This window comes from Eptatretus burgeri, chromosome 2, assembly GCF_056783735.1.
Source record: "Eptatretus burgeri isolate ZD-2024b chromosome 2, Ebu_testis_v1, whole genome shotgun sequence".
Lineage (NCBI taxonomy): Eukaryota > Metazoa > Chordata > Myxini > Myxiniformes > Myxinidae > Eptatretus > Eptatretus burgeri.
This window is the reverse complement of record NC_140962.1, coordinates 82,435,886-82,507,974: the sequence shown is the minus strand read 5'-3', so window position 1 is coordinate 82,507,974 and position 72,089 is coordinate 82,435,886. Positions and strand designations below refer to the sequence as shown.

The 72,089-nt window shown below is 45.1% G+C and overlaps 1 protein-coding gene and 2 pseudogenes across 1 annotated transcript; all 3 read left to right on the top strand.

The window, feature by feature from the left end:
• Window positions 1-12,029, top strand: part of LOC147032436 (uncharacterized) — a 13,960-nt pseudogene extending 1,931 nt beyond the window's left edge.
• A 7,244-nt stretch (window positions 12,030-19,273) lies between these two features.
• Window positions 19,274-64,949, top strand: LOC147032434 (uncharacterized). Its single transcript, XM_085870059.1, has 10 exons — window positions 19,274-19,590; window positions 19,754-19,860; window positions 32,724-32,830; window positions 44,876-44,971; window positions 60,768-60,878; window positions 60,973-61,028; window positions 61,623-61,835; window positions 63,573-63,703; window positions 63,811-64,210; window positions 64,495-64,949. Exons 1-10 carry the CDS (start codon window positions 19,447-19,449, stop codon window positions 64,585-64,587), a joined length of 1,458 nt encoding a protein of 485 aa, XP_085726185.1. The 5' UTR covers window positions 19,274-19,446; the 3' UTR covers window positions 64,588-64,949.
• On the top strand, window positions 53,441-55,824 carry LOC147032435 (uncharacterized; annotated as a pseudogene).
• Window positions 64,950-72,089: the final 7,140 nt, after the last annotated feature.

Genomic DNA, 72,089 nt, shown 5'->3' with positions numbered 1-72,089 from the left:
GTGTTTTGCTTTTACATTTGCTTTTTGTGTATTATTGTGTGTTTCTTCTTCTTTTACATTTGCTTTTGGTGTAATTGTATATGTGTGCTTTCCGTTTGCCGCGGAATTAATGTGCTTTATGTTGAACTGTTTTCCCATTTCGCTTCGTCTTTTCCTTTATTGAATCTCCATCTTACTTCACGTAAAGGGTTGGTCGTGGGCTAAAACGCCCGATAATTAATCGAACCGTCCAGGTTGACGATAACACCGCTTGGTTATCCCGATAGTACGGAACGGGTCGCTTAAAGTGGCCCGTGTCCGAAGTCGACCTGCGGCGAGGTGCGATCGCCCGGTCTACCCTCCGTGTGGGTACTTAGGTAGGTCGAATTTGGCGAGCAACCCTATCCCACGCGGGGGGCTGATTGGCACGATCGTGGTGAGGCCGAAAGGCCCACCCGTGACTAGTTCCCGGCGTTAGTCCGAGAGGGTCACGACGGGATTGTCCGTCCGGTGGGCGACGTGCCGCGATTCGAGTTACGTGGCCGCTCGCACGCCGGCGGGCGCGAATCCGCAACAATATATATATATATATATATATATATATATATATATATATATATATATATATATATATATATATATATATATATATATATATATATATATATATATATATATATATATATATACACCAATTCAAAAATCATAACTAGGATTGGTTTCCTTAGATGGTACCGACAAGTGGAATTTCTGGCCTGGGCCCATGGACTACATGAATCGTGACCCCTTACCGAAATGAAGGTGGATACTTTGAGCCTGCCCTGGGAGGACTCCATTCTACATTCTGAAACCCGCATATACAGATACCAATCAACAACACACGCACACACACACACACACACACACACACACACACACACACACACACACACACACACACACACACACACACACACACACACACACACACACACACACACACATACACACACACACACACACTTGGCCGATATTGGCAGTTTGTTAGGAATCGGAAGGTTGGAGTCCATGTGATTACCGACTCCAGTACGGACTGTATACAACGCAGAAACCTTGAGTAGCTTTCACCGAAAAACAACAAGCACGAATCTTGTTTAAAAACAAGAACGAATCTGGGTTTGGCGAATGCCAGGAGAACGGTACCTGCCTGAATGTATAATGACAACTGTAAAGTTTGGTGGAGGAGGAATAATGGTCTGAGGCTGTTTATTCATGGTTCGGACTAGTTCCCTTGGTTCCAGTGAAGGGAAATCTTAATGCTACAGCATACAATGACATTCTAGATGATTCTGTACTTCCAACTTTGTGGCAACAATTTGGGGGAAGGCCCTTTGCTGTTTCAGCATGACAATGCCCCCGTGCACAAAGCGAGGTCCATCCAGAAATGGTTTGTTGAGATCGGTGTTGAAGAACTTGACTGGCCTGCACAGAGCCCTGACTTCAACAACATCAAACACCTTTGGGATGAATTGGAACGCCGACTGCGAGCCAGACCTAATCGCCCAACATCAGTGCCTGACCTCACTAATGTTCTTGTGGCTGAATGGAAGCAAATCCCCGCAGCAATGTTCCAACATCGAGTGGAAAGCCCTCCCAGAAGAGTGGAGGCTGTTATAGCAGCAAAGGTTCCGGTTTTTGAACTTCCGGTTCCGGTTTTGAGCGGCAAGAGGTCTCCTTCGGGGCTCCCTGCTGACATTCTCAAAGTTAAGTTCCGGTTGTTATTTGTCCCGTTTTAACTGTTTAATTTTCTCACCTACATGTTAATGTGTGTTCCTAGTTCGGTTTTGTTTCAAAAATCGTGCTATTTTGTGAGTATTTATGTCGACGTTCTTACTTGGTGTTTGAGGCCTAGTCCTAGGTTTGAGGCCTACCGGTTCCACTCGGTGTTCGATCGTTTTTTTTTTTGTTTGTTTTTTCTCCCCATTACCTTCAATTTCTATCCTCCCCATTACCTTCAATTTTCATCCTCCCCACTTTCCAAACATCCCCCATTCTCCCAACTAATCTCTTTCTTATCTCAAAAAAAAAAAAAAAAAAAAAAAATATATATATATATACCCAACAACAACAACAACAACACGCTCACCTTCTCCCGATTCTGCTACTTCTTCTTCCTCTTAACTTCCTCCTCGTCTTCCTCGATTTCTTTTTTTTTTACACTTCCATGACCTAATCTGTTGAACTCTCATACATTAATATTAACAACAAAAACGATCTTATAATGCTTCATCTTCCTCTCTCACACATGTGGTACTCTTTACTGTTTCACAATGCACTTCTCTTCTGCTATTTTAACAGACTGCTCTCATTTCGACCTCTCCTTCATTCCTTGCCTAAAAAATCCAACTATTACAGCGCTTCTTCTCTCCATAATCTGAATTCGCCTTCATTGCATCCATCAAGAATTGTGTTAAATCGCATCTCTGACCTAAAACTTTTAAAAACCACAGTTTGCCATGGATGCTCGCTTTCCATCAACCATTCTTTTTTCCAACTTCAGTGCCAACTCACCCCCCTCACCCCTCACTCTCACTCTCAAAGCAACCATCCCACTCTTCTCCCTCCAAGCCTCCCTCTTACCTCTTTCAAAAATTCCCCCCTCACCTTTCTCCCACCTTTCATCCCCCTCACTCTTCCTTCTCTAAGTTGCCCCCCACTCTCATCCACCAACCTGCCTCCCTCCACTGCCCTCTCACCTCCATCTCTTCACTCCACCTCCTCAAATCCTCAACTGCCATCTTCCTTGTCTCTTGTCCCCCTCTCTCTCCCAGCACCACAGAGCCTTTTCTCCTCCTCATTCGGCCCCTCCCTCGCTATTCTGCAATACCCCACACTCCTTCAGCAACCCTCCTTACCTCCCCCCTCGTCCCTCATCCTACCCTCCCCGCCCCCTCCACCTCCTGCACCCAAAGCCTCCTCCCCTACCTCTTCATTAAAAGTGTGGACCTCAAATATCCGGGGCCTTCGCTCAAACCTTTCAGATCTTTCCATGCAGGTTGCCACTGACAAACCAGACATTATCTGCCTAACAGAAACTTTCCTCTCCCAAGGCGTGTCTGACTCCCAAGTATCACTCCCTGGTTACTCCCTCTTACGGTATGACAGACCTGAGCCTCGTCCTGGTGGAGGTGTTGCTCTCTTCATCAAAGACTCTATTCCTCACTCTCCCTGCACTGCTCTCTCTCCCCCACACCCCCAGGAATACCTCTGGCTTCGGCTTCCCCTCCACTCCCACCTCATGTTTATATGTGTACTGTACCGTCCACCGAACAGTGATGACTCCATCTACACCTCACTCTCCGAAAACATGGACCATCTTCTATCTTCTCATCCAAACTCTCTCTTCCTCTTATGTGGCGACTTCAATTGTCATCACGCCAGTTGGCCTAGGTGTGGGTACCTCTCTCACCTGCCATGGGACATCAGCAAAAGCTTTCTGTGACTCATTGGGACTGACTCAATCGGTCAACTTCCCGACCCGGATCTCAACCAATGGTACTCCATCTCTTCTGGATCTGATTTTGACAAATTTCCCTGACAATATCTGCTGCTCTTCCTTCGCTCCAATTGGTTTTTCTGACCACGTCCTTGTTAAAGTGGACATCTCTCTGGCTGTCATCAGAGAACCACCTCACCGCCGTCGAGTCTGGCATTTCACTCAAGCCGACTGGCAGGGTCTCCGAGCAGCCATCAAACTTACAGACTGGTCTCCTATCACTACTTTCTCAAACATCAACTCATCCTGGGAATTCTTTCAAAGAAACTTGCTCTCCCTCATGCACAGATTTATCCCCTCTCGTGTTCAGTTGTCTTACCCTTCCTCCCGCCCTTGGTTTACTGAAGCTTGTGGTGAGGCAGTTGTCCCTGAAACAACTTGCCTTTGCCTCATGGAAAGCAAACCCAACTGAGAGCAATCTCAGTTCTTTCCACAAAGCTCGGAACAAGTGTGTATCTACCCTCAGGAGAGCCAGAAAACAACATCTTTCTCATCTCAAGTCTCAACTCTCAAACCTCTCTCACTCCTCAAAATCCTGGTGCCGTTTAATCAAATATGTTTCTGATGTATGTTCCCCTCCCATCCCCTCCCTTACCTCAAATGGCCGCACTGCTGATTCCACACGTGATAAAGCTGAATGTCTAAACTCGGTGTTTGCAGCTAAATCTTGTGTCCTAAACCCATCACTATCTCTACCCACTTTACCCAGTCGCACCCAACTGTCCCTGGACTCTGTATCCTTTTCTCTGACAAGGTGGAGAGCTTGCTTTCAAACCTCGAGTCAGATTCTGCAACCGGTCCAACGGCATCAGCCCACGTGTCCTCAAAGCCAGCTCTTCTGCTCTTGCTCACCCTCTCTCTGTTCTATTCACCCTCTCATTTTCCCAAGGTCATCTGCCATCTGCTTGGAAATCTGCTAACATCACTGCCCTGCATAAAAAAGGTGCAAAAACAGATCCCTGTAACTACAGACCAATCAGCCTTCTCCCAATCATCAGCAAGGTTATGGAATCCATCATTGCTTCAGACATGAAATCCTTCCTCTTCTCCAATGGCTTGATTTCCAATCATCAATTTGGTTTCAGACCAGGTCACTCTACCCTGGATATGCTGCTACTGCTCTCCCATCAATGGATGGAGGTCCTCAATGCCAGACAGGAAATCCGAGCCGTATCCCTGGACATATCACGTGCTTTTGACACAGTCTGGCACCCTGCCCTACTCACCAAACTCTCTTCCCATGGTATTCAAGGCCATCTCCACTCATGGCTCGCAGACTTCCTCTCCTGTCGCAGTCAACGTGTGGCCCTAAATGGAGCTCTTTCATCCTGTCTTCCTGTGCAGGCTGGAGTTCCACAAGGTAGCGTTCTGGGCCCTGTTCTTTTTCTGGTTTCATCAATGATCTCTCGGACTCTCTGGAAAATCCTCTATTTCTCTTTGCCGACGACTCCACCCTCTGCCGTACCATCTGTCATCCCTCAGACCGGCAAGCAGCAGCTCTTACCGCTCACTGCAGATCTGGATAAAATCACAAACTGGTCCAACACGTGGAACATGTCTTTCCAATCCACACAAATCTCACACTCTCACTATGTCTCTTGAAAGGACCGTTTACAAAACCCCCATCCACTTTCTCAACAATCCTCTGGAAGAAGTCTTTTCTTTCAAGCTTCTGGGTCTCACTATCTGCCATGACCTTTCCTGGGAAAGTCACATTTCCAACCTTGCCTCAAAAGCCAGTCGCCGACTGAGGAATCCTCCGTCGTGCAAAGTCCTTCCTCGGCCCTCTTGAGCTCCTGACTACTTACAAAGCTTTTGTCCGTAGCCTGATGGAGTACTGCTCTCCCCTCTGGGCTGGTGCTCCTGCCTCCCACCTTTCTCGACTTCACGCTGTCGAAACCAGGGCTTTTAAGATCATTGGCATCTCCCGCAATGAAGCTGAGTCTTTGGGCCTCTCACTCAATCACCGCAGGTTGGTCGGTGGTCTTTCTGTCTTCTACCGACTCCTCTCCAGCCTTGCCCCCCTGCTCTCTCTGCGATTTGTCCCAACCACATTTCCACAGGGCGCTCAAGGTCCGCCAACAACCCCCTTCTGGTAAAACTACCAAAATCACGAATCACTGCTCATCTTCACTCTTTCATTCCTCTTTTTCCCGCCTTTGGAATAAACTTCCTCACTCTATTCTTTCCCATTCTTCCCTCCAGGCTTTCAAAACAGCTGTTCACCACCACCTCTTATCTTCCCCCATCCAAATCCTCGATCTTTTCTACCCCGATAATCCACCCAAGCCCACTTCCTTCAATTCTCCTGCTTTCCTTCCTGAAGGTCCCTGTAAGGTCCATCTTCTCCTCGCCATGTTCCCCGGCCCATCCCCATCCCTCTCCCTTCCACAGTTCACCTGTGTCTGTTCCCCAATGTTTTGTCCCTTCCACTCCCACCCCTCTTGTCTCATGCCTCCTTGCTGTGAGTTGTGTGTTAGCTCTCATACGAGCCTCGACCAAGGTATACAAAAAAAAAAAAAAAAAAAAAAAAAAAAAAAAAGTTGGGACCAACTCCATTTTAATGCCCATGATTTTGGAATGAGATGTTTGACAAGTAGGTGTCCACATACTTTTGGCCATGACGTGTATATTCCAAGTGTTTGACCATCTTGTGATTTTTTTTATTATCAAGGTATCAAGAGAGGGAAGAGTCTGCAGCCTGTCTATCTGAAGGATGAGGGCAGAGGGTGGGAGTCATCAGCAAATAGATTGTATCAAAAGCAGGAGATATATCCAGAGATACGGCACTGATCTTATGTCTGACATTGAGAGCCTCCATCCATTGTTGGGTGATTAAAAGCAACATGTCCAAGTTGGAGTGACTTGGTCTGAAACCAAACTGATCTCATGTCTGACATTGAAGGCCTCCATCCTTTGTTAGGTGAGAAGAAGCAGCATTTCCAAGTTAGAGTGACCTGATCTGAAACCAAATATGTCCAAGTTGGACTGACATGGTCTGAAACCAAACATGTCCAAGGTGGACTGACCTTTTCTGAAACCAAACTGATTTCATGTCTGACATTGAGAGCCTACATCCATTGTTGGGTGAGTCGAAGCAGCATGTCAAATTTGGAGTGACCTGGTCTGAAACCAAATTGGTGATCTGAGATGAGGTTTCTGGAGAAAATTAAGGTTTTTATATCAACCATGATGATGGATTCCACAACCTTGCTGAATGATTAGAAGTAAGCATATTGGTCTGAAGTTAAGGGATCAGTTTCTCCCTCTTTTTACCTCCACCACCAAAGGTGGAAGGAGGTTATGTTGTCACCCCTGTCTTTGTTTGTCTGTTTGTGCTGTCTGTCTGTCTGTTTCTTTTTGTTTGTGTGTAGGATAACTCAAAAAGTTATGGACGGATTCAGATGAAATTTTGTGGAGAGGTTGGGTGTGTGGAAAGGATGAACTGATTAGATTTTGGTGAAGATCCGGATCTGAATGCGGTTACAAGAATTTCTAAAGTGATTCTTCACCATTGGGAGCTCGGGCCAAAAACTATATATAGCACGATATCTCCAAAAGTTGTGGACGGATTCGGACGAAACGTGGACTTCGTGGACAGGTTGGGTGTTTGACAAGAACAAGATGATTAGATTTTGGTGAAGATCCGAATCCAGATCCGGATACGAGAATTATTTATTTTTTAAAGTGATTCATCACCATTGAGAGATGGGACCAAAAACGATATAAAGCACGATATTTCAAAAATGTATTGGGTCCGATATGTTCTACTCGATCAGGCATGGCGTGGCGGAGGTGTGCGCTCTACCGAGTGCCCTTCTCGTTATGTAATGTCATGATGTTGGGGGATTTCCAAGGAGATGGAAGATGACTGAGCGCAAATGACAGGGTGAAAAGGGCAGAGAGAGGAAATGCAAGAACTGCAGATCAGGTTTTCAGAACATGTGAGCTGATGTTGTTCAGTGAGCAATTGGGTACCACAGCGAAGGATGGGTACTGAGTTTGAGGGGTTGGGGACACAATATTTTGAAGGAAACACACAATTGAGGCATTTAGCCGACTCACGAGCGGAGTCAGCTGTGGTGCTCTTTGAAGAGAGGGAAGGGATGGAAGGGGAGCATCCTCCAGAGGCAGATGTAATGAGGCACCACCAGGTTTTAGAGGATGGAGACAAATTTGAAGGTTCATTCTTGAGGTTGGACAGATGTTGTTTTCGAGTTCTCCTGAGAGTGAACACACACTTGATGCAGACTTTTTGGAATGCACTGAGATTGCCTTCGGTCAGATTTGCCTTCCAGGAAGAGAAAGCAAGTTGTTTCAGAGCAACTGCCTCACTGCATGATTCAGTATACCATGGGCAGGAAGAGGGAAAGGATAACTGAAGATGAGATGGGATGAATATGTACATGAGAGAGCAGGTTTCTGTGGAAGAATTCCCAGGCTGAGTTAACATCAGGAGCAGTAGATATAGGAGAGCATTTGCACTCGCTGCCAACCTGCTTGAGTGAAATGCCAGACTCGTAAAGTTGGGATCGAGCTAATCAGGACGCAACAGGACAAAAGGAACAGCAGAGAGAGGGGGGAAACACCAACAGAAAAACAGAAAGGAACAGCAGAGAGAGGGGGGAAACACCAACAGCAAAACAGAAAGGAACAGCAGAGAAAGAGGGAAACACCAACAGCAGAGCATAAAACAATAACGAATTAATTTGAAATATTGCTTGGGAAAAAAACAGCAGCATTTTGACAAGTGACACCACATTCAAATCTGGTTCGGAAAACTCAGCAAGTTAAAGGTCAAGGTAAAATGGCAGTCTGAAAGTAAAAATGTGCTCAAATGAATATTTTGTTTGTATGTGATTAAATAAGCATTGTCAGTGGTTCAATGTGCATTTGCGTATTTCAAGACGTTGAATAAAAAAAAATTTGAACCAGAATTTACATCAGTTTTCTTTTAAATTAAAATATTCTAGCAGAGTACCTGCCCTCTGGGCGATCTTGTTCCAAACATGCAACACGTTCTTCTGACGCATACCCTTATTTGGGTGGTGTATAGGCAACTGACAGCTCTGTATATGCAAAAAAACACCCCAAACCCATGAAGTTATGTGCATGAAGTAAAACATACCTTCAGCATATAATTCAAAACCCCTCACTGTACTGGAAAACTTAGGGACAGGAATACTGTGCTGTAAATAGTGGAGACTTGTAATACCCTCCCCCACCTGGAGGCGGTGCTACATGACACATTTACATCGAGAATTTGCGTCCGTCCCCTCTCCCTCCCAAGACCACCGGCAAAGATTAAAAATACCCCGATACACGAATTGGGGTCATGCTGATCATATGTAACAAGTCTGGATGTAATCAGCCCACAACTGTAGAAGGAGTAGTGTGACAAACAAATAAACAAACACACAAGTACTGATCTGTGAATTATAGTGAGGATAAGTGAAAAAAGGGGGAAGTGATTGTGAATTTAACGAACCCATCTTTATTTAATTTTAACATTGTTCTTAACAAACGGGGACAGGAACAACGCAGGCATGATAGGCTGAATGGCCTTCTCATGCACCAAAGTTCCCTGTGTAACGTTGTTAAGAACAGGAAGAAATGGGGAGGGGAGGACAGATAGTTGGGGGTAAGGGTGTGTTGTGGAATTTATTTCTTAACGTTTTATTCGTTCTTACTTTTAGTTAACCGTTTAACCGACTCGATGTAAATCCTGTTACTCAAATGAAAGACACCGATTAATTCACTTACCACAACGTGAAAGTACATCACATCAGAGAGTTTTATTATACTTGGTACTTGGTTAGTACCAAGGAGCACAAGCCACTGAGATGGTGAGACATCTTCAATGATTTGCACTAAAACAAGATTACATTTCCTGGTATTTATAATACTTTCATGGGAGAGTGGAGGGGGCTGATAAACCTTAAACAAAGAACTCCAACTGCAATACGTGTCTTCCAGGTGAAAAGCAAATGATGTAATAATAACAAAGTTGGTGTTATCAGAATGGTCACTTTGTTCCATAGCAAGACATTCCTTTTATCAACATTAAGGGCAAAAGATTGTTGGCTAAAGGGAAGCATCACTGACATCCAATTTGACTTACAGCATTAAATTACATTTATAAAACATCAGCAACAATTACAATTTAGAGTACATTAATATAATTATTTTCTTCCACAATTGCATGCAGTTGGAAGAGGGAGATTGAGATGTTGGGCGGGGGGCGTTGAGGACTTAGAGTGTGGAAGGGGGGTTGAGTACTGGGGTGTGGGGGGAGTTGAGGACTTGAAGAAAAGGGGAAAGGATGACAGAGTTGGGTTGGGGGAGCGGAAGCAGAGAGGGGACAGAGTTGGGATCAAGGGATTTGCAGCTTTTGAGGAGAGGGGAGGGGGTGGGGGGCTGAGGCCTTTGCGTTGGGAGGGGGCCTGAGGATTTGACGAAAGGGGGAGGGGAGCACAGAGTTTGGATGTGGTGGTAGGAGGGCGCACAGAGAAGACAGAGTTGGGAGGGGGTTGAGGACTTGGGATTGCGTGTGTGTGTGTGTGTGTGTGTGTGTGTGTGTGTGTGTGTGTGTGTGTGTGTGTGTGTGTGTGTGTGTGTGTGTGTGTGTGTGTGTGTGTGTGTGTGTGTGTGTGTGTGTGTGTAAGGGGGTGGGGGAGGTGGAGATTGGTAGCCTGAAGTCACATTTTACATTATGCAGAATTCTCATGAGTCCCAGATAGTCCCGTTGGGTCTTTTGGGTCTTCTCAGTATTTTGAGTTCTCCAGGTATTTTGGGTTCTCGAGGCATTTTGGGTCCTTGTGGTCTTTTGTGTCCTCGGGTCATTTGGATCCCCTGGGTCTTTTGGGTTGTGGGAGAAAACAATTATATTAATGTACTCTCAATTATAATTGTTGCTGGTGTTTTATAAATGCAATTTTTTATGCTTTAATGTCAGTTATGTTTCCTTTATCCAAGAGTCTTTTGATCTAAATGTTGATAAAAGGAATGTCTTGCTATGGAACAAAGTGACCTGGTTGATAACAGCAACTTTTGCCGTAATGATGTGGTTCGCTTTTCATCTCGAAGACACGTATTGCATTTTGGAGTTCTTTGGCTAAGGCTTGTCAGCCCCCTCCACTCTCCCATGAAAGCATATAAATACCAGGAAATGTAATCTTGTTTTAGTGCAAATCATTGAAGATGTTTTACCATCTCGCTGGCTTGTACTCCTTGGTACCAAGTTATAATAAAATTATCTGATGTAATGTACTTTCACGTTGTGGACAGTAAATTAATTGTGGCTTTCATTTGAGTAACAGGATTTACATCAAGTCGGTTAAAACGGTTAACTAAAAGTAAGAATAATAAAACAGAAATAAATAAATTCCACAACAAGTGGGGACTCGTCCGGGATGTACTAAATCCCTGGAGGCAGTCCATGGTCTGGAGGGACGGCAATCGCTTGAGCATGGTAAGTGGAGAGCGTTCGCCCTTTCCCTGACGGCAGGGCTGTTCTTAGCGGGTAACGTACATCGAACAAAGGAAAGTACATGTCAGAGAATTTTATTGATAGGCCTGAGGGGATCATTTGAGAGGGTCCGCCGCAGTTCGAGTCCGCTTCAGCCTGGGGCTGAACAGAGATCAGGGTTCTCTTGACGGGAAGCTGGAGTCTTCGTCGTACCTTGAGTGAGTTCGTTACTCGGCTCGTGGTGCTGTACTGGGTACAGTAGAGGCATTGGGGAAAAGCTAATCCCCTCTGGCCAAAGGGAGGGAGGTTGGAATACCACCTCCGTGAGGGGTTCGAGACCCAGCTCGCTGTGTGAGTGTGTGAGTGTGGAAATGCTGTTAAACAGTAATGAGATAGGCCACGCAGAGGGACATGCGCGAGATATATGTTTGACAAATATGCATACTGCGTAGAGGACACCCTGGGCACCGATGTCATCGGCCAGAGTAGGCCATGGGTCCAAGCGACCGAGTTAGTGTAATGGGCACGGGTACCCATGGGAAAGGGATTCGGAGTGCCAACATGCCACGTGGGCATCGACAGGGAAAATGCCAGGAAGGGCATTCCCCACGTTCATAGGGAGCTGGTAGGCTCGGAGACAGCCTCAGGGCCTGGGGTGCCATGGTTAGAGTTCGGCAGAGGGGAAGTTCCTGCCAGTTGAGCCACGCTGCCCAGCCACGAAATTGTGCGAGAGCACGGGAGAAAATTTGGGGGCCAGGCCCAAATTGGTGACGAACACCAACACAGGCGACGGGAATCATGGTTGCTAGGACACAAGTTGAGTGTTCCAACCTGGAACTCTTGTATGTTTGTCTTCATATCGGAGTTGTATGCACACTGATTTGCATTGATCTGAATGTGTTGCTGAGTGAGTGGAGAAATGGAACTTGTGCGAGTCCAATAGATTTCACTGCAATAAAACGTGCTCTATTGTGTATTTTTGGCTGTGAAGCTTGTGGGAATGCATGTGTAACGGAAAATGGAGATAGAGATTGGTCGTCACCCTGATTGTGAAGACTTTGGTTGAGGTGAGGTGCACACACCGATTCCAGAGGAAACGAGGCGACCGATTCTGCACGTGTTGTTGATTCATTGTGCGGGGAAGATGTTGTTGAGAGTGTTTTGGGACCGAATCGAGAGTATGTGTGTGTGAATTCAATCGGTGAAAAATCTGAATTGGAATCGACTGTGAGCTCGATAAGGAATTAAAGATTACTGGACGATGTGATACATGAATGTGTTGTTAGAAATAATATTGCAACAAATAAAACGTGAAGAGAAATGGACATTCATAAAATAAAATAATTAAAACCACCTCAGCAAGACAGTCTGGGGACAGTTCCACGTCATAAAGGCCTACGGGTCCAGCCTGACCCCCTTGTCTATGAGGGTGGTCTTTTCTTGGTTTATTTGTGTGAATGTTGTGGCGCCGTGTCCCGCAAGTAGAACTGTGTAAGTGCTTGTGAATAATAATAATAATAATAATAATAATAATAGACGCTTGTAGTGCTTTACCTTGCTCGTGTGTTGTCCCTTCCCGCCAATTTCATTGCATTACTGTGTAAATAATAAATGTGCGTATTTAAATGTTAACCCGTTCGTTGTGTCCTCTTTCCCCATTGAACTGCTATCTGGCCTTCGGAATAATAGCGGGCTTTTTAATAGCCGATAAAAGAATTGGGTTCAACGAGGCCTGGCGATAATACACCGCTCAGTTATCCCAGAACGGAACGAACCGCTTAAGCGGTTCGTGTCCAAGCAGGCCTTCGTTCGTTGAGGTACGGTCTCTCGGTAGTCTGCCCGCGCGAATACTTCGGTATATCGATAATTCGGCGATTGACCCTGTCGCGCGCGGGTAGAGTGTTGACTAGGCCGTGGTGTGCGCTTGGAGCACACCCTTGACTGGTTTTTGGCGTTGTTCCAGAAAGTCGCGACTGAATTGTCCGTCCGGTGGGTGAGACGGCCGCCATTGGCTAAAGCGGCTGTTCGCACGCTGGGCGGGTGGTAGATTTGTAACACTGGTGTCAGGACTGGGATACAGATTAATTCCCCTCCAAACCAAATTAACGGGAATCGGATCAGGGGTGTGCGAAGCGATCCTCCGTTCCCCCAAATACGAGCTTCAAATTATTTCCGATAAGCAAGATGGCGGTTCAAGGCGAATAGGGGAAGGAGGGTTTAGAAATGTTAGAATCCACGGCCCAGGATGAAATTCCCGAGCAGGACGTTCCCAATATGCAGGTTGAATTTCCCCCACAACCGAACCCAGAGCTCAAAATGGGCGTGACGGCCGCGGTTTTCAACACCCCCCCTCCCCCTCCTTCATCAAAGTCCTTCCCCGCTCCCCAGCGAGGCCATGACCGACCGAGGCGATCCAGCTTCGTCGGGGTCGGCCGAGATCGGCAAAGTGGGGGAAGTGTTTGCACGGATGCCGCAAGCAATGAACGAAATGAATGCGAATATGACAAATGAAATGAAAAACAACAGGGACGAGATAAAGAAAGAAATGAAAGAAATGAGGGGTGAAATGCAGCGTGTGGGGCGATGCCTGCGGGCATAATGGACAGCGCCACGTGCTGGAGCGAACGAGCTGAGGGGGAGTGTGGACTGTGTCGGCCCTGTGGTGGAGGACAAATTAATACGGGAGACATGTTGGATGAGACTCGTAACGGCAGAGAGAGTGATGGTGACCCAGAGGGAAAAATTAAATGGGGTGACTGAGACGTGTACAATACACGTAGAGACGAGGGAGACAATGAACGAGATGACAGAAATAACAGACTCGGGAGATAGAAAAAGTAGAGGAGAGACTACACGATGAAGACGGGGTGAAAGACGAGCACACACACATGGAGGTAGTGGAGGACGATGAGGGGGAACTCGGGGAATGTGTCGTGACTCGGTGCAAGCAGCCGGATAGCCTCCTTCAGGAATGAGGGGAGGGAATATTCCTCCTTGAAGCTGGTCACGACCATGTGGGTCCGGTCGAGCCGAGCGAGGTAGAGGAGGCGAGTGCTGTTGACGGGTGCACGTGGAGCTTGGGGGGTATGGAGGCCCCGGGTCCCCTTGTGGTGGAGCGATTCCCCAGCATGATTGTCCCAGTATGTGTGTTCACGAGTGTGGTGAAATGTGTGCTGAAACGCGCGCATAGCGTGGGTGAAAGGCGTTGTGCAAGGAAAAGGGCGAGCATGAGTGAAAAGGTGTGTGTAAAGGAAACACCGAGTGTGGAAGGAACACCGTGTGAGAGGGAAACAGCGTGTGTGGTTTCGAAATGTGTGAGTGAAACGGCGTGAGTAAGTGAACGGCCGTGTGTGAGAGAGACCGTGTGTGAGAGGTCGCTGTATGTGAGGGAGATGGCGGTTGGCATGCGGGAACATGCAACCGCATGTCCCGGTGTGAATGTCATGGTGAGGTGTGTGGGCGTCGTGGCACGGGGAAGTTTGTGCGCGAGAGTGTGACAAAGACGGTGCCTGATGGTGGTCCAAGGCCGAGTAGGGGCCGTAGCTGTTTTGGGAACCGTGCCGGGTTTGCACGGCAGCGCGTGCGGGGTCCGTGCTGTGCTACGCACGAGGCCGCCACGTGCGCCGCTTCGCGAGTGAAGCCCGGTCCGGAAACGCACGCGGTGGATTAGCCGATCCCGCGGACGGACAGAAGGTAGGCTGGACATGGATTTGGACCGGATGGGTTCTCCACGCGAGCGTGTTTGTGAAGCTCCGACGAGTAGAGCACATGTGTTCGCATGGGGAACCCCTCGAAACGCGAGGCTTGTTTTTTGATGCGCAGGGTGACGTCATGGCTGCATGGTCGGAATCCGGCAGGAGGGGAAATCCCTGCCGGATGGTACCGTCCGAGAGGGGATGAGGTGCGCAGAACGCGAACAGTTGCCATGACGTCACGGGGAAAAAGCGCAGGTTGCGAGTTGCCGCGCTGGTGTGCGCATTAAAAAAAAAAGAAAAAAAAGCAAGCCTCGCTTCGGGTGAACAGGATTCCTGGGCAGGGGTGGAATATCCCTTGCCCGGGCACAGGATACAACTAGTTAGGGGCAAGAGTTACCTGAGTTAGACCGGCTTCATGGGGCAGGGACAAGTCCTCATGGAGACCGTGGAATGGATTAGTTAGAGGGATTTTAGGTCAGATTTAGGGTGGGGGAATTATTTTGAGGACACGGACAGACTGTGAATGGGTAGAGGGGACGTTGCTTAGGTACGTAGCTTAAAAGGATGTGCTATATTTTAAGGCATGACGAGGGAGCACGAGGTGGTTAGGGGATGTAGTCAGAGGAATGGCAGTGATCAGCGAGAGATGAGTTGAAGAGTGGAAAAATGTACTTGGTGAGTGAGTGAGGGCCAGTGAGCCTGTGTGTATGGAGCGAATGTGGAATGCATGGTGCGATGAGTGATTGGGGGGAGGAGTGATTCCCACCCAAGGGACCCCGGGGTCAGTGTAAAGTGAGTTAGGGGGTTAGTCAAATTGACAAAATGTGCTACGCACGAGGCCGCCACGTGCGCGGCTTTGCGAGTGAAGCCCGGTCCGGAAACGCACACGGTGGATTAGCCGATTAGGTCGTTTTGCTGTAGGTGGGAACGTAGGCTCGAAACCCATTTGGAGGGGTGCAGGAGCCCTGTTGACGAGCTGGGAGCGTGGCTGTGAACAGTGAGTATCGCTTCGTGGGTATCCCAGGCACCGAGCTAGTCGGCCGCGGTAGGCCGAGGGTCCATGGGGGGCCGGGATAGTGTAGTGGGCACGGGTGGGCCTGCATGATGCGGGGCCCGGGGCGCCATTGGCCGCATGGGCAGTGCATTGGGCACGGGCACCCAGGAAAGGGTCCCAGGGCGCCAGCCTGCCACGTGAGCATTTCAGGGGAGTCGCCAGGGAGGGCACTCCCCAGTGTTTAGGGAGCTGGTAGGCTCGGAGGCAGTTGCAGGGCCCGGGGGTGCCATAGCTGGAGAATCGGCAGAGGGTAGTTCCTGCCAAGGCAGCCACGCGTCCCAGCCACAAAACTGGGCTTACGAGCCCAGTTCTATCTTTCTTTTCTGGGGTTTTTGCATGGAAGTCTGTGGTGCCTTATCTACCAAGTAAAACTGATTAAGTGCATGTACATAATAAATAGATATCGGCTGTAAGGTTTTACTCGTGTCTTGTCCCCTATCCACATTCATTGCATTGCTTACATGTGCAAATAAATGTTCCCCATTTTTGAATGTCACCTGCTCGTTGCGTCCCTTCCTCCATTGACTGCCATAATTGTGTTCAGAATAATTAGCTGGCTGATCATAAGCCAATAAAACGTACATCTGGTCCGACGGGGCTTGGCGATATAAAACCGCTCGGCAATCGCAAACGGAACGAACTGCTTAAAGCGGCTCGTTTTCGTGCAGGCTCCGTTGAGGTATAAATCCCCGGCATTTCTGTCTGCACGAATAATTAGGTACATCGACAATTCGGCGATCGACCCTGTAGCGCGTGGACAGAAGAGTTGGCTGGTTTATGGTGTGGTTAACAACACCCGTAGCTGGGTTTCGGCGTTGATCCGAAACCTGCAACTAGATTGCTCGTTCGGTGGGCACGCGCGGCTGCAATTGAGCTAAAGGCGGTCGCCCGCACGCCGGGCGGGCGAAAATTCACAACAATATGTAGACAGATAGCTATAGTATACCTGCCATCACTGGTCTGTTCTGTGGTTAGCACGTGATAGTACTGGACCAATCATGTTCTGTGATGTACCTCCAGCTGCATGGCTAATACTCGGCGGCCTCGGTTTCACTTTTTAACCACACAAATTTTTGCTCATTCGCTTGTGATTGTGAGCTAAAAAGTATAGCGACCCAGAGTCATGAATACCAAGTACAATATAGTGGTTTCGTGGACTGTTGACGCTTCATCTCGGAGGAGATTAACACTTAGCTCCATTATTGTATAGATATGTAAATTTTATCAAAAGCCTGAGTGAGGGTCGGGAAGTCCTGATGTACAATTCAGGGTCGCAACAAAAAAGGTTGGGAACCACTGCTCTGAATCATCTAGCCTGGGTTCGAATCCCGACCCAGCTATAAACTCTCATCACAGTGTTTCACAGGTGTAGTGATTCATCGATGGATGTGCCGTCCATCGGATGGACGTTAAATTGGATGTCCCATCTGCTGGCATTAGTTGGTTGATGTAAAAGACTCCATGGTGTCCTTTGCGAAGAGTAGGCGAGCTATCGCCGGCACCCTGAACAAATTCGATATTCCTACCCTACCCTGAGTCCTGATCTCAATCGAACGTCAGACCAGGTGTATTCAATTACCGAGTATACTGTTGTGCACCAGGGGTCGGTGGCGATAAACGACCACGAGGTAGAGCAGTGGAGTCTTCTCCCACCGAACACCCGGAATTTAGGTCGTGACTCTCGGATAAGTCCGAGGGTTCACAGGTCCCTTAGCGGACCGTGGTCGCCAATATTTTGACGGCGTGGGGTAGGGTTAATTGCCTAATTTCAACATACCTAAATACCCACGTCGTCCAACTACCGGGGAAAACCACACCCTCGACGGACCTCGGGCAGAACGAACCGTTTACCGAGCCCGATCCGGGCGTAAACCGAGCGGGGATTACCAAGATCCGTCGGTCCAAGTGGCAACTTACCGGCCTGAACGGCCTTACTATTTCTCAATACGCACCTTGCTAGGCCAATGAAGGAAAACACGAACAACGAACTGGAACATTTAACAGGAGTTTATTTATAACAATAATCGGGGAGGGGAAGCACACAAAGAGCAGAGTTATCATGAATAAAAGAAATGTAAACCATGTACAATGGACAACACTGAGCAATTTCTACTTATACAGACTTGTGCCACACACATACACCCAAATAAATGGTGGCCGCGGTCTGTATTTGCACCTGCCCGCCCCGTGCGGTCTGCTCGAGCTTGTCCGGTGACGGTACTCGAACCCACTGCCAACAACGCCGCACCAAGCTCTGGGGACCAAGAACGGCGCCACGGACGCCAGTCAGCACGGGCACAGACCAGATGAGAACGCCAGCAGCTTCCTATCTCTGCTTCGGCGAGGCGAACCTTTCTTGCTTTTCACGAGGCGAACTTTTCTTGCCTTTTACGAGGCGAGCCTTTCTTGCTTTTTTCTTCACGGCTTGCTACTTTGTCTTATCCTCCCCTCCCCCGTGAGTCGAGGGTTCCGCTCTGAGGGACTCGCCTCTGGATTGGACGAGGGGTTGTCGGGCGACTCGGGGGCAGCCCTTCATTGGTCGGGCCGAACACTCCCTCTGGCTGGGCGGGGCCGCCCCTGAGGTGCTCAGCCCCCCTGATTGGCTGGGGGTTCGCGTGCGATGCTCGCCCTTCGCTCATTGGCTGGAGGAAACTCTCCATGCCCCTTCTTGGGGGCGGAGCCTCGATCCGAAGCGACAGAGGCTCCGCCCATGCCCTCAGCCAAAAACATGTGGGCAAGGCGACGGGGTCGAGTGCGGGTCGGCGTCGATGTTGTTGTTGTTGTTGTCGATGTAATAAAAACCTAACTAAAAATAACTCGAAGCGCACACACGAAATTCCCATTAGACATATGGGATGGATTCTAACTATTAACACATACTTATCAAAAATAACTGAACTACGGGGACTCTGGCTGTCTGTGTGCAAAAGGCCTCCAGATTCGTAACATGTAGAGCGATCGTGGTGGCTTAAGCACTCCATTGGAAACCGTTGATAAGGAACGGCTCGCTTGGCAAGCGCTAGCTATCTGCTTGGTAACTGAACACAGCCCGAGCCAGCCGGTTGGTGAAAGACTTGGGCCAAGCTTCCCTCAGCCAACCCCCCAAGAACGTGGGGACAATTGTTACCTTTAAAGATTATTGTTGTCGGTGTTGCTCCTAGATCTTGTAGATCTGGCATTACCGGAACTCGATGTCATTTCCCTTATGGGATTATTTAATTATTAAAGCCGTTTCTTTGATCCTGTGTGCTGTCTGATCATTACAATTACATTAATATATCCGACTGACTCGTTTGTACAATGCAGTACTGTATTGTGGATTTAATTTCATACAATATTTAAATCATATTTGAATGCAGCACAAAAACGTAGAGATAAAAAAAATGAATCTCAATCATCATGCCCTCTTTCTAATATGTCAACGTTTAAATTTTTGTCTTTTAGCTTTTGTTTTCGCCTTAAAAAAAATCAAGCGATGTATAGCCTTCGATCACTGGTTACTAGGTTTAGTTTACTTCCGGTCTTTTCATATAGTTGTTTTTATCTCGAGGTTTTTTTTTTTGTGAAAATAAATACGTTTGACAGCACTGTCGTAAAATATTTATTGTAACATCGAGAAACATTTCTCGTAACACAAAGGACGCGTCGGTTGTTGATTGGACGGTGCTGGTGTTTGTCGGTTGTCGCTTTGTTGTTGCCAATGTGTCCGTGAATTATGAGGCGTCCTGATCGCGAAGGCCGATTGACGGCCGTGGATAGTGGGAGAGGGAAAGGAAAAGGAAAGGAGAATGAAAAGGAGAAGGGGAAAGAGAAGGAGAGAGGGAAAGAAGTGCGGGTAAGGCGGGAGCCGTTGAGTAAGGTGAGTCCGGAGACGAACGAGCGTCTTGGACGAATCTGTCCACTTGGAGTCGTACACCTTGACTTGTCCGTTCACCTTTCGCCTCGTCTTTTCACCCAAATAAAAAAACATTCGTGCTGGATTGCTCTCTGCTCTTTTAATGGGTTTTGTGTGCGTTTATCAGGTGGTTCTACGTCGCCTGCCGCCGTGTCTGACGGTGGAATCCTTACTCGAGCAGCTACAGCCTCTGCCGGAACACGATTACTTTTATTTCTGTCCCGCAGACGAAAGGTACACCCTCTCAAATATCTGATAAGTTTCGTGTATACTGTACATTGAAAACCAGGCCTATGTTCACTTATCAAGCAGCGAGGCCGGCGCTTGTCGAGCCATCCGTTCCTTAGCAACGGGTTTGAATGGGGTACTCGCTTGTGCTTAAGCCGCTTGGCGAGTGCTTAAGCCGCTTGGCGAGCGCTTTGTAAGAAACTTGGTAACTGAACACACGTGGAAACTTGCTTCAGTGTTGGTAGTCGTGCCATGTCGTCACTTCGTTGACGGATTTGATCAGAAAAGACAGCATATTGTCCTTCATAAGCCTACTGTATCACATGTCTATCTGAGAGTGTCGAAGAGGATGTGAAATGAAGTAAAAAGACATGGCAAATGATCTTTTTACAACACATAATTGTGTGTGTGTGTGTGTACATACATGCATACTGATTCGATCATGGGGTCAAGAGGTCAAAGGTCAGAGGTCCCATCAGGTAAAAATTCTGTGACCGCATTAACTTGTGAACCAGTGATGAGATTTTGACCAAACTTGGTAGAAGCAGGGCCACCGAGAGCCAGAATCGAATGGCCCCTCCCTTGGGTAATACGAAGTGGAGGGCCCCCTTCATCTGGGCCCCCTTAAATATATATATATATATATATTTTTTTTCAAACAACCTCCACGGACGTTTCTGTATTTTCGTTGTCAAAAAAAACTTTTGCCATGTTTAAAGGAAATTGAGGTATTATTCACTTAATCTTACATGCAGATTCATTGAACACACTTTTTCCGAATGGGGTGTGGCAACACTCCTGTGTTCATTTTTGGCATTGTATCATTACTGTGATGTAAATTGTTACCACAGTTGTTTATTTTCCAAGGGAGAGTGTCACTGCCCATGCCAGGGAATCACCCTGAGGGAGATACAAAATAAAGCTGCCCTTGGTGTTTTATCATCACAAACAATCATTATATAAAACATCTCCCCCCCCCTCTCCTTTCAGCACCCATGGGGAGAAGTATATATTATTATGCAAAAGTGAACTGACGACTCCACCCTCTGCCATACCATCTCTCATCCCTCTGATTGATAAGCAGCAGCCTCTTCACTCTCTGCACACCTGGATAAAATCATAAGCTGGTCAAACACTTGGAACATGTCTTTCAATCCTGATAAATCCCACACAATCACTATGTCTCTCCAAAAGGACCATCTTGAACCCCCCCACCCCCCCAACCCCCATCTACTTTCTCCACAATCTCCTTGAAGAAGTCTTGTCATTCAAGTTTTTGGGTATTATTATCTGCCACGATCTTTCCTGCGAAAGCCACATTTCAAAGTTGGCCTCCAAAGCCAGTCACTGACTGGGCATCCTACAGCTTGCAAAGTTCTTTCTTGGCACATCTGAGCTTCCAACCACTTACAAAGCTTTCATCCGCAGCTTGATGGAGTACTGCTCCCCCCTCTGAGGTGGTGCTCTTGCCTCACACCGAGCTCGGCTTCACGCTCTGAAAACCAAGGCTTTTTGGATCACTGGTATCTCCCGTGATGAAGCTGAGTCAATGGGTCTCTCTCTCTCTGTCTCTCTGTCTCTCTGTCTCTCTGTCTCTCTGTGTCTCTGTGTCTCTGTGTCTCTGTGTCTCTGTCTCTCTGTCTCTCTGTCTCTCTGTCTCTCTGTCTCTCTGTGTCTCTGTGTCTCTGTGTCTCTGTGTCTCTGTCTCTCTCTCTCTCTCCCCCCCCCCAGACCCAGACAAGTTTGTGATATTTCTGTCTTCTGCCATCTCCTCTTCAGCCTTGCCCCCCCTCCTTTGTCTTTGCTCTGTCCCCCCCCCCCTATATTTCCGCAGGGAGTTCAAGGTCCACCAAAACCCCTTTCTCGTGAAACTGCCAAAATCAAGAATCACTTGCTCACCTTCACTCTTTCATTCCTTTTTCCCCACCTCTGGAACAAACTCCCACACTCTCTTCAATCCCATTTCTCCCTCCAGGTCTTCAAAACAGCTGTTCACCACCATCTCATATCTTCTCCCATCTAAAAACCATGATATTTTCTACCTCCGTTAATCCATCCCAAACCCACCTCCTTCAAATTCCCTGTTTTCCTTCCTGAAAGTCCCTGTAGTACCATCTTGTGTACCCCACCCCATCCCTCTCCCCTCCACAGATCTTCTTTTATCTTTGTTCCCCACTGCTTTGTGCTTCCCTCTCCCACCCCTTTTGTCTCCTGCTCCACTTGTTCTTTGTTATGTGTGTTAGCTCTTATATGAGCCTCGACATTGTATACAGAAAAAAAGAAGATTTCTGCATCAAAAGGTCAAAAGTCATGTCAGCTTTAAAATGTGATAGAGAACAGCTGAAGGGATTTAAATCAAATTTGGTACAAGTATTATAATAATGTAATAATGCAGACGGAGGAATATTGGTTGACGTCTCGACGTTGAAAAGTGCCGTTCTATTTCAACATAATTTTCAACATTTTTATGAAAGAGTGGCGATGTCAAAGTGGTTAACCATAATTGTGGTGTTCCTGAATGAAAATCGGACTCGAGGATAGGAATACGAGAAATAACCTTGATTGAGAGCTGTTGGGTTCTTACCATTCACTTTTAGTGCATTCCAGCATCAGCCGTGGATACAACACAAATACACACGCACACACGGATGCTTCAACTTTTACCAATACATGCAAAAATCTAATATTCCTCTTGTGGGCCCGGAACCAAACAAACGTTATATATTTATAATGGTCCCCACAACCCGTACAGCCCCAATCACCCTTTCCCTCCCAACATGATTGATCGTAAATACCATTTTAAACTTACTCTGCACTGAATGCACAAGCCTGAAGCACTGAATGCACAATATGTAATTCCCATCAGTGTTCAAAAAAGGAACTTGATCCGTATGCACAGTAAATTCACTGGCAGCGATCCTTCGGGGTTGTGTAACACACGTCGGCAAACTGATAATGTCTGTAAGATGAGCAGGTGCCCATTCGGCAAGCTGAGAAAGTTCTCCAAAACTTTTGTTACTAGTACGTGGCCGTACGTGCGTTGCCGTACATGCGTGGCCGTACGTGGAAAAAAAACCCCAAAAACAAACAAAAAAAACTTTCAAACTGCATGTCAGAAACAACCACACAGGCCGTTCCTTCGTTCTCGTAAACGACGACTGGATTGGGGCATTGTGTTTATCTATAAATGCGCATAAGAAATCGAGAAATTATTAGAATACAGTAAGTCATCACTATCCGGAAGTGGTGCGTGCCTGTACGGAATGTTCACGTGCATTCCACAAATTATCGCTTGCATTGAAGTAACAACTGCTGTGATATACACACAGAGTTAATTAAAATCCAAATTAAAATCAAGCTTACCTCCCTCAACAACCACACAGGACGTTCCTTCACTCTCACATGCCCGTACGTGTGTGGCTGTACGAAAAAAAAATCTTTCAACAACTTAAAAGTAAATGACGACTGGATTGGGGCATTGTGTTTATTTAGAAATGCGCATAAGAAATCGAGAAATTATTAGAATACAGTAAGTCATCATTATCCGGAAGTCCGTACGTTGTAACCTGTAAAGGGGAATGCGGCTGAGAATCTCTTCCCCATCGGCCACACCTACGCAGCAACGTGTCTTGTCATTGTTTTTTTTTTTTTTTTTTTTTTTGTATACCTTGGTCGAGGCTCGTATGAGAGCTAACACACAACTCACAGCAAGGAGGCATGAGACAAGAGGGGCGGGAGTGGAAGGGACAAAACATTGGGGAACAGACACAGGTGAACTGTGGAAGGGAGAGGGATGGGGATGGGACGGGGAACATGGCGAGGGGAAGATGGACATTAAAGGGACTTTCAGGAAGGAAAGCAGGAGAATTGAAGGAAGTGGGCTTGGGTGGATTATCGGGGGTAGAAAAGATCGAGGATTTGGATGGGGGAAGATAAGAGGTGGTGGTGAACAGCTGTTTTGAAAGCCTGGAGGGAAGAATGGGAAAGAATAGAGTGAGGAAGTTTATTCCAAAGGCGGGAAAAAGAGGAATGAAAGAGTGAAGATGAGCAGTGATTCGTGATTTTGGTAGTTTTACCAGAAGGGGGTTGTTGGCGGACCTTGAGCGCCCTGTGGAAATGTGGTTGGGACAAATCACAGAGAGAGCAGGGGGCAAGGCTGGAGAGGAGTCGGTAGGGAAGACAGAAAGACCACCGACCAACCTGCGGTGATTGAGTGAGAGGCCCAAAGACTCAGCTTCATTGCGGGAGATGCCAATGATCTTAAAAGCCCTGGTTTCGACAGCGTGAAGTCGAGAAAGGTGGGAGGCAGGAGCACCAGCCCAGAGGGGAGAGCAGTACTCCATCAGGCTACGGACAAAAGCTTTGTAAGTGGTCAGGAGCTCAAGAGGGCCGAGGAAGGACTTTGCACGACGGAGGATTCCCAGTCGGCGACTGGCTTTTGAGGCAAGGTTGGAAATGTGACTTTCCCAGGAAAGGTCATGGCAGATAGTGAGACCCAGAAGCTTGAAAGAAAAGACTTCTTCCAGAGGATTGTTGAGAAAGTGGATGGGGGGGTCCTTTCGAAGAGACATAGTGAGAGTGTGAGATTTGTCTGGATTGAAAGACATGTTCCACGTGTTGGACCAGTTTGTGATTTTATCCAGATCTGCAGTGAGCGAAGAAGCTGCTGCTTGCCGGTCTGAGGGATGACAGATGGTACGGCAGAGGGTGGAGTCATCGGCAAAGAGAAATAGAGGATTTTCCAGAGAGTCCGAGAGATCATTGATGAAAACCAGAAAAAGAACAGGGCCCAGAACGCTACCTTGAGGAACTCCAGCCTGCACAGGAAGAGGGGATGAAAGAACTCCATTTAGGGCCACACGTTGACTGCGACAGGAGAGGAAGTCTGCGAGCCATGAGTGGAGATGGCCTTGAATACCATGGGAAGAGAGTTTGGTGAGTAGGGCAGGGTGCCAGACTGTGTCAAAAGCACGTGATATGTCCAGGGATACGGCTCGGATTTCCTGTCTGGCATTGAGGACCTCCATCCATTGATGGGAGAGCAGTAGCAGCATATCTAGGGTAGAGTGACCTGGTCTGAAACCAAATTGATGATTGGAAATCAAGCCATTGGAGAAGAGGAAGGATTTCATGTCTGAAGCGATGATGGATTCCATAACCTTGCTGATGATTGGGAGAAGGCTGATTGGTCTATAGTTACAGGGATCTGTTTTTGCACCTTTTTTATGCAGGGCAGTGATGTTAGCAGATTTCCAAGCAGATGGCAGATGACCTTGGGAAAATGAGAGGGTGAATAGAACAGAGAGAGGGTGAGCAAGAGCAGAAGAGCAGGCTTTGAGGACACGTGGGCTGATGCCGTCTGGACCGGTTGCAGAATCTGACTCGAGGTTTGAAAGCAAGCTCTCCACCTTGTCAGGAGAAAAGGATACAGAGTCAGGGGACAGTTGGGTGCGACTGGGTAAAGTGGGTAGAGATAGTGATGGGTTTGGGACACAAGATTTAGCTGCAAACACCGAGTTTAGACATTCAGCTTTATCACGTGTGGAATCAGCAGTGCGGCCATTTGAGGTAAGGGAGGGGATGGAGGGGGAACATACACCAGAAACAGATTTGATTAAACGCCACCAGGATTTTGAGGAGGGAGAGAGGTTTGAGAGTTCAGACTTGAGATGAGAAAGATGTTGTTTTCTGGCTCTCCTGAGGGTAGCTACACACTTGTTCCGAGCTTTGTGGAAAGAACTGAGATTGCCCTCAGTTGGGTTTGCTTTCCATGAGGCAAAGGCAAGTTGTTTCAGGACAACTGCCTCGCCACAAGCTTCAGTAAACCAACGGCGGGAGGAAGGGTAAGACAACTGAACACGAGAGGGGATAAATCTGTGCATGAGGGAGAGCAAGTTTCTTTGAAAGAATTCCCAGGATGAGTTGATGTTTGAGAAAGTAGTGATAGGAGACCAGTCTGTAAGTTTGATGGCTGCTCGGAGACCCTGCCAGTCGGCTTGAGTGAAATGCCAGACTCGACGGCGGTGAGGTGGTTCTCTGATAACAGCCAGAGAGATGTCCACTTTAACAAGGACGTGGTCAGAAGAACCAATTGGAGCGAAGGAAGAGCAGCAGATATTGTCAGGGAAATTTGTCAAAATCAGATCCAGAAGAGATGGAGTACCATTGGTTGAGATCCGGGTCGGGAAGTTGACCGATTGAGTCAGTCCCAATGAGTCACAGAAAGCTTTTGCTGATGTCCCATGGCAGGTGAGAGAGGTACCCACACCTAGCCAACTGGCGTGATGACAATTGAAGTCACCACATAAGAGGAAGAGAGAGTTTGGATGAGAAGATAGAAGATGGTCCATGTTTTCGGAGAGTGAGGTGTAGATGGAGTCATCACTGTTCGGTGGACGGTACAGTACACATATAAACATGAGGTGGGAGTGGAGGGGAAGCCGAAGCCAGAGGTATTCCTGGGGGTGTGGGGAGTGAGAGCAGTGCATGGAGAGTGAGGAATAGAGTCTTTGATGAAGAGAGCAACACCTCCACCAGGACGAGGCTCAGGTCTGTCATACCGTAAGAGGGAGTAACCAGGAGAGATACTTGGGAGTCAGACACGTCTTGGGAGAGGAAAGTTTCTGTTAGGCAGATAATGTCTGGTTTGTCAGTGGCAACCTGCATGGAAAGATCTGAAAGGTTTGAGCGAAGGCCCCGGATATTTGAGGTCCACACTTTTAATGAAGAGGTAGGGGAGGAGGCTTTGGGTGCAGGAGGTGGAGGGGCGGGGAGGATAGGACGAGGGACGAGGGGGGAGGTAAGGAGGGTTGCTGAAGGAGTGTGGGGTATTGCAGAATAGCGAGGGGAGGGGGCCGAATGAGGAGGAGAAAAGGCTCTGTGGTGCTGGGAGAAGAGGGGGGACAAGAGACAAGGAAGATGGCAGTTGAGTATTTGAGGAGGTGGAGTGAAGAGATGGAGGTGAGAGGGGCAGTGGAGGGAGGCAGGTTGGTGGATGAGAGGGGGCAACTTAGAGAAGGAAGAGTGAGGGGGATGAAAGGTGGGAGAAAGGTGAGGGGGGAATTTTGAAAGAGGTGAGAGGGAGGCTTGGCGGGAGAAGAGTGGGATGGTTGCTTTGAGAGTGAGAGTGAGGGGTGAGGGGGGTGAGTTGGCACTGAAGTTGGAAAAAAAGAATGGTTGATGGAAAGCGAGCATCCATGGCAAACTGTGGTTTTTAAAAGTTTTAGGTCAGAGATGCGATTTAACACAATTCTTGATGGATGCAATGAAGGCGAATTCAGAGCATGGAGAGAAGAAGCGCTGTAATAGTTGGATTTTTTAGGCAAGGAATGAAGGAGAGGTCGAAATGAAAGCAGTCTGTTGAAATAGCAGAAGAGTAGTGCATTGTGAAACAGTAAAGAGTACCACATGTGTGAGAGAGGAAGATGAAGCATCATAAGATCGTTTTTGTTGTTAATATTAATGTATGAGAGTTCAACAGATTAGGTCATGGAAATGTAAAAAAAAAAAAGAAATCGAGGAAGACGAGGAGGAAGTTAAGAGGAAGAAGAAGTAGCAGAATCGGGAGAAGGTGAGCGTGTTGTTGTTGTTGTTGTTGGGTATATTTTTTTTTTTATTTTTTTTTTTTGAGATAAGAAAGAGATTAGTTGGGAGAATGGGGATGTTTGGAAAGTGGGGAGGATGAAAATTGAAGGTAATGGGGAGGATAGAAATTGAAGGTAATGGGGAGAAAAAACAAACAAACAAAAAAAAAAACGATCGAACACCAAGTGGAACCGGTAGGCCTCAAGCCTAGGACTAGGCCTCAAACACCAGGTAAGAACGTCGACATAAATACTCACAAAATAGCACGATTTTTGAAACAAAACCGAACTAGGAACACACATTAACATGTAGGTGAGAAAATTAAACAGTTAAAACGGGACAAATAACAACCGGAACTTAACTTTGAGAATGTCAGCAGGGAGCCCCGAAGGAGACCTCTTGCCGCTCAAAACCGGAACCGGAAGTGAAATGGTAAATAAATGGCCATAACTTGGGAAGCGCATGTCCGATTAATATCAAACCTTGAAATGGCACATACTCAGGTCCCCAGCAATATACCTGGCAAGTTTCAATTAGATCGGACCAGTGGTTGTCGAGAAACAGCAGACACAGACAGACAGACAGACAGACAGACAGACAGACAGACACACACACACCTGGAATTATAGATAGATGCAGAGGTATAGCCTTTTCTGTCAGGAACTTTTCCTAGTAATCTCAGCTTTTTTCAGAATCTGGGTGAGCCATTCCAAGTAACAATCCTTATCCCTGATACGTAACATATTGTTGCGGCCACAGGAACCAATACACCAGCTTGTCACTCAGGGGTATTAATCCCCGGTTGTCCTCGGAAGAGCCGGACCTAGGGCCACTGCTCACAATTAACGTTGTGGTACGGTGGGTTGTTTTAGAACCACAAACTCCACCCAGTTAACCACGAGTTCCAGTGTCCACCGTCTAATTATTCCATTTAACTGGAGGTCACGTGGTTACCTGAGCGGGGAGCACGCCCTCTGCAAAGCACCAATGTTATCTTGATTAGATTAGGGCAGCCGAGCGTTTTAACCGCTGGTGCGTGCTGACTATTTTTGGTCACATCTGTGGTAATTACCTCCCAGTCTATCAAGGTTTGGACAATGCTAAACCAATGGAAGGAAAGGACAAACACAGACAGGTTGGAAGTCAATAAATAATTTATTAATAAGAAAATAAATAAGGTAAATAAATGAATAAATTTAAAAGCAATCAAAACTAGAACTACGTTGTCGCTGGCACACCATCGCATATTCCCCCGCGCACTGCTTTGTCCGATTAACACTCGGTGAAATTTTATCTTGCAAAATGGATTGACTATTATTTCCTATTTGATGTGCTTTATGACCAAAGACTTACTATGGTTACTAAATCAGAAGTCATTGCAAGCATGTCAACATTTCATGAAACATTAATTTAACACTGTCCAACAATATAGAACTGTGCATCAATTTAATCATAGGAATGAACTGTGTATAATATTAGTTATAATTATTCATAATCAATTAGATAAATACAGTAAAACCTGTGACTGTTTGTCACTCATGGGGGCCACATAAGTAAGTTCTTTATAAAATAATTTACCATGTACAATGGTAAATACACTTACAAAAAAAGCTATAAGACATTTTTTTTTAAATCGACCCCCATGACCCCAACCCCTCTGGCCCAGCCCCTAGGGATCATATCACAAATCCGAAAGTGTTGTGCACTTCCCCATTCATATATCTACTATGTCCCAAAGTTTCAAGTTCCTATTTCAAACGGAATAGGAGGAGTTACAGGGTAAGACAGACAGACGGACGTACGGACGGATGGACGGCGGAGACAATCAAAATATTCCCGCTTTTCTTCGAAAGCGCGGGAATAATTAATAATTACTCAGGCAAAATCAATCAAAATGACAGGAAAGAGACAGAGAGCAGATGCTTATCGGGGATTGACTTACTTACAACTAAACACAGACAAGGGTACCCAGCAGATCATTCGGGGGGGGGGGGGGGGGAGGAGGAGGAGGGGAAGTCGTCTCGCTCACCAGAGAGTAGTCATCCGTGAAGTGAAAACGTCCTGAAGTGTGTGTGTGTGTGTGTGTGTGTGTGTGTGTGTGTGTGTGTGTGTGTGTGTGTGTGTGTGTGTGTGTGTGTGTGTGTGTGTGTCTTGTCCATCGCCAGCACCCAGCCTTGAACGCCAGTCCACGTCTGGGGGGCACCGAGGTCGTCTGTCACAGGTTTAGATCCTGGTGCTGCGACACGGGCAGCTCCTCACACTTCACGAAACTGGTGATGTCCAGTGACCCACACGGTCCGTTGGTGACTGACCCGCACCTCACTCGTTGTTGGCGCTGCTCACACACACACACACACACGCACCACACGCTCGCTTGCTCAAGCACTGGGAAGGACAAATTGTCTCGTTGGCGCTGGTCAGACACCCACACGCTCACTTGCTTGCTTCCTCGCTCGCACGCTTTCTCGCTTGCGCGCTTCCTCTCTGGCTCACTTCTTCCCTCGCGCGCTTCAACTCTCGCTTTCTTTCTCTCTCTCTTGCGCGCTTACACACTCGCTTCTTCCCTCGCGCGCTTACACCCACTTCTTGCTCGCTTCTCGCGTGCTTCCTCTCTCGCTTACTTCTCTTTCTGAACGGACCTCCAATTCTTTTTATATCTGCGGCCCGTCTCGGTGGGCACAGAGTCCCCTCAAGCTCACTCCGCCCCACTTGCGCACCGTCACCATGATATCCCGTACGCTCAAAAAAAGGCGGGCGTTGGCGCTCGTGAAAAATATGTGCATAAACGTTGCTGAGGAAAAATAAGGCGGGCGCCAGCGCTCGCGAAAGAAATGTGTGCAAACGTGTCTGTCGTAAAGAAAAAAAAAGCTTCCCATAAGAGATGGGATCTATTCTTTACCCTTCTCAATGCATCACATTTAAAATACCCATTAGACATGGGGATGGGGCCAATCTGAACATGCATTTAAGGAAATAACTGTCTGAGGACCTAGATGTGTGGTTGCATCCATCAAACCGGATTCTGAAATCCGTAACAATATTTTATTTTGCCCCAAACTCTTCATCTTCCTGGGGTTGCTGCATATCCGCACCGAGCGTTTTGGGGATTACGTCATTTCAAAAGTGCTGTATTATTTCGAGAAGTATTACTATATTTACTTTTGTGTGCTCATCCCATGTGTTTGTGAAGGGTTCCTGCTTTCGTATAATAATAATTGTTACCGTTTGAACCGCTACGTTCAGGTCGAGGAACCGCTTCTTCTTCCTCAATCGCGGAAACGTGAGCTTTTATAACAGGCAAGCAATTGTGATTAAACGAACATGTTTTTTTTTGTTCCAAGTGAATGGATTATTATTAACTTTCCAACAGTAAAGGTGCATAGAAAAGTTGCAAAAACAGATCCCTGCAACTACAGACCAATCAGCCCTCTCCCAATCATCAGCAAGGTTATGGAATCCATCTTCGCTTCAGACATTAAATCCTTCCTCTTCTCCAATGGCCTGATTTCCGATCATCAATTTGGTTTTAGACCAGGTCACTCTACCGTGGATATGCTGCTTCTGCTCTCCCAACAATGGATGGAGGTACTCAATGAAATCAGAGCCATCTCCCAAGACATATCGTGTGCTTTCAATGCAGTCTGGCACCCTGCACTGCTCACCAAACTCTCTTCCTATCTCCATTCTCCATTCATGGAGAATGGAGAATGTCAATCTCCATTCATGGCTCGCAGACTTCCTCTCCTGTCGCAGCCAACGTGTAGCCTTAAATGTAGTTTTCTCCCCTCTTCCTGTCCAGGCTGGAGTTCCTCAAGGTAGCGTTCTGGGCCCTGTTCTTTTTCGGGTTTTCATCAATGATCTCCTCGACTCTGAAAAATCCTCTATCTCTTTGCTGATGACTCCAACCTCTGCCATACCATCTGTCATCCCTCAGATTGGCAAGCAGCAGCCGCTTCACTCTGCAGATCTGGATAAAAATCACAAACTGGTCCAACACGAGGAACATGTCTTTCAATCCTGAAAATTTCACACTCTCACTGTGTCTCTCCAAAGGACCATCTGGAACGCCCCCCCCCCCATCCACTTTCTCAACAATCCCCTTTAAAAAGTCCTTTCAGTCAAGAGTCTGGGTCTCCCTATCTGCCATTATCTTTCCTGGGAAAGCCACATTACCAAGCTGGCCTCCAGAGCCAGTTGCCGTCTGGGCATCCTCCGTCATGCAAAGTCCTTCCATGGCACACCTGAGCTTCTCACCACATACAAAACTTTCATCCGCAGCCTGAAGGAGTACTGATCTCCCCTCCGGGCTGGTGCTCCCGCCTCTCACCTTTCTCGGCTTCATGCTGTGGAAATCAAGGCATTTAGGATCATTGGTATCTCCTGTGATGAGGCTGAGTATTTGGGTCTCTCACTCTCTCACCGCAGGCAGGTCTGTGGTCTTTCTGTCTTCTACCGTCTCCTCTCTGGCCTTGCCCCCCTCCCCCCCGCACTGTGTGCGATATGTCCCCCCCATATTTCCGCAGGGCGCTCAAGGTCCGCCAGCCACCCCCTTCTGGTAAAACTACCAAAATCAAGAATCACTGCTCACCTTCACTCTTTCATTCCTCTTTTTTCCTGCCTTTGGAACATACGAACCTGCCTTTATATATAAAATAGAAAAACAAAATGGTACCATTTGTATTTTTGCCGTCAGCAGAAACTCTTTAAAACGAGGAGGGCACTCGGTTGAACGCATACCTCCACTGCGCAATGCCTGATCCAATTGAACATATCAGGTCCAACAAATATTCCGTTTTTAGCCCAATCTTTCAATGGTGAAGAATCACTTTAAAAATTAAATAAACCTCGTATCCGGATCTGGATCTTCACCAAAATCGAATCGGTTCATCCTTGTCCACAACACCCAACCTGTCCACAAAACATCATCCAGATTCGTCCACAACTTTTTGAGATATCCTGCGCATAAACAGCAAATCAAACAAACAGAAAGGGGTGAAAACATAACCTTCTTCCACCTTAGGTGGCGGAGGTAATTGTATAGCGTTATGGATAGAGAAACTTGGCTTCTTTTGTAAATGGATACACAAGCAGGACTAAGTGCAAAACTCACAAGCAGGACTAAGTACAATACTGATATTTTTGTTTTTTGGTCCAATTGAACATTAACCATTTGGCATTTTATTCATTTTAGCTCTTTTCATTGTTGAAATAGACGAGTTTGTTTGTTGTTTGTTCTGAACTTTTATTTCTCTCCCTCCCCCCCACCCCCCCACCCCACCTGCCAGTCTTTCTCCCTATGCATACAGTCGTATGTACATCGCACTTCGCCATGCTCATGAGGTGGCAGGCCTCCGAGACCGACTGGATGGCTATGTGTTTGTGGACAGCAAAGGTCAGTAAAGACTGGGAGTCGGATGGAGGACTCAATGGTGTTATTGTCACTTTTGAAACGCACTTAAGTTTCTTATTGTAACATTAATTGGCAGGTTGATTTTGTATCAGGCTGTGCTTGTTGGCATGGCAATGATAAACACATATGCAATATGTATTTTTGAGCTAATTAAAAGCTCGTGTTTAAATTTATTAGTGATGGCGGGTCTTATCAAATCGTGTTGATATGGGAGTTGGCTAAGTTTTGTCGAGGTTGGGCATTCGCCGGAACATCACATGACCATTGTCGGAAGCAAGGAAACGCTGACGTTTTGTGTCTTGATGCTTAGTTGGAGCAAATGAGGAATATGGGAGAAAGGGGGTGGGGGGTTGATTATGAGGTGGGAGTGAGACAGAGGTGCATATGTTGGCGATCTGGGTGCAGACATCAGGAGATGGGAAAGGCACACTTGGCAAAAGCACTTGTACATCCCATTGTATTTTTATTTGAAGTTGGAATTGTCATTGCACATATGGAGGAACCTGAGGATTCAGTGTGTGGGTGGAGAGGAATCTGGGGGCTTGTAATGGACAGTGGTGTTATTTGGTAATATTGAATTGACATTTTGAGTTGGGAGGAGTGAGAATTAATGTATCAAGTTCCGTAGATGTATGAATATATGGGTTTTTAATGGACAGTGCTGGCCAGTCTGTTAACTTTTACTGAAACAATGTTGAGGAAGGTGACAGAGGTACCGCACATGAAATATCTTGTGTGAAATTGACGTCAGGGTGAAAGGGTTTGACAAAATTCACTGAGGAAATCAGTTGTTTATTTTGTGGCCAAAAAAATTCTGGTGTGCGACTGTCAAAATGATCAAATTTGTTGCTCACTACAACCGACAACAAGATTTGCATAGCTGGGATAGATTTTGGTACATGCAGCCACCTACACATTTGGTGTCTTTGTAGAATTCATCATCATGAGGAATGACAATGTACAACTAAGTTGATGGCTATAGTGATTATGAGTTGTCTGAACAAATGTCTGCTCTGACCTTTGGTGAACGTCAGGCCTGGCCAGCTGGTTTGTGAAAGACTTGGGCCAATACTTCCGCTGGCCAACCCCATAATAAGTTAAACAGGGAAAAGTTAAACATATTCTGTACCAATGCCAGGAGTTTAAATAATACGATGGAAGAGCTTGAAGCCAAAGTAGACAGCGAGGTTTATGATATAGTTGCAGTGAGTGAGACATGGTTTAAGGAGGTGAGTAACTGGAGGACAGGATTGGAAGGCTACAAGGTGTATCGGTGTAATAGGAAGGAGAGAATACGAGGAGTCGTTGCAATCTGGGTGAAGGACAGCATTGCATCAAGAGAAAGGGGTGACATTAAGGTAGGAGTAAATGTTGAGGATTCTGTCTGGGTAGAGATTAGAGATTTTAAAAACGGTAAGATACTGGAAGGATGTTTTTATAGGGCTCTGGGTGGGAAGGAAGAGGAGGAAGGAGGAGTGCATGAAGAATTCAAAAGGGCATGTGGTAAGGGAAGAGTATTGATTATGGGGGATTTTAACTTGCCAAGGATAGATTGGGTCCAGGGAAAGGACAGAGCAGATGAGGATTTCCGAGTTTTAGTCCAGGATTGCTTTTTAACCCAGTTTGTAGATAAGCCCACGAGGGGGAGTGCAGTGTTCGACCTCCTTTTAAGTAATGATCCCAATATGGTGAAGGAAGTGGAGGTTGAGGAGCATTTATGATCAAGTGACCATAACATTGTGTGTGCAAAGATTCTGTGAAGGGTTAGAGTTCAGGATAGCAGGGTAAGGCTGGTCGTAGTTCATGAACTGGTCATCATTTGCATTACAGGGTCAAAATATTCAATTTTTCAGTTTTCTTTGTGTTGATAGACATCACCAAGTGACATGCACTTGTGTGAAATTTTTTTAGCAAAAACCACGAAGTAACGGCGAATATGGTATTTTTAATTATGAACTTTAATGGATAATGCATTACAAGGAAAACACATTTTCGCGTTTATCTCGAATTCACCCTTTCTGAGTAAATTGGATGTGGATCAGTTATCCTTTGGCCGTTTTGGACAATTCAAGTGCCAAATTAATCCTGAGAATCTGCTAGATACAGAACTATGTAAAGATATTTACTAGATCTCTTTTAGGAGTTTGTACATATTGGTCAGGGTTTGCCGAATAATAACGAGTTAAATAATTAATTTTGCATCATGCAACAGCAAGTCCCAAGTGTTACTCACCTAAAAATAACAAAATAGATTAGATTAAAGCTTATTGATTGAAATAAATTCAGTTTATTCCAAATTTGACTCACCACATCCACCACATCTGCCGCCTCCGCCTGTTTACTCCACCCCTGACTTGTATCACTTATTTGCCTGTTACACAAAAACTATTGCATATTTTTTATTTCTGTTTTTTCCACATTAAACTAGACAAAATTACCTTTCTTCGCATACTAAGATATCTAGATATCTGTGGTTTTTCTGGTCTGTAGTCAAAGTGGAAAGTGGATGTTTTGAAAAACATGTAACAACTCCGCCTTTTTAGGGTGACTAGTTCATGAACTACGACCGGCTATTATATTTCAGGAAGGCAAACCTTGAGAGTATGAGGAGAGAATTGGGTGATACAGATTGGGAGACTCCAACAACAGGATAATCAGTATCGGATAAATCGGAAACCTCCAAGGACCAAATGTGTACAGTGCAGAGTAAGTACATTCCAATGAGGTGTAAAACTAGAAACAGAAAGAGACCAGAGTGATTGAGCAGTGAGATAAGGAATGCTATAAGGAGAAGCAGAAGGCATTTATTAGGTTTAAAATAACATGACTGGAGTTGGATTTATATCATTATCAGAGTAAACAGAGGCAAGTGAAGAAAATAACTCTGCAACCCAAAAGAGAGTATGAGAAGGACATGGCTAAGAATATTAAACATAATAACAAGGCTTTCTTTAAGTATATCAGGGGAAAAGAACAGGTTAGGACCAGTGTGGGCCCATTGAGGAATAGCACCGGGAGAGTGGTTAGTGATGAAAGTGAGATGGCAGGCTTATTAAACAGGTATTTTGCTTCAACCTTTACACAAGAACAGTCAGGAGAATTGCCAATCGCTGAGAGTATCTATCAAGGAGGTGAGGAACGGCTTTTACAGAAGATCCAGGTTGGAGTGGAGGAAGTAAAGGAACAGCGAGGTAATCGAAGAGTAGATTAGGCTCTGGGTCCAGATAATATGCAACCGAGAGTATTGAGGGAGGTGGCTGAGCAGGTGAGTGAGATGTTAATGGATATTTTCAATAGTTCCATAGAATCAGGACAGGTACTGTACCTGGAGGACAGGTATCAGAGGATTGGAGAGTAGCAAATGTAACACCATTATTTAAGGAAGGATCCAGAGAAGAATTGGGAAACTATAGACCTCTTTGTTTGACTTCAGTTGTGGGGAAGGTATTGGAGACATTAATTAAGGACCAGATGAGGAACCATTTAAACAAATACAAACTAATTAAAGGTAGTCCGCATCGGTTTACCAAAGGTAGTTCCTGTCCAACAAATCTTTTAGAGTTCTATAAAGCAGTTTCTGATTATATGGATGAAGAAATGGTGGTGGACGTCACATATCTCGACTTTAAGAATACTGTTACGTCAGAGGGGGGGTATGCATTCAAAGGGTAATTAGGATGTTTAATTAGGTATGCCATGCTGTTCGAGTGTACCAGGATCTCGATGTAATAAGTAGCAATTCAGTGGTGATAAGTTGTCTAGTAAATGTCCATTTCTTCAAGGGGGAAATGATAATTGTCACGTAATTAGATAGGGACACGGGATAGGGTAAGTGTGTCTGCGTAAACCCCTTTTAGTAGTCCCTGGAGGCTTGCCGTGACGTCACAGGACAGTGCTGCGGATGGCTCCGCCCCGTGATCACGATTGGCGGAAGGCGATGGCGCAGGGCCAATAAAACGGCTCGATTGGAAGTGACGAGGACGGGAGGATAAAAAGGTTCTGTTCGGGGTTGAAAAAGAAGAGGAAGAAGATCGGGACAGAAAAACCGTTCTGGTGGAGGCTGTTGTGCTGGGAGCGTGCTGTTTGTTGTTGGGCTGATTCGATCCTGGTTTTCATCGTGTCTCGAGGCCCTGCTGTGCTTCGTGCCTCAGCTCGGTTGGCTCTGGGGTTCTGCTGGCTCTGAGTACGGGGTCGAACGGCGGGCGAACCTGCCTCCCTCTCCTGCTCGCAACTTGGCGCCAGAACTGGTTCCCTGGCGGCTGTGAGCGGACTTGGGCCGACACCAGGAGGTCGACAGTACCACGGTGTCTCCTGCCCCTGACGAGCGCAACGCCAGCTCGTCCGGCGCCAATCCAGTGACTGTTGCGTCCGCACCACGGGCAAGCCTGACCACCAGGACCAGCTACGTTGTGTGTGTGTGTGTGTGTGTGTGTGTGTGTGTGTGTGTGTGTGTGTGTGTGTGTGTGTGTGTGTGTGTGTGTGTGTGTGTGTGTGTGTGTGTGTGTGTGTGTGTGTGTGTGTGTGTGTGTGTGTGTGTGTGTGTGTGTACCTGGCGCCTTAGAGGGTTTGAGATTGGTATATCCATTGGAATTGTCTTTGTTTTCCCCACGCCCGAACCCACACCACCATCCCGTCGAATCGCCCCGGATCCCTCTTCTTGCCGAGTCTTGTTATTTCTGGTTAGAGAAATAAACGTTATCAACTCAGTGAAAAGCCACTCGTGCCACCTTCCTCGTCCCGTTTGCGGTAGAGCGATTGAAACCGCCATCTTTGGGTTATAAATAAATAAACCGCCTCCATCGTTTCGGCTCATTCTACGTTAGCGGGACTGTTCAAGTCCCGTGAACGTCACAATACATTTGATAAGGAGGCTGTTAGCCAAGGTGAGGGTTGGTGGAGTGGCTGGTCAGGTTGCTAATTGGATTGCAAACTGGCTTAATAATAGGAAGCAAAGAGTGGCTGTGAGTGGCAGGATGTCTTGCTGGGAGGATGTATAGTGGGGTCCCTCAGGGATCAGTACTCAGACCATTACTGTTCATTATTTACATCAAGAGGAAGCTTTACAATTATTTTTTTGCAGATGACACAAAGCTTGGAGGTAAGGTCGATAGAGGGGGTGGTGATCAGATTCAGGAAATTATTGATGCATTGATTAGATAAAATATTGGCAGATGGAATTTAACCTGAACAAGTGTAAAGTGTTGGGGATGGGGAAGAACAATGAAAATAGAGATTACAGGATGCAAGCGGTAATTTTTGAGCGTGTCACACAGGAGAAGGATCTGGGGGTGGTAATAGATATGGGAGGTAAGCAGGCAGCACAGCACTAGGCAGCTTCAGGTAAAGCAAATAGGGTTTCGGGTTTTATTCGGAGGGGGATCAATTATTATATAAATCAAAAGAGGTGTTGTTAACATTGTGCAGGAATTTAGTGAGGGCCACATTCAGAATATTGTGTGCAGTTTTGGTCATCAAAACTCCGGAAAGACATAGATGCCATAGAGAGGGTTCAGCGCAGGGCTCCTCGATTGATTCCGGGCCGAGCTAGACTCAGCTTTGAGGAGCGGTTGAAAGAGATTGGGCTTTATTCACGAGAAAGGTGGTGGTTACGAGGGGATATGATGGAGATGTTTAAGATAATGAAGTGTGGAGATAAAATCAGTGCAAAATAATTATTCAGCAAAATAGACAGTGATAGGACCAGGGGCCATAGCCAGGGAGTAAACAGGAGGAGAGTTAAGACGGTAGTAAGGCAGGGGTCTTTTACTTGGAGTAATTAATGCATGGAATGCTCTCCTTGGAAAGGTAGTGGGGGCATTCCATATCAAGTGTACACACCCTCCCGACACTAATACCTCATTTTCTCCCCATATGTTGGTCATTTATTAACTTGGGTGAAAAAAACTCAAAATACCAACTTTTAGACCTGTGGGCCCATCGGGCCCCATTTTAGGGGCCCCCCAAATTTGGCTGCCGCCCCCGGTTGCCCCACAATCTTCCAGAGGCCATATCACAGGTTGTAGTGGTCCGATTTGGCTGATCTTGGTATCAAAATGTTCGTAAAAGCGAGATCTTTCGAATCGCCTAAAGTAAAATCACTCCGAAACAGTAATTCAAAAAGTTATAGTTTGGGGTGCCCTTTGACCTTGGGCCTCCGCTCCCCAGCCAAACTGATGGTCCCGATTTTTTTTTTCATGTGAAAATACCCCTTCATATACTCCAACACCTCAGCATAAATGAAAATGGGATCCCAATGGGTTCACGCATGGCAAAGATTTATGTTGGGAGACTCGGGTGTTGGACACACAATACAGAGCACAATATTTGAACACAAGATTTCCAATACACTACATCAGTATATTGTACATAAATTTTCCACATGCATATGCAGGAACTGGAATCGATACTAGTATGAGTAAGTTTTTCCTAGCATATTGTTACCACTGTGGAAATTCGCAAACACCATTCAGGTCCCGTAGGTGAGATATCTCTGTAAGTACATGTGTAGTTAGCCCCAAACCCGTTGTTTAAAGGGAATAAATGTGATTCATTCGGGCTGCGATGCTTTGGGATAGCCATTTTTCTGTTCTATCTTTATTTTGAACCAACCACGCTCCAACCATCAGACAACAACAACAACGCCAACAGCCACGACCTTTACCTTCACAACTCACTCCCGCAAACATCGCATCACTGCCATTCCAAACGGCACCATGGCCATCGGCCACCGCCGGAAACCCGCCAGCACCTTCACCTCCCTCCTTCTACGGCCATTCCCGCACCACCTGTGAGCACCGAGCGTCGGGCTGTCCTGGGCTCGTACTAGATACGCGCCGAGCCGCGAGTGCAAATAGCAGCCTTTCCGAGGAGAATTCGGATCAGGAATGCTACACGCCCACTTCTGATCCGTCCAATTAGGAAGCGCGGGGCGGCTTGGCCCCGCCTCCAGGCGCGTCTGTCTGGAATCGAGATATGCAAATTCTAGGATCAGGGGAGATTCACACCCCTTTTCCTCTATCCAATCGGCGAGCGTGGCTCTGCCCTCGAGGAGATCCTGATCCGGAAATTTGCATATTGTTTTCTCCTGCCGGCCTATAAAACGGCGAGCGTGAGGCGAATGAGAAGAGTTGTTGCGCAGAGAGTTAGTTTTTTTGGTTGGAGTTGTTGCGAGGCAGTCAAGTCGGGTTGGAGAGCGGAGTGGAGTCGGGAGGCGAAGGCGTCAAGTTGGTTTTCTGCAGTCGGCTGAGGAGAATTGGGGGAAGAGTCCAAGGAGCTCGGGTCCGAAGCAGGGAAGACGGCGGTCGACGACGAGGTCGCGGTGGGATCGCTCGTCGCGGGACCCAAGCCAGCCAACCATTCTCCTTCCCCAGGGCATCAACAATTCCCCCCCCCCTCTTTTCCCCCGTGCTGAGATAGTGCGAAAAGGGGGCCCCGTTCCCACCCCACTCCAAGCGGTGCCAACGAAACCCGCGAAGGAGCACGAAGTTGGGGCACCGCCGCGCAGCCACATTTGCGGCTCATCACGAGGACGCGGGTAGGACCCCCCGGTCTCGCAGGCCTGACCGCTCCTTCAGGTCCCGCGCACACATTGGCCTACGGGCCCTTCTGCCCCCTTGCCTATGAGGGTGGCTTCTTTCCTTTGCTTTTGAGTAAATGTGTGTCGGCGCCAGTCTGGTGAAGTAAAACTGTTTAAGTGTTGCCGTGTGTCGGTCTTAGTCGGTAGTATCTCTGCGTCATTGTTTCTTTTGTTGCATTTGATATATGTGCATTCTGTTTGGCTGTATATGTGTGCTCTCCGTGTGCCGCGGAATAAATGTGCATTATGTTGAACTGTTTTCCCGTTTCGCTTCGTCTTTTCTTTAATTGAATCTCCATCTTGCTTCACGTAACGGGTTCGTCGTGGGCTTAATACGCCCGATAATTAATCGGAACCGTCGAGGCCGACGATATCACCGCTCGGTTATCCCGATAGCACGGAACGGATCGATTCAGCGGCCCGTGTCCGGAGTCGACCTGCGGCGAGGTGCAATCGCCCGGTCTACCATCCGCGTGGGTACTTAGGTAGGTTGAGTTTGGCGAACAACCCTATCCCACGCGGGTGGCCGATTGGCACGATCGTGGTGAGGCCGAAAGGCCCACCCGTGACTACCTCCCGGCGTTAGTCTGAGAGGGTCACGACAGAATTGTCCGTCCGGTGGGCGACGTGCCGCGAATCGAGTCACGTGGCCGTTCGCACGCCGGCGGGCGCGAATTCGCAACAATATTATAGTCAAGATTCCTTGCCAACCAATGTTTTATTTGAACGCTGTGTTTCTTTTTTACTGATTGTGTAGGTTCGACATGGAGCAGTTTTTGGTTCTACGGAAAAAAGTATATCAGAAATGTGTAAAATGCAGTGATCTTCAATGTTAGGAAAAAAAAACTATTTGCGGGCCCGTTTGGATGAAGAAAATTCACGTTCACTTCATGAGTGTCCTGAAAGGCTTCCATGATGCAGGCAAGCCACCATTTTCCATCATAGTGGAAATCACATCATGATTTGTGACATAACCTGAGAGTTTCTCGTTAAAAGTTGTGAAGATTTTGAAATAGCTGACTCGATACGGTGTTCCTCGCAAAGGCTGAATTCGAGTACTTGAAGAGCAGTTTCAGAAATAGCCATGAAAGCATGAAGTTTTTGAGTTCCATCTATGGTTTTGGCTGTTTTAACCTTTCTTCCAGATTTCTTTCATCCTCGTCATATGCCTCTTGGGTCCCGTAACCGAACTTCATTTCATTCAAACCATTTTCAGCAAAGGCGAAAAGATCTTTTGGAGAAATAATTCGACTGTTGTAAGGTCTACGCAGGCTCTCACATGTTGCTTCTCGTTTGACTGTACCTCCCACGCCATCTGAAGGGCCCTTGCCATGACTTGTGGCAAAGAAATGCCATTCTGCGTCAATACCATACTCTGATTTGTGACGACATAGGTTTACGAAGGCTTTGCTATTCTTATATTGGCCAGCACAACCGTCTGAGAAATAGTAAAGTTTCTTTACATTTCTAAAGCCAGATTTCAAGTGTTCAATGAGCATTCTTTGGAAGAGGTGGACTGAGACAACGTCATGAGTATTGCATTCTGATATAATCGTGAACGAATCGTGGTTTAATTTGCCATCGTCCGATTTGAAATAGCAAACCCAGGGGTGAATTGTCGCTTGAGAGCAGTTCCAATGGAATCCTTGAGCCACATCCTGTATGACAAACGAATTGTTCTCTGAGAAGTCTCCAATAATGACAAATTCTCCTTCACCGATTTCGTCTTTCTTATTTTTCAGAAACTGAGATTGGGCCTTGGCAATGAAGTGGTGTCTCACTAATTTCACCGCGCGTTCACAGAATTGATTAATGAATTCTTCCAAAGGCAGGACCATGGAGCTCAGTTCAGATCTGTTGGTGGATGTCCACCGTTTAAACTGAATTTCAGCAATATCCTCCAGTTCATAAGCACTCAGTAGCTCGGTTTTGAAGTCTTCAATTGATGGGCAACTTTCACAAGTTCTGAAATAACATGCCGGTTGTGCCGGGTTACAAACTATGCGTGCTATCACATGATGATAGCTAGGAAGTTCGGCTATCTGTGGCATTTTGGAACCAAACATCATGAGTTTCACATTTTGATGTATCGTACATACACATACACTGTGTGTACCGCCTGAACCGGCCAGGACACACTCCGAGGGACATGGCGAACTTCGCGAATCCAACTTTCAAGCCAGGGTTCTTCTCTTTGAATTTCTGAAACAGTTCCTTGAGATTGTTGAGTACCAGGTGCTTTTGAATTTTGTCTTTTCCAAGTTCATTCCTGACCACCACACAGTCCTTTTTTCCCGGCATTATTCGGCTGACTTCAACACTTTGGTAAAATTCGGTTATGGCGGATTTCACTTCGTCAGGCAATATTTTGCCTTGTTTGGGATTTAGAGACGATAGCATACCATTTTCTTTCTCTAAATTTTTGGCTTGCACAGCCATTCTTTGGGAGCAACTGAATTCACTCATCATCCGTCTGATGCTCATATTCCTAGCAAATATTGTCAGTAAACGTATTTACTCTGAACGGCTCGAAACAACGTATTTTTCTTTCAGGCTTTTGATCACCTCTGGCATGCAGTTTTCATCACATTTTGATGCTGTATTTTGCGTTTTCTCCACAGTGCTTGGTCCAGCAACTAGTTCTAATTTATTTCGCACAGAATCTTCCACTTTACTTCGCTTTTCAGGAACGTACCCTGGGTTCCTTTCCGCCTTTCGTTTGTCTAATGGGCTTTCGCCTATCATCGATAACGACTGGTTTAATAGGTCAACTTCTGCTTCTCGCTCAAAAACCTCCTCATCCTCATCTGTCAAAATAGATTCTGCAATGCTTTCGATAGTACCTTCTGATGATAATTTCGAACTGGTCGAAGATGATTCTTCAATACGCTCTGGTGACAACTGAGAGGTTTTTCCTGCACGAAGTACAAAGTCTCATCTTTTTTTCACCTTTGAAGAAAATTTCAACATATCATTTGACACATTGCAAAGATCTTTTCGTTGTTTCGTTTTATGGCAGCTGAACGGATCGCAACAGTATTTTCGGAACTCCTTTCGCTCTTCAATCGCCATGCTTACTGCAAAATACGTAAAAACTGAGATTAGCCCATTTATAACTTAATTTGATGATTTATAACATTTATAACTTAACTAACAAAAAATGTACACTTAAAAATCAATAGGCAGAATAATTTTTTGCAAATGATGCAATATATATATATATATATATATATATATATATATATATATATATATATATATATATATATATATATATATATATATATATATATATATATATTAGTCCAGAGATGATGATTGTCAATTTCAGACATAAAGTCGTCTGCCAGCAGGTGACATCATTGGAACGATGACGGCAAACGTCGCCCAATGTCGAATCAAGAATTAGTGATATGTGGACCCCGAACAATAAAACCATCATCACACTTGAACCCACTGAGATCCCATTTTAATTTATGCTGAGGTGTTGGAGTATATGAAGGGGTATTCTCATACGAAAAAAATCGGGATCATCAGTTTGGCTGGGGGGCGGGGGCCCAAGGTCAAAGGGCGCCCCAAACTATAACCTTTTGAATTACTATTTCGGAGTGATTTTACTTTATGCGATTCGAAAGATCTCGCTTTTACGAGCATTTTGAGACCAAGATCATCCAAATTGGACCACTACAAACTGTGTTATGGCCACTGGAAGATTGTGGGTCAACCGGGAGCACCCAGATTTGGGAGGGCCCTAAAATGGGCCCCGATGGGCCCCCAGGTCTGAAAATTGACACATAATATTTTACCGTGGATACAAATGCTTGCACAAAAAAGAGTGAAATCTGATACGATGTGTCAAAATTTCGCTGAAAAATGTATACACTTGACACGGAATGCCCCACTTGGCAGCAGAAAAATTAGAGTTTAAATTGGAATTGATGATAGGTACTTGGAAGTTATGGAGATAGAGGGTTATTGGGATGTTGGCAGGACTTTTTGGTAGCTGAAGCATTGATGGGTGATTGTGTGCATGTGTAAGGAGTGTTATCTGTGAGGTAGTGTGTGGTTGATGTGCATTTCTCACTCAAGAACTGCCTTCATCAACTCCCCTCCCCCAGAAAGAAACAAAAACTACAAAATTAAACTACAGAAAAAAAGCACCACAAAATACCAAAAAATAACAAACAAACCTGAAAGAATACAAAAAGTACGACAAAAAAAACTACAGAAAAAAGTACAAAAGACCAAAAACAAACAAACAAACAAAAAAAAACATTTTGCATTTTCTTTGTTATAGAAATTGCTCTGGTGTTGATGTGGCGCAGGCACGATGGGCCGAATGGCCGCCTCCTGCGTCGAGATTCCTTGTTATTGCATATCCACTACATTTTAATGTATAAATGGACACTATCAATGTCCATTCTTTTTCTCCTTTATCCCTTGTCCTGCAGGAGTGGAGTATCCAGCTGTACTCGAGTTCTCTCCCTTCCAAAAGGTTCCAAAACGCAGAGGAAAAAGGGATGCAAAGGCAGGCACAATTGAAGATGGTGAGCATGAATGTGTGAGAGATTTGCCATGAGGTTACACAAAACCAAAATGTGCTGAGAATGGCATTTAATAAGTTAAACCAGTGAGAGGCAATGGTCTAAGATGTTACAATGCTTTTATTACCTCCACCACCGAAGGTGGAAGAAGGATGCGTTTTCACCCCTTCTGTCCATTTGTGTGCAGGATATCTCAAAAACTTGTAGATGGATCCGGATGAAATTTTGTGGACACGTTCGCTGTGTGACAAGGACGAACTGATGAGATTTTAGGAAGATCCAGATCCGGATCAAACTACTATAAGTTTTTAAGTGATTCTTCACCATTGAGAGATGGGGCCAAAAACGATATATAGCATGATATCTCAAAACGTTGTGGATGATTCGGATGAAACTTGGTGGACACGTGTGTGTTTGACGAAGAAATGATTCGATATTGGTGAATATCTGAATCCGGATCCGATAATTTTTTCAGTGATTCCTCACCATTGAGAGATCAGGCTAAACCGATAAATAACATATCTCAAAAAGTTGTGGACGGATTCGGACAAAATTTGGTGAGCACTTGGGTGTGTACCAAGGACGAATCAATTCGATTTTGGTGAATATCCGGATCTGGATCTGGAAACGAGAATCATTTAATTGATTCTTCACCATTGAGAGATCGGGTGAAACCGATATATAACATGATATCTCAAAAAGTTGTGGACGGATTTGGACGAAACTTGGTGGACACTTGGGTGTGTACCAAGGATGAATTGATTAGATTTTGGTGAATATCCGGATCTGGATCTGGAAATGAGAATTATTTAATTCTTAAAGTGATTCTTCACCATTGAGAGATAGGGCCAAAAAGTATATATCGCATGATATTTAAAACAAGGACAAATGTGTCCAAGAGCCGCATCATTAAGGTTTTGTCTTCACCAGAAGAAGAAGAAGAAGAACACGGAGCTCTCTTCGAGCCAGCGTTCGCAAGGCGACGCGGCTAAAACTGTATTGGGCCCGATATGTTCTCGTGGATCAGGCATTGCATGGTGGATGTATGCGCTCTACTTTGTGCCCTTCTAGTTTTCAATATATGCTTGTCACAAGAAATTGAGGGCCTTAATGTTCAATATATAATCATCGCAGGGTGGGGTTGAGGCCTATCAGATCGGAAGATAAATAATCGGGGAGAGACACGTAGGAGTCAGTGACGTCCTGTGGGAGGAAGGATTCTGTTAAACAAATGATGTCCGGTTTATCAGCAGCGGCCTGAATTGAGAGATCTGTCAGATTGGAGCGGAGGCCTTGGATGTTTGAGGTTACAGTTAGGGACAGGGAGGAGGCATTGGGTGGGTGCTGAAGGATTTGAGATTTGTTGGGGGAGGAATTGAGAGTGTGGGGGTGAGGAGTGATGCAGAAAGAAGGGACATGAAGCTTGAGGGTGCAGTGAGTTGGGACACAAAGTGGAGGGATGCTGAGGAGGCAGAATAATGGTCGAGTTAGGGTTGGAAGGATGTGCACTTGTCAGAGATATGGGGGAAAGTCCTGACACTGTTACAAGATGTGAAGGGGATTTGATTATCGTGAGCAGACTACTTCTGCAAACTGGACTTCTCAAGATTCCCATATTGGACATAGAGAAATAAAGATCCTGGATTGGGTGGTAAGAGTTTTTGTTGAAGGCATGGAGAAGGGTTGTGCTGTTGGTGCGGAAAGAGGGTTGACGGACCAAGCTCTTAGCCAACAGACAGTTTTGGAAAAAAAATTTTGAAGAAGAAGAGTAAAGGAATAGTTCCTGGTGACGAAGAACAACACTGGGGTACTCCTGATGTGTAAGGAAAGGGAAGCATTTTAAATGTTGTTAAATGCTTTGAAAGGAAGAAGGAAAAAGTGTTTACATTCAATGCTGATTCAATTTGGAGATATTGAGAAAAGGGAGAGATAAAGATTGAGGTGCAGAAGGAAGTACAGGCAGAAGGAGAATTTGGCAGAAAGGGATCGTTTTGGAGTGAAAAACTTTGTTTTTTTGCTTTGTTTTTATTTTTTTCCCTCAATGAAGGAGAGGGTAATGCGTTTGGGTCTGTTTGTTTGTTTGTTTAGTTATCTGTTTGTCTTCACAGAACTTTTGTGTTTTTCTCCGCAACCGCTTGGCGGAGTGAGACAAAATTTTCATCATAGGGGCGACTACTCATGTAGAATGTTTTAATGATAATTATGACGTCATGCGTCACGTGGGAAAAACGGAAAAACTTTGGATGTCTATATCTCTGAAACTGCACAAAGGGAAAAATTGAAATTTGGAACATGGCAAGTACTCGTCATGGGGCATGTGATTTTTATGACGTCATAATTGTATATGTGGAATACTACATCTGATTAGTATGAAAATTTTAGAGGGTCATCTAGGGATAAAATGGTCCATAGAAAAAAAAAACTGATGACCTGATTCGGCAGCCATATTGTTTAAAAAATAAAAAACTTCAAAAATCTTCTCTGAAGTGGCTGAACAGATCGAGGCGAAACTTTACACGTATGACCGCCTGTACATGAGGTACAAAAGGTTCACATGTGACGTCATATGTCACATGGTTTGGCAGCCATATGGGATTTACCCTAAAACCTATAAAAATCTTCTCCAGAATGACTGGACGTATTGAGGGAAAACTTCACACAAATGTTCCCCAAGCCTTGGGTGTACAAGTTTGTTCAGGAATAATTGATAGGTCACATGGTTTGGCAGTCGCATTGGATTGAATAAAAATATTAAATAATTTCTCTGGAACCGCTTAATCAATCGAAATGAAACTTCAGATTTATGATGTTGTAGTGATTGGGGAATACATGTTTTAATTTTCAACTTTATCAGACCAATGGTCTGGTAGCCAGAATTATTTAATTTTTTGATGTGAGTTTTTTTTTTGAATAAGACTCACTTGGCTGTGCCTGGATGGGTTTGAGGGTAGAGGAGTAGCAGCTGAAATGTGAATCTTATCCAGCTTCCTCCTGATGACTTCATCTTTGGTCTTTGCTCGTTAGGGTTCCTTCTGATAACTCCAGGTCAAGCCAGATTGTTGTCAGGTCAAGCCAGATTAGATCTGTGACTTGCTACAGGTACCATGTAAACATGTACTAACCTGTTTCATGGTCGGGTTGTCGGTGACGAAACCGTCTCCCTCACCAGGTTTTCTGCTGAGGAGGGTGTATAGATATGGACACCCAGCAAGATTAAAAACAAAAACCTGTCAAAGGGTGGAGGAGCTCCTTGTAAGCCAACGGCCATCCATTTCTGGTGCCCAACTGTGTCTGCGGACATCCTCCTGCAGTTGGGTTACTTTTCTTTTCGGAGGTTGGTGGCAGGATTTGCACTCCAGCCACCGTAAATCACTTCATTCCGCAAAACCAACAAATGTTAAATCTGAAAACCCACTCCGTGGGAGTACCTCCTATGCCACTGCCCTCCACAGGGCAGCTCGCCGGATGATGGGGTTGGGGCCTTTGGGACCCCCATTCCTTGATGGGAGGAAAATTATGTCAGATTGCGGTGGTGTGTGGTGGAGTGGTGCTGAGGTGTCCTCCACCAGATGGCGGTCTCCTTGGGCTACACCTGAGGCGGTCCCTTTGGGTGGATGCCTGGAATGTCCGATCTCTAAGAGAGGATGATCACCTATTTCTGTTATCATCTGAGTTCAAGCATTTCAACGTAGGTATTGCAGCACTCTCTGAGGTTCAGAGACCGGATAGTGGTGAGATCGTGGCAGGTGATTACGCTTACTATTGGTCTGGTTACTCTGATGGTTACCATGCCCAAGGAGTTGCTGTAGCTGTGTCCAATAAGCTGACTCCAATGACATCTGAGGTAACACCAGTCAACGAGAGTATAATGAGACTAGGGATACGTCATTCCTTGGGTGTTGTTTCCCTGGTCTCTGCATATGCTCTGACTGAGGCGAGTGATCTCACAGTGAAGGATGCATTCTCTGCCACGCTCGAATCTGTGATTGACCAGTGCCCCAGGCGAGATGCTCTTCTCGTCTTGGGGGATTTCAATGCATCGACTGGAACTGATAGGGATGGCTATGAGATATGTGTTGGTCCCAATGGGTCTGGAACTGTGAACCAGAATAGCTCTAAGTTCATTGAATTTGCAAGAAGTCATGGACTTGGGGTGGCTGGTTTATGGTTTCAGCAACCACAGGCTCATCGCTGGACTTGGTATTCCAACACTGGTGGTGTGGCAAAGGAAATTGACCATGTGCTGGATGTGGTTGCTGGAGGATGATCCAGAACTGCAGGGTGTACCGGAGTGCTCAGTTCCTCAAAACCAACCACAGGCTTGCTGTAGTAACTCTGAAGTTGCAGCTTAAATCTGGGAGAATGGTACCATCCCAGCCTAGGATGGATGTTGGCAAGCTCAAGGATGAGAGGGTAGCTGAAGAGTTTGTGAACAGGCTAAGTGGGGGTTTTGAGGGTCTGGGTGCTTTGGGGAATCCTGAAGAGTTGTTGAGTACCTTCAAGACCACCGTCCCTGATGTTGCCAGTGGATGTCTTGGAACTCACCGCAGGGAAAGAATCATTTTATCTCAAGAGACGCTGGATACCATTGAACAGTCACAGGGCCAGGCTTAATGGCAGAGCTGAGCTGTTCAGGGAGCTGAGGTGTAAAACTGTATGTGTGCTAAGGTTGGACAAGGAGGCTGATGTGTGAGGGGGTAGAGCATCACCTGTGGTCAGGTGATTCTCATCCTGCTTACAGGGGAATTCGTGCATTGCATTCCTCCATGCTCATCCCTCGGTGTACTGCAATTAGAGCGGAGGGTAGAGGACTCTTGACAGAGGAGTCCGAAGTGAAGGCCTGCTGGGCTGCTTACTTTGAGCGGCTGTACCAGGCTGATCCACCTGCTGTTGAGTTGGATGTCAGGGGTGTTGCTATCCTTATTGCTGACACTCCACTCAACTGTGATCCACCTTTGTTTGTGGAAACACAGGCTGCAGTGAACCGAATGAAATGGGTTAAAACTCCTGGGATCTGTGGCACCCATGCTAAACTTATCAAGGCTGATGGACATGCTGTACTCGTGTCGTTGCATGCAGATCTGTGCTCTTCCTGGAACACAGGCATCATCCGAACTGACTGGAAGAGGGGCCTTGTTGTCCCTCTCTCAAAAGGGAAGGGTGATCCACACCCTCCTTTGTACGCTGGCCTCCACACTTTCCGGTGCTTGTATGGACTGGATTCTGGGGAGGATGTCAGAGAGATCAAGCTTTGGTGCATCATTTGGGAATGTCAAGATCTCTGACCTTGATTTCACAGATGATGCAGTCATCTTTGCAGAGACTCTTGGTATCCTTTTGGGGGGACCCTCGAGGTGCTGAATGAGGAGTCTGAGCCACTGGGATTACGGGTTTCCTGGGTCAAAACTAAGATCCAGGTTTTCAATGACATCTTGGTGCTGCTATCTTGTCTGTACCTGTTTGTGGTGAGGATGTTGAGGTCACTGAGAGATTCACTTAAGTTAGCAGTGATATTCATCTCTCTGCTGGCTGTGAGCCAGAGGTCAATCGACATCTGGATCGGGCCTCAGGAGTCATGGATTCACTGGATGTTTAATTTTTTAAAATAATTGAGTGCTCCATGGTGCAGGCATTATATGACATGACCTCACACAAATTGCAACAGAAACTCTTTCAACTGGCTTATTCTCATAAATATGTCCTGTATAACATATCAAAAGTCCTAAGGAATCCAATTGGTGGAAACTATTGAAAAGTACTGAAATCGGTGATGGCATTTTTCTCCATTGCCGCCCATGTTAAAATAATGGATTTTTGCATGTCTGCTTGTCTGATGTCCACACAAAGGGTTCAGTACTATCCACAATCTACCAGAAACTTTGTTTTACATGAGACATGATATTGGGTGCCGTACAGTGCATGTTCAAAAGGAAATTTACAACAAATTAACGAGATTTGCATTGTAAAAACGGTCAAGTTGAAAGTTGCAAAATGTGCAATCAGTGAAATTCATGTTTGATTATTTGGCACAGTTACTGTACTTTAAAAATGAATTCTCGTGTTTTTTTTTTTTTACATTATTGCAGTGCCATCACATCCTGAACAATGAGTGGCCCTCCAAGATGTGCCATTTGTAAGGACCCTGCAGAGGGGGGCGGACAGCCACCATCCACACTTACTGAAAAGGAGAGTGACGCCATCAACCGAGCAAGTAAATCCAGAAATGATGACATTCATACATCACCTGGGGAACTGGTTCATCAAGTCTGCCGCAAGAAATATACCAGCCAACAACAAATAGCGAAAGCACTAAAGGAGAAAGAACAAGAGCAAGTCGACAGGCATGTGCGACTTCGCTCAGCTGATGAGGAGTTCCATTATGACAGACTGTTCTGTGAGAGGTCAGCGCATGTTGGGACCAAGAGGAAGATTTCTGATTGGACTGTATTCCCAGTGAGGATAGTTGAGTTCAAGGATACGCTCTTGAAATCTTGCAATGAAAGAGGAGATGCCTTTGCAGTCATAGTGAAAGGTCGTGTGTTGTATGTGCATGACCTGCATGCTGAAGATGCAGTGTATCACCAAGTGTGCAGCGTAAATTTCCGTACCAAGAAGCAAATGCCAGCAGCTCATCAGACCAGCAAAACGGAGGTAAAGAAAACAAAACTTGGTCGGCCACAAGATGAAGAAAGATGTAATGCCTTTCTGGAAGTTGCAAATGTTCTCGAAGAAAATGACAATGAACAGATCACGATCAATGATCTTTTTAGCCGGATGGAAAACAATCTCAAAGGCTCAGAATGTCAATCATATGGCTACACGCAGATTAAGTTCAAACTGAAGGAACAGTTTGGTGACAGAATCATCCACACCGAGATTAATGGGAAGCCAAATGTGGTTACCTTCAGAAGCACAGCCAAAGCGATCCTCCAGGACTTTTATGCTCACAGAAAAGCTGATCCCAAAACAGAGAAGAGGAGGATTATTGAAACTGCTGCCAAATTTATCAAAAATGACATCAAATCAGTGGAAGCATACCATGATGTATATCCTGACTGTGAATCACTGAAGTCTGAAGAGGATGCCATCAACTTTCTTCCAGAAAGCCTCAGGGTTCTCCTGAAAGGGTTGCTTGGGGTAAACAAGCTCGAATGAGCCAAGATCCTCTTCCTCTTAGTGATGATGCAATAAAAACGAATATGACGTCATTGTGATGTATCAGGTTTGCAATAAATTATCTGTGCTGATGCCCGGCTTGATTCCCGCAAACAAAATTCAAACAGCTTGCAAAGTTTCAGAGATAATGGTATAGGCGATTTCCATTAGCGGCGATATTATGACGTCAACTTTTTTTCAAGGAAGAATTTCCAAAATCGGAGATGGTTTCTGCCTGCGCATGAGCTCTCTGCATATACATGGCAAGTTTCACGAAGATCCGATGAAAACTCTGGGTTGTGAAACAAAAAATAGGAATGACGTCATAAAAATTGATATGACGTCGGTGATGTATCATATGTGTGGTAATTCATCTCTGCTAATGCCCTGTTCGATTTCCGCAAACAGAATTAAAAAAGCTTGCCTAGTTTCGGAGATAATTTTTCATGTGATTTCCATTTGCGGAGATATTTTGACGTCATAACTTTTTTTTAGGAGGAATTTTCAAAAATCGGAGATGGTTACTGTCTGCACAGGGTATTTTTTACATATATAAGCCAAGTTTCAGGAAGTTTCGATGAAAACTGTAGGCTGTGAAACAAACAAAAAGTCAAAAAATAGGAATGACATCATAAAAATTGATTTGACGTCATAGTGATGTATCATATGTGCGGTAATTCATCTCTGCTAATGCCCTGTTCGATTCCCTCAAACAGAATTCAAAAAGCTTGCCGAGTTTCGGAGATAATTTTTCAGGTGATTTCCATTAGCGGAGATATTTTGACGTCATAACTTTTTTTTAGGAGGAATTTTTTAAATCGGAGATGGTTACTGCCTGCACAGGGTATTTTTACATATATAAGCCAAGTTTCAGGAAGTTTCGATGAAAACTGTAGGCTGTGAAACAAACAAACAAAAAATGTCAAAAAATTGAAAGTTTTTATGTATATATGCCAGGAATGACATCATAAAAATTGATATGATGTCATAGTGATGTATCATATGTGCGTGCGGTAATTCATCTCTGCTAATGCCCTGTTCGATTCCCTCAAACAGAATTCAAAAAGCTTGCCGAGTTTCGGAGATAATTTTTCAGGTGATTTCCATTAGCGGAGATATTTTGACGTCATAACTTTTTTTTAGGAGGAATTTTCAAAATCGGAGATCGTTACTGTCTGCGCAGGGTATTTTTTACATATATACGCTAAGTTTCAGGAAGTTTCGATGAAAACTGTAGGCTGTGAAACAAAAAAGTCCACAAGAACAACAACGTGAGTAAGACTTAGAGATCCTCCACGAAGATCTAAAAATGCCGGCATGAAAACTGCCTCCATCGGACAAGCAATCATGCAGGCGACCCGATCAAGAGTTATTCTGGCGCCACTGTAGATTGGGATGGGAGTCCAGGTCCACCACCACTTTGCATCACACTTCCTGGTCGATACGCTTCACAAGCTTGGATTCTGCTGCTCCTACAAGGAGGTGCAAACATTTGTTCGCAATGCTGTGGTGTCGCTTAGAACTGACATTCCTGGCTTCTCCGGTGAGTTCGTCCAGTATGCCGCTGACAATGTGGACCACAACATTCGCACCCTGGATGGCAACAACACCTTCCATGGTATTGGGATGATTGCTGCCGTTACACCAACTACCAAGACCATTAATCCCATCCTCAGAGCAAAGGTCACCCCTGATGTATCCATGGTGGGAAGAGTTCCAATTCTGTTCCACAGGGAAGTAGGCAGTGGAACAGATGCAGTGACATGCCAGAAGCTTGTCACTTTGGAGGCACAAGACCCAACGACAGACCTGGATCTTATATGGAAGACAGCCATCGTTTTTTCCTCACCAAGGCCAGCATGATCTGGGATGATGCAGTTTGTATAGCATGGCAATCATCCAGGGAAATCATCCTTCGTCTTACTTCCAATGATCGACATGAATCCCAGTGACACCACATGCATCTTCTCAACACTGAAGTTTGTAAGTGAGCATGCCCGCCGCCACAATGCCACACCAATCGTTTCCTTTGATCAACCACTATGGTGAACTTTGATAAGGCCCTCTTGATCATCGATGCTGAACCGGAAGGAAGCGACTTGAGCAACATAGTCCTGAGACTTGGAGGCTTCCACACCGAGATTAATTTCCTGGGGTCCATCGGGCATTTAATGGCTGGATCTGGGTTACAAGAAGTTCTGGAGCTCGTCTATGCAGACAACGCCGTGGTGCACATGATGACAGGGAAGGCAATTGCACAGGCTGTGCGTGCACACCTCCTTGTCGATGGTGTCCTCATTGCCATGATTGTGTCTGACGCACTTGATGTGGCTCTCCCTCAACAGTCTGGTGAGCCAGAAGATGCAGATTCACAGGAGATCACTGATGCACAGATGTCATCAGATGAAGATACTCCAGCTAGAGATGGGACGGGAAGCCCTGATCTGGATGAAGTTGCTGTCCTCTATGAACATTTGATGGAGGGATCAGTGCCTGCAGAGGAAGCTTGTCATGCTGATGTGGTGCTCAGAATAAAGGAACTGCTAAGAAACAAAACTGAATCCCTGAAATCCTCTAGTAGGACTGCTGCCCTCTGGTTGCAGTACATGGATATGGTAGACATACTTCGCAAGTTTATGAGAGCAGAACGTACCGGAAACTGGGCACTGTACCTTGAGGCAATATCAGAAATGCTTCCTTTTATGGCAGCATCTGGGCACAATCTCTACAGGAAATCGGCTCAGATCTATGTGCAGCGGATGTGCAAGCTCCAGGAGGAACATCCAGATGTCCACCAGAGATTTGAAGAGGGATTCCATGTGGTCCGAAGAAGTGATCGCCTATGGGCTGGCCTGTCCATAGATCTCATCATTGAACAAGTGCGAATGAGAAGCATGAAGACCAGTGGTGGCCTCACAAAAGGGTGAGGGATGACAGAACAGCAGCGTGTAACATGGCTCCTCGCCATGACAGCTTGTGCTGAAGTCAACAATGCCATGCAAGAGCTAACAGGAGTCAATTACAACACTGGTGAGCAAAACAAGGACATGACAGATGCAAGGTAAGCACATCACCTGAAGGACACACATGCAGTTCTGAACTATCTCCATGAAAGAAACCCCTTCTGCCCTGATCCAAGCTTGCGCAGTGTCTCGACTGGGGTCCATGCACACACTGCTGTGAATGTTAACAAGGCAAAGACCACCGGGAACACCATCTTGGCCAGCATGGATGGACACACCACTGCTGAGTACACATTCATGAAAAGGGATCGGGCAATCACCTTGAGCACGCAATCATCAGTGAAAATTGGTGGCGAAGCAGTGCAGGTGGAACCTCAACTACTTTTCCAGCGATTCACAGTTGCTGCAAAAGCATCACGAGATCTGGCGTCAGTATTAAAGTATGAGTATTCAAGTTTAACCGATGAACTTCTGCCGCCAGACTGGGGATGGAAAGAAAGTGATGGGGGGCTCATCCCTGTTCAAACTGACTTACCACCAGCTCCCCAGGAACTCCTGCAGGTCATCAGATGCAGCTGCAAGACAGATTGCAGCAGCCTAAGGTGCACATGCAAGAAGCATGACATTGAGTGCTCTGTTGCATGTAGCAACTGCAAAGGATCAGGGTGTGCAAATTCATTTCAGACTGAATGTGATGACAATGACAATGACAATGACACTGATGAAACCAGTGGTTGAGTAACCAAACAACCTAAAATATTATGTTGCCTTATATAGTACTAGCGATACCCGTGCACATGCACGGGATAGCAGTACAACATAGCTGGTAGCAGACGACAGACCGTACACGGGGAATGACAAAATTACGCATTGTGCAAAATGCAAGTGGTACTATGGAATGCCAAGACTTCCCAAACATTTTCGGCATGTCTGCTAAGTGCCACAGCAATTTCATAGGGATCGTGTGACGGTGAGCCAAGTTTTTAGTGTGCAAGCTTGGTATTATAATAGAGATAATAGTGCTGTTACTTTAAAATAATGTCTTCAGAAGCACATGACTTTTTATCATTACACATTATTAGTTATGTTGAACATCAGTGCATGCACTATTAAAGTATATATGCCAGGCCATAATAAATGGATTTAAATCATTTAGAGATCTTATCTCAAGGCATGGATCATCTCAATAATAAAACCAGACCATCTTCCTATGGAAATGTGTTTAGAATTACATATATAGTTAGAGCGTTGCTAAATATCGCATTATAAAGTAGCAAAAAGTGGTACCAGCGTACGGTTAAGAAACATTTTGAAAAAAGTATTTTTTAAATTTTAATTTATAAAAAAAAAAATTCCACCACTTGGATTCATGAGCACTTTTTTATATGTTATAGAGGACACATTTATGAGTAATGAACAGTTATCACATTTTCTGTTGCAATTTGTGTGAGGTTCAGTCCTTACTTGTCATATAATGCCTGGACTACTAATCCCTTTCAATTGGTGCTCAGGAAAAGTAAAATAAGGTTCGATTTAGAAGAAGGGTATTGTTATAAGAGTAATACAGCTCATTACCAGAATTGTTGCAGTCCTCATCGAAAGGCAGTCGCTGACTGGGCATCCTCCATCATACAACGTTTTTCCTTGGTACATCTGAACTCTTAACCACCTACAGTATAAGGCCTTCATCTGCAGCTTGAGGAAATACTGCTCTCCCCTGATGGCCACACCCAGCTCCTTTGTAGGGCTTAATTCCTTGCCATAGCTCAGTGAAGCTCACATGTCTAGCTCTTCTCCAGGTTCTCGCTCCAAGCCAGCTCTGTTTGCACCCTCATCGCACAACTCACTTCCAACTCCAACTCTCTCTTTTCTCCCGCTCCTCCATCCATGTCCACTTTGCGATCGCACGTTTATTGGCCCCCCCCATGGACCGTTCATGCCTCGACATGCCCACTGTTTGTTGGCAGCTAATGGTGGCTTCTCCATAAACTCGTGCCTGCGAGGCGCATTCAGGGTTGTCTTTGGAGTGGAGTCAACACTTTGTGACAGGAAAACATTTGGACTGATCATCGGGGAATGATGTCGGGGTTTAAAGAATAAATTTTGGGGGGGGGGGTGGGAGGGGTCATGGCAGTTTAGACCACATGGAAGGTTGGGGGTACACAATTTATCATCATCTTGTAATACACTCTTCGACACACGTCCTCTCATTTTCGCACAGACACAGTACACTTATGGTAACCATGTAAAAATGGCATAATTAGGCTATATTATACCCATTACCCTGATCGCATTACAACAACAACAAAATATATGTACATATTGTTATGTTTGTGGGATAGATGAAGGAATTTAAAAGGAGAGATAGGATCGTATAGAGTTGCTTAGCCCGTGGACGTGTAGGAAAAATCTCGATGTAATTAAGTTGGGAAACTGTGAGCTAAAGTGTTGTCACCACACCGGTGGGGTGGGGTGCCGTGTTAATTAGATAGGGATTAGGGATAATTCCCCCAGCATGTAATTACCCCCGTGTCACTTTTCCCTACGTTTTGTATTCCAAGATCAGCAATAAAGGTGGGGAACACATCCCTAAAACAACTACAAGCGGGCAGAAGCCCCATCTTCCTGGGCTTGGGCGAGCAAGTCATGCCCTAGAGAAGGGAAAGGTTGCTGAGTAATAACCAAGGGAGGAATGACGTGTCAGGAGGGCATAAGAGGCCATAAGAGAGAAGAGGCCACGTTAGAGGACACGGAGGTTCTCGCTTTTGCTCGCGGCACGATGAAGGCTGCTCACAATTATCGTGTTCGTGCTGTGTGAATTGGCTCACGTGCCGAGCAGGACGTTGGCCGTTGACGGTTCGGCTGAGCCGTGAAGTGTGTACGTCTCTGAGGAGGGAAGGAGGGCGTGGCTCGTGGCCTCATCACGGGGCCATCGTTCAGACTGGGTGTGGCACCTGGTGTTGGTTCAGTGGTTAGGGTGGCAGCTTGGAATCCCAGGGTCCTGAGTTCAAGCCCCGTTGGCTGCTGAATTAATACATCAGGGGGTTGACTCAGCCTGTCAGCCTGTCATCCTTCCGAGGTCGGCGAAATGAGTAGCAGTTCCAGTGTGTGTACTGGTAGAGGGGCACTACATCAGCGACACAGTCACGCTTCAATAAATGATAGCTACCCTTGCAGCTAAGCTGCCATACAACCACACAGACTGGGTGCAAGAGAGGAACGGTCGGCATAGTTGCTCGTGAAAAGAAACTGCACAGGATCTCTGAGCCTTGGTGTTGATTACCGCTCACGTATGCTCTTCCCGCTGCGAGAGGGTGACTTGGCGCCATTTTTTGGGGGCTCATCTATGAAGCGCCTAATTCCACGTTCCATCAGGACCATCTGGATCAAGCTAAGTACCAACATTAAGGAGGGATTATTTCTCTTTATTTTATCTGCCCTTTGTGTGTATGTGCCTCAATTAGAATTTGATTTGGGTTACCTCACGTCTTGATTGATTTTCATTATAATTGTTGGTTTTCTGTTTCATTAAATTATAATTTATTTTATTTGCTTGTGTCCTTGTATTTGTGCTGTCTTGGTGCAGCGCTTAACTGTTTTCCCGCGCGCGCACATTCATCTCCGAGAGTCTCGGCTGTAGGCCTCCAAGGGAGAAGTTTGGCCATCCGTCCAGGGAGGGGTCAAACCCCTTGGGCACGACAATATATTTAAACTGATAACTTCAGATGTGCTCGATTTACCTTATTTATTGCGTCATTTTGTCGATTGTACTTAGAGCTGAAAAATCATGGTTTCCTCATACCCTTCTCTTTTCCGAATGTGAGCATGTTAATAACAGCCTTGGTTGTTCGGGAGGTTTTATTTGAATGGTAAGTTTTAAGTTTATTCACTTTTTAAAATTAATTCAATACTGACAAATAAAAATTCTGCACTGTATTAGCTTGAGTAGAGCATTGTTTTTATCTCTTGATTAATTTTCTTGTGGGGCAGTGAGAGTATAATTTCTCCTTTGGGGTATGTTTTTGGTGGTGACTTTGATAAGGAACTATTTTCGTTTGATCTCTCCTTTGGGCATGCAAGATTCTTACTTTTTCTCCTTTCTGCTTTCTATTGTTGCGGGTTCGGGGGTCGGGGTGAGAAGACCACGGGGAGGGGGGGGGAGGAAGCTATCTTGGGTTCCCACCAGACTCTCCGGAATTGCAGGCCATCGCACACGGATAACTCCGTGACGCGGTGGGTCACTAACCGACCGTGAACGCCAATAACTCAACCACTGACTTAGGGTCCTCCATCCAAGGTTTAACCTATTACCTAAAAATAATTACGTGACCTAATTACCGGGGGACACACCCTCGGTACGCCTTGTCCGAACTGGGTCACCTTACCAGATCAGATGCAGCCGAGCGATACTGCAAAGGAACGTACTGGCTAAAATAACGCATCATTGGGAATGAAGTCCTGGATAGGCTGGGATACGGGCCATGCTGAATCGATGAAAGAAAAGACAAAAATGAGCTGGGAACATTTCCACACAATCATTTATGAACAGGCAGGCGAGGAAAAGTATGTGGTACAGGGAATGTAGTTTATTGTTGTATGTAAAGCAGGGATAGAAATAAATGTGAGATATGACAATAAGACAAGCAACAAAGCAGACACATAGACTTGTACCGATATATCTTCTACAATCTTAACTTAAAGCTGGGACTGGCGCCATCACTTACACACATACACACACACACAAACAAAACCCGATAAAGAGGAGTTCATTCGAAGAAAGGAGAGGAGATGAGGCTAACGGTCTCGTAATACCTTGCACAGTTGACCGACCGCGCTACCCAGTACGTTTTGAGGGGACGCTCCACTGAACGATCCCTCCTTGAGAGTTGGCGCATCGTCTCCTGCCTGGTTACGGTGCTGGCGCAGAATCTGCGCCGATCCAGAGAATGGGCATCAGGCAAGAGGGAGGGTGGAAGGTGGAGCCAGCGGCGAGTGGGCGGAGTCAAGCAGGCGGAGTCAGCACGCAAAATCAAAGGTCGAGAGAGACAGATGGGGTTGGCGGATCCAGGCGGCGAATGTAAGGATTCCACAAAGAGGAAGGCGGAGATTGAGAATGAGTGGGCGGAGTGGCAGACGGGACGAGTGGAGCAGCATGCTCATACAGAGATCGATCCAAGGCCAGACAAAGAGGACGACTACGACTCCGGATGGCTTCGCCATCCGTCCTTTATAATTATTCGATGCAGATTTGGGTTGAAAAGAGCACGCCGCGCGTGTCCTGTACAGCGTTGGGATTTAATATATGGTTCTACTATTTCCTTCGTCAATGTATTCTTGCAGCGGAGGATTTTTCCATCGTGTGGTTGATGCTTCTTTTGGCCTCCGCGAGGACACATTATTATAGTGGAGGTTGTTGCTGTGGTTTTCACAGGCGGCTGTCTGGGTGCGGTGCCTGCTTGCATTTATTTCAGGAATAAGAGGAAAAGAGTTGGAATGAAGATAGAGATATAAACAGACCTAACTCTGAGATCCACACAACGCACCGTCCCGTTTGACCCATTAGACATGAGGGAAAGGTCTAACTGCACGTATATTAATGAAATGACTGTCTTGGGATCACTGTATGTTGGGCATGTGGTTTCCAGAACTGCAACAATATTATTGATACTCACTTTCTGCAGATGATGACTATCTCAATTTCCTGGAGATGCTGCAGACTGGAGATGAACGGCCAGCACACAATCCAGAAAGTATTCTGGAGGAGTTGGAAGCCAGAGATCGAGAAATGCAAGGTGAAAGTTTTGCTGCTTGGAAAATGTCAATATACAATCTTCCACATTGACCTTCTTCCATCAAAGTTCCATTTAAAACTTGTATTTTTCCTAGCTAATCGAACGACGCCCTTGCTGCAACACCTAAAAACGAAGATGATTGAAAAGCAGGTAATGATTGCACCACAGTTCATGACTTCTTGCATCCCAGTCTGTTTTTCTTCATTCTGTGATTGTCATCATTCCAATGCAAATATCGAAAGAGAAGTCATTTTCTTGCATACATTATTTTTATTTTCCATGGGGTTCAGATTGCATACATATACACATTGTAAACTTTGGCTTCTGCCTGTATTGTTTTATTTTTAATGGTGTCTTAACTGGAACAGTGGTGGGGCAGTAAATAATGAAAATAGATTACAATACAAGAGGCAAATGCTGGTAGAAAGCTTCAGATTCATTTGTTTGTTTTTGTGTATTTATTCATTTGTTTATTAGTTTGTTGCTTTATTTACTTGTTCCTTTCTACTGTTTTGTCCTGCTATTTGGTGTGAATTTTGCAGTTGTGAACTCCTGAATATTGTGTCTACTTGTGTTATTTTGTGTGGCTGCTTTTCTATCTATTTCTTGGTTCTTCCCACTTCCCCCACCCTCCACATCTATAGCTTTCATTTGAAATTACAGAACAAAGGAGAATTAGGTTGCCCTTCATTATAACAACCTTTCGCCCACCCCTTTCAAACTTCTTCATTCCACTTTCCACAGCGTTTGCGTGAGGAGCGCTGGACCGAGAGGCGCAGGCGGGAGCAAGAGGCACGGAAACTGAGGGATGAAGAGAGGAGAAAGAAACGTGCTGCAGAGAAACGTGCTGCAGAGAAACATCGCCGTCATGAGAGAGAAAGGGAGAGGGAAAGGGAGAGAGAGTGTGAAGGTGATGTGGACAAGGTTGTGGATTCTGGAAAGGAAACACCAGTGAAGGTAATGGAGAAGGATGATTTAATTACTTTTTCATTTGCCTCAATCTTTGACTTTCAAAATAGCTCTCAATGTTGGTGGCACAGAATATATCTATCAGGTATTACTTTTCATTGGTGACTGCTGGTATTATTAAAATGACTATGTATCTGGGGCTCTCCACAAATGATGTATGTGGAAGTGAGGGGCGTGTGGAGAAGTTTGTGAGTGAAATTTCGCCATTTTAGTTTCTGTAATGCATAGATGCCCTTTCAAGATGTATTTATTTAAGCTTCTTTCTGTTCTTCAGAGAATTTGCCGATCTTGTTCACAATTTTGTGGGCATTAAGTATCCTTCAGTATAATTTTATGGAGGTTAAGAATTATTTGGTGGATGCCATGAAGAATGTCTGTTGGCAGGGCTGGATTTAGACATGTGGTGGCCCCTGGGCAGCCTTCAGTTCTGGAGGCCCACCCTAACTTAGAATACTAAAAAGGTGACAAGACATATTTACAGTCATCCATAAAGTATATTTTTCAAGAACAAAGAATCTGAATAAAAATGTACATCTATAAAAATCATGATCAATCTATATACATGTAAGAATCTAGTTCCTATGTTTCAAGTATAAAGAATATAAATAAGCTTGCACATGATCAATCTATAAGATTACAAGAATCTGCGAAGTTCCTGTTTCAAGCATAAAGAATTTGAATAAGCAAGCTGGCACATCTTTAAACATCATGATCAAACTATAAGAATCTACGACGTTGGAAGTTCCCATGTTTCAAGTATAAATAATCTGAATAGTGTCGTGAATAAGCAAGCAGGTCAATCATGATCAATCATAGAATCTACAATCTAGTACAGTACCTAATACCTATATTTACAGACCACTGATGAGACCACCAGGCACTTTACGAGACTTGACCCTTGCAAAGTCTTGGATCAATTTGTCGAAGTCAATCTCTCTGAGAATGTCACATTCAATGCTCATCAAGGCCAGGTGACTGAGCCTATCATGACACATTGTAGTACGTAGTCTGTTCTTGATGAACTTCAATTTACTGAATGAACGTTCTCCAGAACAGTTTGTGACCATGAGCACCAAGTACATCCGTAGCATTATCTCGACATTTGGAAATGTATCCGCAACTTTCTTATCCATCAACAGTTTCTAAAGGAAATGTTCTCTCCCTATCTTATCATCTCCGTATTCCAGGAAATGAGTGAGGAGCTGAATATACCTCAACAGTTTTGTAGAGCAAAGAGCAAACAGCTAAAGCCGGGTTAACCAAACGTAAGCTAACTCTTAAAGTAACCTTAAAAATGCAAGGACCATAAATGTAACCTGAAAAATTTGACGATAAGAAGAGTAAAGAGACGTGCAAAGTCCCATACTCCCATATAAATCAACTGACTTCTATATAAAATAGAGAATGAGATAAGATGAATATCTTATATCTGTTCCACTAACTACCAACTACCATTCAGGCACTCACAAATACATTTTTCCTTACAATTTTTTTTTTCATGAAATATGTGGAGGCCCCCTGGTGGAAGTCCCTGGACAACTGCCCAGCTTGCCCATGCCTAAATCCGGCCCTGTCTGTTGGGCCAGTACCCTGGCAAAATTACAAATCCACTCTTGAGTTTGTCTTAATAAAGGAAGAATAAAATCAAACGGTCATTTCTTTGTTGTATTTTTAATTTCTCGGGTATTGACTTCCGTCGTGTGCAATGAGTTGTGATCTGCACAGGCAGTGTTGCAGAAGACCGGCACACGAGCAGGGCGGGAGGAACGAACATCTGAGAGCAGAAGAGAAGGCTCTGTGGCAAGTGGTCAAAGCAGACCATTAGATGGGGAGCGGGAGGCAAAGAAGGTGGAAAGGTGAGGTCGTTTTTTTTATTTCACGGAAAGTAGGACATGGGAGGAGGAGGCAGAAACCAAATAGGTAACTAAATGCCACAATTTTTTTGTGCCTCGTTTTATTTCAGATTGGACCATCCATTGGATGGTGAGCGAGAACGGCACAGAGGATGGGAACGAGCCAGGCCTGGTGAGGAGCCGAGACGTCGAGCGGCTGGTCGAGGTGGGACTGAAAGAGCGGATCGTCCCCAGCGGAGGGAGAGAGATTTTCGTCGTGAGAGAGATGGTTGGGTTACTAAGGGAGCTGGAAGAAGAAGTGAGGCACCAAGGGGTGGTGGTTGTGGTGTTGGTGGTGGTGAGGGACATAAGGGAAGTGTTGGTGTTGGGGAGGGTGTCAGGGTTATTGCTGAAACTCAGAGAGAAAGCAGACCTGAGGAAATTCGAGTTGATGGAGGTGCAGGTGTTTCTGTACGTCGTGAGGGCTCAACTGGAAGTGAGGAACAAGCAACTCGACGAATCAGAAACAAGGTTTGTCCGTTTCGTAATGTGATTGTTTGCATTTAAGTGAGGAAGGCTGACTTTTGCACACAATTTGGAAATAAGTTACTGTTTTTGTAAGACCTCAAAAGGGTGTGTGTGTGTGTGTGTGTGTGTGTGTGTGTGTGTGTGTGTGTGTGTGTGTGTGTGTGTGTGTGTGTGTCTGTGTGTGTGTGTGTGTGTGTGTGTGTGTGTGTGTGTGTGTGTGTGTGTGTCATGTACCTTGCATTACTCAAATCTTGCATCTTTTCTTTCTGTTCACCCTCATTTCATAGGACCGGCCATCTATCCAGTTATATCAACCAGGGTCAGGCCGGAGGGCCCGTGGAAAAGACGTTGAAGGGGGAGCTGGTCGAGGAGGGAGGTGATGATTTAGAAGGGACACCTCGGAAACATTTTATTTAATTCCAGCACATTCTTTGTCTTGGAGTGCAGTATTTGACTGCCAGGCTGGTGGTACAGCCCACCTAGGATATTACTTTTGACAGTAATACGATTGGTGTACCTAACACTGCAGGTTGATTCATGTTATGGATTTTATGAATATCCAGATTTACCTACTTCATATAGTATTTCAAGTTTAATTGAAATTTTGCTGGGTTTTTTGTTTTGAATTTGATGCTTTTGTATGTTATTTGGACTCCTGCTTCAGTCATATTTATCGATGTGCAAAAGGAAAAATGTATAAAGGTATAGAGACAAAATAAATTAAAACGATACACAAATTTCACCGTATTTTTCATCTGTCATCCTTTTCTTTAAATATAATAATAATAATAATAATAATAATAATAATAATAATAATAATAATAATAATAGAACTGTGGGAAAGCAATTTACGCACATTTTGTATAATTTGATTACTTCTTGCACCCTCTTCTCTTCTAAATGTCTGCAGTTACAGAATATAAAGTACTTTTTTTTCAGTGCACTACTTGGGTCGCTTGGAGTACGATTTTAATTAGGGCTATTGGAATATATATATATATATATATATATATATATATATATATATATATATATATATATATATATATATATATATATATATATATATATATATATATATATATATATATATATATATATATATGGCAGTCCTTCTGTCTGTCCGTCTGTTTTTTTGTAACGGATAAGCTCCAAGACCAGTGAACCAATCTTGATGAAACTTTACACAAATATAGAACTAACATTCAGCTCCAGGATGCGCTCAGTGGCTCTCCATAAAAATGAAAAAAAAAAAAAATATATATATATATATATATATATAAAATAAATAAAATTTCCATTAGAAAAAAAAAATGGCTTTCGAATAGTGAGCCGGCGTATTAATCAGAACAAAAGGTTTCATGGTTAAAAACGCTAGGGTTTTTTTGAAATACAAAATGTTCGTATTTGTTGACTTTTTAGACATACACATTCTCCTCCTGTTATTTGAATTCTCGAACTGCACGCGCATGGCAACAGCTAACTGCTGATCGATCTGCTCATGAAAGAGCCAGGCAAGTGGAGTCAGCTGCAGAGAGAGAGAGAGAGAGAGAGAGAGAGAGAGAGAGAGAGAGAGAGAGAGAGAGAGAGAGAGAGAGAGAGAGAGAGAGAGAGAGTTGTCTTACTACTGATATATCTGCTCATGAACGAGCCAGGCAAGCAGAGTCGGATGCAGAGAGAGAGCGTCGCCTAACTGCAAATAGAGCGTCACACCGATGCGCGAGAGAATCACAAAACTCACGTTCCAGCTTTCTAGGTCCGGGTTTGGGCAGGACATCAAGGACAGTTGCCACTGCTGCTAGAAACATTGAGTGGCTCAAGGCCGCCTTCAACTATGACCTATCTGAGGATTATGGCAGCATAAAGCCTTCCTTCCATAAATCTGAGGAATAAAAGAAGTCTTCCTAATTTTCTCCATACAACTAATGCCTCAGTCTAACTAGCGTGAGGAAAATAGGGCAAATTTCCCGGGTATTACCGGGTACTTCAGCTAGTGTGTATATATATATATATATATATATATATATATATATATATATATATATATATATATATATATATATATCTACTTGGCAAAAAAGGAAATGCAAGTTGATGACGCATTTTTAGGTCATCTCTATCATCTCAGTAGAGATGACCTAATAACCCCAGTCTCGAAGTCTGTCCGTCCACAATCAAACCGAGTAGAGACAAATAATCAATTGTGGAATGGATAGAGGTCGATGAGACATGCACAACGATATAACTTTCAAGGTCGTCCAATGTCGAGGTCAACGTCACGAGGCTGTCAAAGTTGCGAAAATTGTCGATTTCAAATCGTATCTCCTCCCTCATTTATCGAGAGAGATCAAATGTTATTCGTGATTCAGATACTATGGACTATTATCTAGAACAACATGAGCCATTTTTTGGAAATTTGCTCTCGTTCCGATTTTATAGCCCTTCAAACTTCGTATGGGCCGTTCATAAAGTACGTACAAAAAAAAAGTATTAAAAAATTAAGAACCAGAAGTCTCAGACAAATATTACATTTGAATCTTTTGTCAGATTTAACTAAAACAATGGAATACAAGTTTATATGCACACTTGCTTTCATTTATGACATTAACATTGTTTTGAATGTCAATTTGTACTTTTATTTTCAAAATTGACGTGCTGTGATATTAAAAGAAAAAGGTAAATTACACCGCTAGGGACTGCATCGTCATGGCTTACAAACATCGGTTCATAAGGAACTGCTGGCTTTGCAAGCGATTAGCGATGTATGAGGGGGTTGGGTGGGTGGTCGCTAGCCTGAATACAGAGGAGGGTGGGTGGTTTTGAAACCCGGAAGTAGAGCGTACATACTTTATGAACTGCCCCTATTCCAGTCTGGCACAGAGTTACTTTTGACCTTTGGCAGAGATGACCAGCACTCCCTCTTGGGGGTATTTTTTAATGTGCATTGTTGTGCACAAATTAATCAATGACAAATATTTGTAATACCATTTTAAGCACTTGTATTTTCAACCACATTTCTTGAGTGGCCTTCCTCACTGAACCACCACAATGGGGGTTGAATGGATTTTCAAACAATCACTTACTGTGGCTTCCAAGGCTAAATTGCATAAGAATGTTGATGTTCCTGTGGTAGTCTATGGTCCATGGAGGCTTGAACCAAATTCACTCAGCAGACGACAATTCCACGACTAAGTCAGTATGACTGGGCCCACGCAATTGGAATGCTTGATGCGGGCATCTCAGCTCGGAATGTGGCCATACATCTGCAAGTGCACGAATCAACTATAAGCAGGCTCAGACATCGTTTGAGACACTGGAAGTGTGGCAGATCGTCTGAGAAGTGGTAGACCGCGAGCGACAACGCCCATTCAGGATTGTGACATCGTTCTGCAGCACCTCCGTGATCGACAACGCAACACAGAAACCACTGCAAGGGAGATGCCTGGGCATACAAAAAACAGGATTTGTGCTCAGACTGTCAGAAATCGGCTTCGTTCTGGAGGACTCAGGAGCAGACGCCCTTACAGAGGTCTCCCACTGACGGCCGATCGTTGTCGCCGTAGGTTGGTATGGGCCCACCAACACTGTGACTGGATACAGAGAATGTGGAACCAGGTGTTGTTCTCAGATGAGTCACGATTTCGCGCAAGCAATACTGGCGGACGGGTACGAGTTTAACATTTTTATTGCTCAAAAAGAAATCAAATTCCAACCTAAGTCATGTTGAAACAAAGCCTTTAAAAATAGAGATAACATCCGATCCATGAACATTGTCGATTTTAATTTTCCTAGATTTGTAGATTGCATATTTTGCAACAGCACCCAGAAAATTTAAATGAACACCCACATCTCTACATATAGGTTTAAAGGGTACACCAAAAATAAACATGTGTAAACTAAAGGAAAAAGATGATTAAGTAGAAGAAAAAGAGAAGTTGGTTTACAACACTTCACATAATCATGAAACAAGTATTCCTTCTCATCACAGAAAGGACACATTTCGGGCAGCAAATTATTAATATGGTGAACAAATATATTGGAGGGAGGGCCCAGCCAATATTTAACTGTTTAAATTTCCAGATAATTCCACGCACCACTTGGTCCACGAGTCGGACAGATCTAGAACCAACTGTGGATGCGACCACACCAACAGGTTTCCACTTAACCCCAGATATAGTCCAGTCGCTTAGGGTAAAAACATTTACTGACTGGACAAAAGCACCGAACTTGGTACAGGGCTTCTATATGATGTACTAAACAATTCTGGAAGGGGAGCCAAGCACAAAAATTGCATTGGCAGCTTTCTTGATGGTAAGAAAGGCCTTCGGATTTTCGTGTTTAGCCACGCCCAAAAATGCTCCTATTGTTGCGGAGGAACCACTGGAATGCGGACAAAATGGCAGCACTGGTGGCAGTAAGTGTGTTTTTAATTTGTAATCTGCTCGGAAATTTGTGTTTTCAATCATATGACAAAGAAAGCATACGACTAATTAAATGAGAGATAATAAGCATCATGTGTGATATTGTGGAGTGAATTTTGACATGATTGGAGAATAAAATCGATCGTCAATTGCTGATCCGGTTTGACCTTGGAGGAAGACGATCGATCAATCGTCATCGATGATGATGATAAGGCCAGGAAAAGGGCTGGGTAGGCTTGCCTTCATTTTTGTGTTCAATCAGATGAGAGAGAGAACATAAGCCTTTTTATGTAGTTGAACGTTTTATGATGGGGATAATTCTCAGCAGGAGGGGAGGGGTGTAGTAAAGAAGGGCAAGAAGGGGAGTGACCCCCACGACACAGAGTGTGCCAGTGCGGAGACCTTTTTTGAAGTCTTTTTCTAATTACCTGGCCTATAAATGTGCCACAGAGTTGAAACTTCCATCAAATAAAGGTTATCCTTGACCTTTATTTAGCTGTAAGACAGCTTTTTATGATCACCTATTTATTCCTGAGAGGGAGCAGCAATCCTATTGTTATGCCCTGAGGGCCCAATCAAAACAGTGTGTACCAGTGCTGAGACTTAATTTGACATGATTTCACCTTATCCATTTGCTGATTTTACCACTTTTGACCATTTTGTGAATGATTATTATCGAATCTAATGGCTAAGCAATGTTTTATGAAAAGTCAGTTCTGCACATATACAAATAGAATCAATCATAATAAATAACAAGCATGGTGATTTCAAATAGTGTGTAAATTTTGTGCTCTAATTTTTAAACCAACTTTTGATTTTTTTCAATTCCACTTGAAAGTGTGACTTTAAATAATTTCAGGTAGGTTATAAATACTATAATTTCAATTGTACCAAGTTAATTCCGATATTTTTTCAAAAATTCCTACATTTTTGTGTCGGGGAGTCCAACCTGATGACAAAATCAACCTGTTGGCATAATTAGGGCTTGCTGGATGTATATTTTGACAATATCCTAATTTAGTCCCAATAGGTACAGATACAGACGACTCCTTTATTATAACTCTTCTTATTTCCAGGTCGCGCGCCGGGTTGATTGGGACCTTTGTGTCGTGTGCCAGTCACTATCTGCAGAGGAATTACGTTGTCCCCTCGATTCCAACTCATGGGATGGAAATGGTGCAGCATACACCAATTTCCTTCAGAACGTTGGGCTGTTCCAGGAAATGAATGCACTTCCCATCAATGTGGGGTATGGTAGTTCTGGGACAGCAGAGTGTTTCATCCGAAACAAGGCTCGTTGGCACAAATCTTGCCATGACAAATTCAGCACCTCGAAACGTGATCGTGTTCGAAGGAAAATTCAAAAAGAGCCCCGTCCAGATCAGACCGATGCAGATTACATACCAAAGAGACTGCACCAGCAACAAACGGACATTCATGATATGTGTATATTCTGCTCATCGTCCAATGGTCATTTGCACTCCTTCACTACATTCGAGGCTGACCGAAATGTCCAAATGATGGCGACTGAGCTGTCAGATACTTCACTACTGGCCAAGATTAGTGGAGGTGACTTGATTTCCTTGGAGGTGAGGTATCATATCGAATGCTTCACATCATTACGAAATCGATACCGCGGTCGGCAGTGCGCTGCGACAAGGGAACTCAAATGTGATGACTGTAAACTGAAAGAAGCTCGGGCATTCGTCGAATTAATCACATACATAGAGAAGTCAATCGAGGAGGACAATGTCACTTTGTTCAAACTAGGCTAGCTCCATGACCTTTACACGAATCGGCTCGAGGACCTCGGCGTGAAGAAAACAATTAATTTTTTAAGAAACATGAAAAAAGATAATCTGATCTGATAATCTGAGTATATGTTTTTTAAGAAAACATTTTTTTAAGATAAAATGAAAACAATTAAGAAGAAAACAAGAAAAGAAATAACTGCCAGAATAGACAGTCTACAGGAACAGACCGATGGCAAAAATCTATTGCTGGTGGTGAATTCACGATTACGATGGGTTATGAAAGATGCTGTCAAGGAATGTGACTTCGACCAGGACACGCTGATTCTTCAAAAGGCGGCTAAAATCATCAGAGCTGACATATTCAACAAGGAGACGACATCATTCACCGGGAGTTTTGAAAAAAACTGTCAGGTAAATTGTATTCCAACAAGTCCACTCATGCTTATAATCTATGATTCTAAAAGAAGTTGATTTGGAAAAGCGCGACCGACAAGAATCTCAATCCTGCCTGAGTGTGTGTCAGGCGATTCAATTCAATGTGAAAAAGAGAACATCAGGTGATGGACACGAGCGTCATAACAAACAACGCGAAGCCCCTCTTCCTATTTTTATAGGCATGAACATTCACGCTCAGACCAGGAGTAAAAAGTTAGTGGACCAGATGTCCAGGCTGGATTTGAGAGTGTCGGACGATCGCGTCATCGAAATAGAGGAGCAACTTGCTTATGCTGTTGGAGAGCGATACGACAGTGATAGCGTCATCTGCCCGGTGAATCTCTGGAAAGGCTTGCTGACCGTGGGTGCTATAGATAACATAGACCACAATCAAACGTCTACGACAGCTACGACTTCGTTTCACGGAACAGCCATCAGTTTATTACAACATCTGACGGACAACAGTCGAGGCAAACGGCGACCACCTCTCAAAATTCCTCCTCGGAAATCCAACAGTGGCCTCAGTGTAGATTACACAAATGTGCCCATGGTAGCCTTGACGAAATCCACGGTAGAAGTGGCACATTATGGTAGTCCTGCAGCCGACGATGATGTCAACTTAGTCGCGGCGGCTATGGTCGACGAAGCTGCATGGATTCATCACGCATCTGACATTTTGTCACGGACGGAAATGGGCGTGAACGACAAGTTGACGTGGTCCGCATTCCATGCTGCTCTGCAACATAATACACCAATTCCATCAATACGGGCTACGTTCCCGCTGTTCTACGAATCGTCTGCGTCAACTTCTATGATCAAGCATGGTATGGATATTGTTAGAAAGGCCACTGAATTCTTGAACCCGGCCCAAATCCCCGTCATTGCTATGGATCAACCCTTGTATGCAATCGCGAAATTCATCCAATGGAAATGGCCCGCGGATTACGGGGAGCAGCGTTACGTCGTCATGTTTGGCGGTCTCCATATCGAGACTACTCTGTGGAAGATCCTCGGTCAAATTCTGGATGATTCTGGCTGGTGTACGGTTATGACGGAGGCCAGGGTCGTAACATCAGAGGTTGCCGATGCACTGCTGAAAGCAAGTCACTGAAAGCGTACCAGGTACGTACAATCACTCCCTCTGGCGGGCTATCATCGAACATGAACTTTATGCTCTCCATCTTGGTCCACTTTGTAAATCCACTGCAATGCATGCCTCAATCATGCTTACGCTACAACGGAAAAAATGGTATGTATTTTCTATTTTTCAGG

Coding starts and splice junctions, on each gene's coding strand:
- LOC147032434 (XM_085870059.1), top strand. CDS start 19,447: ATGAGGCGTCCTGATCGCGAAGGCCGATTGACGGCCGTGGATAGTGGG. Junction 32,831..44,875: donor TGTGTTTGTGGACAGCAAAG/GTCAGTAAAGAC, acceptor CTTGTCCTGCAG/GAGTGGAGTATCCAGCTGTA. Junction 60,879..60,972: donor CAGAGATCGAGAAATGCAAG/GTGAAAGTTTTG, acceptor TATTTTTCCTAG/CTAATCGAACGACGCCCTTG.